This window comes from Saccostrea cucullata, unplaced genomic scaffold (assembly GCF_032062105.1).
Source record: "Saccostrea cucullata isolate Sc308-1 unplaced genomic scaffold, CSIRO_AGI_Scuc_v1 ctg460, whole genome shotgun sequence".
In the NCBI taxonomy this organism is placed as follows: domain Eukaryota; kingdom Metazoa; phylum Mollusca; class Bivalvia; order Ostreida; family Ostreidae; genus Saccostrea; species Saccostrea cuccullata.
The window spans coordinates 1-65,066 of NW_026931468.1; the positions used below are offsets into that span (position 1 = coordinate 1).

Here is a 65,066-nt window from a genome sequence, read left to right on the forward strand (position 1 = left end):
TTCATATAACATCATTGTAAAAACTGCTTTTAAAAATATCGTGATATTATCATGATATTGTGGGAAAAAATCGTGATATGTCGCGATACGAAATTTTTGGCGATACCCATCTCTACTAATTTGTTTCTCTATAGAGAAACGATCAGTCGTATTTTAGAGCAGCTAGCTAAGTACATGTATAAGTAGAATAGAAATAAAGTCCGCATTTTAGTGAATGTTGCAGAATAACCTCCGAGGTCGAGAAATGTTGTTTGAAATATAAAAGCCTCGGCTTTTATCTTTCAAACAACATTTTTCGTCCTCGGAGGTTATTCTGCAACATTCATGAAAACGCTGACTTTATTTCTTAAGTATGATACAATCTGGATCACTTGATTATCATATTTCGGATGTATAGTCAAGATTCTGAAAGCTTGCTATATTCTTAAAAAATAAATGTTTTCTTTTCTCATACTTAGTATGTGTAGATGCAGTTTTGTAGTTCTCCCACTAAACATTTTTATGGACAATGTACTTATCAGCATATTTGATCATTTTCTATGCTTTGATCATAACTGTCATAAATTTCTCCTTTTGTCCATGCAGTGCCAATTACACACTTTCATTTGATATTCTCACCTCTAGTCCTGGATGTCGGGCAGTGGTATTTGTTAGCCCCTGCCGTGGTAAAGAGTGAAGTTACAAAAAAATATGGCTAGGCAAATAATTGATAATGTTTCAACAAAATAATTAACTGTGAATAAAACATGATTTCGTGACTATATGTATGTTCATATACACTGAAACATTTTACATAACATTGTTACAGTTCAGTTAGGTACAGATACACACAAATCTGTAGAATATTACATTTTTAAGTAAAATGCATGTGTAAGAACATTGTATATTTTAAGAAAAATATCCCGTCTTTGTAGATCAAAAGCAGGATGTCTTTCAGGAAGAAAGACTTCTGCTGAAGCTGGAGACGTGTATGCAGATTTACAGTTGGGACTGTGGACTGGCCTGCTGTTGTATGGTGCTAAGGTCAATATTTTAATATGTCATGATTCGTGCTAAGGTCAATATTTTAATATGTCATGATTTGTGCTATAAAGGTCAATATTTTAATATGTTATGATTTGTGATAATGTCAATATTTTAATATGTCATGATTCATGCTGTGGTCAATATTTTAATATGTCATTATGTTCATGATATTTTAATATGTCATCATTTTCTTGATATAGGCTAATTCATAAAGACAGTTTAAAGTAAAATCATTATTTTAATTGTTGCATCGTATAGTGTGTAAAGTTAAAACAGTTATTCTTGAACCAGTTTATTTTGTTATCAGTTTATAGGCTATTTTTGTTCATAACCAAGAAAAACATTGTATTGTCCAAGTACTTGTATGCAAAAATTAAAAAAAAATGTATTGGCATTATTTTGTGAGTGTGCATACAGTACTTCTATCTTAAATTTTCTTTTAAATGTCCCAGCTTGAAGAACTCTAAATAAGATACTGCATATAATGCTGTACTAAGTTTGCACAAAAAGTAATCGGTATGCTAAACTTTGTATCAATGTAGATATTTGGGAAAAGATGATTCCTGTGTTTATACCAGTGATCTGGATGAACTTCAGTGTGGTCAAAGGTATGCATCTGGTCATAAATATACTGTATGTGTACATAAAATAGCTTGCTTCATAATTTAGCAGCTTTGGTGCAGACAAAATGAGCTAATTCATAAATATTGCTAAGAATTCATTTATAAATAGAATATATGGCACGAACATGTGTAGCGCTAAATCTTGATTACGCCAACCACTCCATATCCATTGATTGCGCTAAATTTTGTATACGTGCAGTATGTTTTTATCATCAAGTTAATTCTTGCACATTATTAAATTTTATATACTAATAGAAGAACAACAAAAGTCAGCTATGGAAAATCGGGAAATGATATTCTTATATCTTGGGTATCATTAAACAAATTAATTTTGGATAGCTTTTACTTAAGTATGATTTTGACTGTTGTTATTGTTGCAGTATATGGACCATTGATTTGGGATATCTTTTACTTAAGTACAAAGTCAGGGTAGAATTCTCCACGATTACTCTGGGGGTGGATGACCAATATGCCAGAAAGGTAATGATGCATTCATTAATGAATTATTATATAATGTTTAAGTTTTTTAGGAGCAACTTTGTCATTGATAAAATATGTTTTTACGTAATGATTGATTTATAAGGTATTTGTTAACATCTTAATGCATGAATTTTTGTGTGTTTTTTAGCCATTCTATATGCGTAATTTTGACAAAGATGCTGAAAGGGTTGGCAGAAAGTTTGCTGAGGCTTCCCAATCAGGACTTGATGTTTCCAAAAGGTAATTGGGATAGTTTTTTTTAAATTTTATTCTTTAGCAACATAAATATATTATCCTTTTAGAGACAAGTTTAGCATTAATTAAAGGGAGTCATGTAAGCTCTCTCTAGTAATTATAATTAAAATCCAGTTTTGGCATAAAAAGAGTATGCATATAGATATGAGATAAAAAAAAAAATTACCTACATACTGTATATGTGCAATTTTGTTGCAAAAAAGATCATCCATGAACAACAATAGTTTTGGGATTTTGTCATAAAAAAGCATCATTTGTATAAAAATATTTAACATTTTGGTCTCTGTTGACAGGTCTTTAAGCATGAAAGACATAATAAGTCACCTATCAGGGGGCAATCTGATGATATGCCTGGTTGATTGGAGCTCACTTGAGTGTATGTGGTGTGACAGGGTGGTTAGTATATTGAATACTCTTTTTTCTCATTCTGTATGCTACACTATTATATCTTAACAATAGCTACAATTGGTACTCTGACTGTTATGCATCAAGATACTTCTTTCATTGAAAAGTAGTTTTTATCTTGCATGACTGTATAATCGAAGAACCCCCTATATATATGTAGTTAAATTTGTCTCATCTTTTCTTTTTCAAAAGCATAAAAACGGATTATTATAGAGAGCAAATAAGGTTATATTATTATATCTTTATTGAAAAATATTATCAGGTTTCTTTTTTTTCATTTTTCAGAAGCAGCATTGTTTAAACTGGTGTGGGCATTGTTGCAAAACATATCAGGGTAAATGAATAAAAATATTCTCTGGCATGCATAGGATAAAAAATTAAAGCTCATTTAAGCATTTCAAGTTATATTTTTAGATGAATCTGCAGGATCAGTTATCAATTAATTCTTTTTCCATTTTGGACATCTGATGTATTAAGGACATTCTATGATAGAGTTTTCTACTGTTTTGTAGGTCACTATGTTGTGGTGTGTGGATTTGACTTGAAAAAGAAATGGATTTTTTATAAAAATCCTTCCTATGATGAGGGTAAGATTTATTTAACAATGAGCAGTTTATAAGATTTAGAATTATATATTAAACTTAAAGGCATGTACTGTGAAATATTACCTTTTACACAGGTGTTAGTAATATATAGAGAGAAAACTTCTTTTAATATGTATATTTAAAAGATTTTTAAAGCTGACATCTACATTGATAGATATGTGCTGTTCCCAGATGGACAAGTTTGACAAAGCTCGCAAGAGCCATGGAACAGATGAAGACATACTGCTCATATACAAACCACAAAGTAAGGGGGAAGACACCCTCAGATCCTAGATCAATGAGAGGACCTTATTGCTGTCCATACCCTTTAAGTATATGCATTCATTCCCCCCTATGTACTTTATGTAGTTAAATTTGTCTCAACCCCCATTTTTTTAAGTATTAAAAACTTGTTAATTTTTTCTCCTGAGGTATCATTTTAGAAATGTGCTCAAAATGTATTTGAAACTTGAGAAGTATTTGAAAAGATCTAACTTTACATCTTAACTTGAAATGATATAATAGAGGTCTTGCTTGTCAAAAATTTCATGTACTGTCAAGAAAATAAATTGTTCAAGTAGATTTATAAGAAGAATGTTTTTAATATTTGTACATGTAATAAATGGTATTATGTTGTCAAAAATTATGTTGGAAATGTGCTTTGAATATTTTTGAAACTAGAGAAATTATTAAAAATATATACATGTAATTTTACTTCTTGACTTCAACATTCTAGAGGTTTCTAGAGGTTGTCAACAACCTTATGTACTGGTGTGGGAATACATCAGAGTTGAATGCACCAATTGGTTCATTAATTTAATACAAGTATATGTTATTTATATTTAAAAGAGCTTGTTTAGGCAAAAAAAAATTAATTTCTTGGTTAATAATTGTGCCCTCTTGATATAATTTTAATGTTAATAAAATGATATACATGTATAATATACTCATCTCTTCCAAGGGTGCCTCATTGACCAATTTTTTATTGCTAAATCATGTAATAAAATATAAACACCAAATCACCTCCCTCATCATTTTTTGAGGTTTTGTACAATGTAAAAAGCTGCCTCATCATGTGTTTGGGGGCAATAAAGAACAGAAAAAAAAATGCCTCCCTCCCTCATCGTATTTCTTGAAAAAAGGCCTGAGAACCAAGTAATTAATTTTGCACGGCCTTATCATATTGATATTTTCATTGCTACATTAGATTTTACTATGCATAATTATAAAAGGACATGCCAGTCTTCAAGTGTGTTATAAAAAAAAAATAATAATTGTGTTCAAAACAGTTGTATGTAAAACTTGATATAATTTTAATGTTAATAAAATGATATACATGTATAATATATTGTCTGTAAACAATTCTCTACTCTGGAATAAGAAATTGGTTTATTCAAAATGCAACCAATTGATAACCTCAATTTGCTTTATGCAAATTGTACCAATTTACAAAAGGCATTGACTGAATTAGTTTACACAAAATTTGGAGATGGAATATACATGTATATAGATTTCACTTGAGTTTCCCAATGAAGGAAATGCTTACTGCACCCTCAACAGTAAATACAGCAAATTTTTCCCCTGTGTGATTTTACATTTCACTATTTTCACTTCCTTATATAATAATTTTGCTAAGTTTCAAGTGACAAAAAAAATTAAAGGCCCATTGAGAAGTGGATGAAGATAACTCCTGAAAAAACAATACAAAAATGATGAGTTTCGTAATGAAAAATTCTCAGAAAATTTTTAAAACCTTTTAAATGTGTTTAAGTTATTAAGTCAGAGTTTCTGTGTTCATAAAAGCTGCTTTGGAAAATCATATAGGAAAAGAATGTCTATATATATGCTTAGGACTTATAATTACTTTAGCACACACACAATAAGTCAAACATGTGTATGGAGGCAAAGTATTACATGTAATACTTTTCTCTATATGTTTAGTATTCAGTAAGCAGAACATTTTGACAAAAAACAATAATGTTTAATAGTACGTACATGTAGTATCATGGCCTAAAGCCCAAAACCCCTCTAGCATTACATGCTAACAAATGAGCTATTAATTCTTTTTACAATTTTTTTAACATAGTATACACAGAAATGTACAGAATAGTACTTGTATGTATTGTATTAAACTAAGTTGTTTTGCCAAAATTAAAAGGAGGGAAAATATGAGCTGAAGAAAGTCTGGTTGTGAGGATTTCAAAACTATATTTTTGTATAAAGCCGATCTCTATAATTGTTGCTTCAATATATTATGTAACTTTTAATTGCTAATAAATATATTGGTAAGTTCAGTGGAATGTTTTTATTGTTTATTTTATTCGTAGCATTTATTTAAATCTTTAACTTTTAGGTGATTTTAATGGATGTGACAATGGGAATATTTAAACATTTCTTACCATATTAAATTTCAAGGGAAATTAATAATAATATTACGTGTTAATACACATAGCAAAACATCGTTATGTTTTTGCAGTATGTATTTAATATACTGATACAATCACTTTTACAACTTATATATCTTGAACAGTGCATCATTTTATAAGTTGTCGAATCTTGGTAATCTTTTTAAATTCATGACTCCCTCACATACATGTAGGTACAGGTCTCATGCAGGCCTGATGATGAAACTTAGTTAGTGATTTACATAGATTATTATTGGAAGACATTTAGTATATTAACAATATTTATTTTCTCTGTTGCGGTTTATCCCATGCTTATCCCTTTATCCTGTGGATATAACTCATTGGATATTTTTTTTCATATCCCACAATTGTGATGTCACAATGGTTTTTGCGTTAGCGTGATGAAGTAAAATAAAGTGAAGTCCAATATGAAAACAGTGTAAAACATCGGTTGTAAAGTATTAAACATGGGATAAAAAGAATATCCCATGATTTGAAGTTGGATATGATTTTAATCCAAGGAGTTGTGTTTTTTTTATCTCTCGCCAAGTCTCGGGTATGAAAAACACAACCAGTTGGATAAAAATCATATCCAACTACAAATCATGCGAGATCCTTCTGATCCTATATATATCTCATGAGAATCTGAAACGTCTGATGCATATTTGAATGTTTTGATATTGGAAGACATTAATGCAAACCTTACACTGAACGCGATGACATCAAATTTTCTATGGTTAACTTCCCCTTATTTTATAGGCAGCATTATACCATTTTCACCTTCAAATTATTCCATGTACAAACTTTTTCTAAAACGATACTGGACAATGGCAAATAGTTGATGATAAAAGGTCTGGAGTATAAACAATTTCATTTTGCAAATTCAATGGTCAGTTTGCAGATAAGTAAAATGAATACAATTTCTTTCATACAAATTATTACGCCATATTTCATTTCCATACTGAATAGTGACTTTACATATTTTTAATTTTGTTATTAAATTGAATTTTACAAGGGTACACAGTTGGGGTGACTGTCTGACAAGGGATGATTACAAGTACTTCACCATAGTACCGTTGCCCGCATAGCGCAGTGGTTAGAGCGTCTGTTCTAGAGTCGCGAAGTAAGGAGTTTCAAATCCTTACGTCGCGGGTTCGAATCCCACTTTCGGACGTGGAGACCGATCCTTCGGATGAAACCGTATAAACCGAGGTTCCCTGTCGCTGTAAGTGCTCGCACGAAAAAGACCCCTCCCTGCTCAATGGACAAAATTTGCAGCTGTCCATCGGCAAGTGGTGGTGTCTTAGTATGAGTGAAAAATCTCGAGATGGACGTTAATCAATATACAATTAATCAATCTCCATACTAGATGATCTAGATGATACCTGATCCCATATCAGATGTTTTCCGTGGTCCTCGTTTGCTCTGCTTCCAATTGATAGTGAAATATATCGAGATAGCGAACAGTATTCACGCTCCAAAGTCCATTAAACAATACAAATTTTGGAGCAGGGCAAGCACGGACCCCTAAAATATATGAGTTGGGATGAGGTTCCATGGAGGAGTGAGCATCCCCTGCCAAAACGTCTCACCCACCGTGTGCTTCTTAATTGTCATAATCGGGAAATAACGGAAAAACCCGTATAGAATTCAGTGTTCAAATGTATAAATAAAGCTCTAACACAAAGTATGAAAACCGTCAATCAGCATATGACTTAATGATAGATTGTATTAAATTTTGTTTACAAGATCATTGTTATCGACCAAAGAACTTAAGAAATGACGAGATTGTTCAGATTCTTGTTTCATCAACTTCTTTGACAGTAACTGAACCTCGTTTTAGATATTGTTCATACGTTGAGCATGCTCTTGCATATCGAATCAATTAAGATATAATTATGAGCCCCGTATGCAGGTGATAAAGGCATATTTCTGAATAAGCAAGGGAAGTTGATGATTGAAAAGTTAAATTCCTCATCACGTTTATAAATCATATAGCTTTGTTGTTAGATTACTATTAACGTCCTTTTCTATTAAAATATCCAAATATGGAATAGATGTGTCAGACTTTGTGGCATCTTTTATTTCAAGCTCATCGGTATATATTGCATAATATATATGTAAAAAAGAATTTGACTGGGTTTATTAATTTAGTAAAGGTACATCATTTTAAAATATGCATCAAATCCTAAAAGCTCAAGGCTTTAATTTGTTTATTTCTAACATGAACCAGAAAATCACAATAAAAACAATAGAGAAATTTCATCCATTTCACTCTTGCTGCACAAATTAAAACTTGTGTTTTTTGTGAATATTAATTGCTGACTTATTGAAAATTTTATGAAAGAAGTAATTAACAATAAATTATGGCATGAAAAAACTACCATACTATGATCATCATATTTAGAACTGTAGTGTTCTGGGTGATTCAAAAGCAGATATATAATGCATCTACATAATGTCTTGGGGGAAAATGAATCCAAAATAATATACCCAAAATTTCCATAGAAACATACCGGTATGTTTATAATTTAAAAATCAAATTAAACATGGAGAGGATTAAAATCTGTATCAGTTGCAAAAAATCATTAAGAGATATACATACGATTCTTGACCAGAAAATAATCTTAAAATAATTCCTATAAAAATCATGGAAAATGAGATAATGACTAAAAATATCAGCATGTTATAATCGAAAGTGGGTCAGGCTCGAAAAGATGACAGGTTTTGTGGATGCTGCAAGACTCGTTTACGATATTTAGCCTCTTCTTCCTCTTCTTCGTGGCGTTTTGCAAAAAAGAAACAAAATCGACAGCAGCAGCCAAGAAAGCCAATGATAACAAAAATTATGAGAGCAAGAACGGAGATTTCTATGTATTCTATCCAATGTATGACATCTTTTAGATAAACGGCCGGAGGGTCATTCCCATATGACACTGGAAAAAAAGAGGTAAAATATACAGTTATGCAAGCATCATTATTTCAAATTCAAAAAGGGCCGAGAAATACTAGCATTTAAAGATTCAGGATTTTGAGCATAAATTGTATAAAGAAAAAAAAAATGATTAAGACGACCAGATCATATTAATGGCTTCCGAGGTATCTAAGTTCGAGATACAATTTGAAAGGTCGGTACAGGTTCTCTTAAATTTTAGTTTTATTTCATTCGTAACACTGTCTCTACAGTTACATATACGATGACCAAACATGAACCTCAAACATTTCAATTTCATTGATTGTATATTCATAAAAATATCGGAGGGTAAGATTTATTTCTCATATTAGACTAGAAAGGTACATTTATCATGATTTGTAATATACTCATTAATTTTGAAAAGTCCTAACAACTAGCCCGAGAGTGACCATTTGGTATTTATTTTATATTCATCATAAACTATCTGTATTTTAAATTGTATTAGATATTTTCTTATCATACGCCCGGCTTTTCTATAAAGTCCACTTTAATAAAAGTTTGTAAACAAAGACACATGGACTAGACTTGTCAAATAGCTTCTATCGAAAGTAGTAGCTATAGGTTGAATAACAGCATGGGTTGTAAAAAATCTGATGGAATCTTTCAAATTCAAAATTTTTTAATTTATTCAGAAGTTTTGGTTTTATGGTTTAGCACTAATATTATTGCTTGAAGGGTCTATCCTTGATTTTTATCCCTCTAAATAATTCCCCTCTTTCAATGCTAAGGAAACGTTAAAAACGATGGAGGGACATTAACCAGAAAAAGCAGAGACCAAGATTCTTACCTTCACAGGTTGTTTTCATAATTTCAAGTTCCAATGTGTTCAAAGCATCAAAGTTAGAAACTGTAAACACCTTTTGGGGATCAGAAGCAATGAGCCTTAATTCAGCTAGATTAATTCCGCTGCCAATACCAATAACAAAGGTTCTTATATTCATTTCATGGAGTTTTTTGGCTTGCAAGGTAGTAGCATTTGCGTTATTAGACATGCCATCAGTCATTACAATAAGAATACTGACCACATGGTCTCTGGCCCCGGCAGTCGGTTTAAAATCATGCTCCATAACATTTGTCAAAGCTAAATCAGTATGGGTGCTTCCCGCTTGGTATGGTATTTTATCAATAGCTTGAAGCAATGATGTTTTGATGGTATACTTATTTAAGAAAAATTGATGATGAAAAGTGGTAGAAAATGTTTCAATTCCAATCTGAACATTGCCGGGTCCTATGACAAACAAGTTGGCAAGCTTTCTCACAAAGTCTAGCTGCTTTTGAAAATTTGTTGCTCCCACAGATCCCGATGAGTCAAGTAAAAACACAATATCTGCTCTTTTTGTAGAACATTCTACAAAAGTTAAGGTAGAAAAAATTAGCAGAAAAAATCCACTTCCTTGAGCAAACAATTATCTGACAGTTAACTGCTATAATAAATAATATTTTTCTTTAAATATTTTAGACATTTCTTATTTGAGCACCTATTTAAGAAAAATGTACTGATTTAATTAACTATATTCGTATTTTGTAAGCTGCAACATTATATAATTCAAATTTCTTATTGAACTAAAAGATGAGAACTTTATGAATAAAGTCAACTTGTTAAAACAAATTAAAACCAAACTAAAGTTCATTATATATGCTGGCAAATAATTGAAGATATATTTATAATATAATTGCAAAAAAATATTCACCATTCATTGTAGACCTTGTAGTGATAGCAGCGAACAATGAGCCCAAAACAGCACAGAAAATAAAAGAGAAAAGCGGACACATATTGACAGGAAGACCTCGTATAAAATGATATGAACAGTTATTTTCACTTCTTTTGAGAAGAGCTTGGGGAATATTTTGACTACTAAGTATTATAAGATTGATATCTTTACATTATTTTAATAATTTAAAATATAGATATATTATAATGACAGTATCTTTGTTTGCAGTAGGTACATGTACTGGAATGACCTTCTAGAGACTTTAAGAAACAGATCAATCATAAGGCATTAACTCGTTAACATCCTTAGCAAGTAAACAATTTTATCCGAAGGGATGCCTCAGAGTGCGTTTTTATCCGTTTTCCGTCACAAAATGATTTCTTCTTCATTTATGTTTCTAAAATATATCATTATTCTGGTTTTGATAATTGAAGCACCAAGCAAATTCAAAGAACTCTTGTACCTCGCTTTTTGTGTCTTGGTGAATAAGATCCTATTATTAATGACATATTGTTGCAAATACATACCTGAACGCCCTAACATATTTCATACCAAAGTAATCACTAAAGTAATTTTTTTCTAAAAAAAAAAAAGGAGTCAAAAATCATATCAAGCTCTGAAACATCTTGTCAATGGTAAAGCAGATGTTAGATATGTAATGTCAGATATGTAAGCCCTATTTCTACACAATAATATAAGGAAAGATAAAGATAATATTTTTAAAGTAGAATCTTCAAGGTCAAAGTCAAGGGGTCAAAAGAATTGTATGTTTAGAAAGTTTTGTCACAGGTAATGTGCATGTGTGATATGAAAGTTATGACCAAGATTAAAGTTTTTGTGAAAGACTGACAGACGGACAGACTGACAGACGAATGAAATTGAATATCGCAAAAGCGGGAAGCAAAACTCAAATGAAAATATTTGATATATTCATGTAAAGTCCGTCTGCCTGTATGTCTAGCTGTCCGTTCGTCCATCGGTTACGCTTTGGGGGTACATGTATCTGCAACTTATCTTATATTACCGAATGAAATTACGTGAGACTTTTACAGATACATAGTGCCATATTGTGACCTCCTATTTTACTTTTTGATCTGACAATTCCAAAACCAAATGTGGACTTTGTCATTATAATCATATGTGAGAAGGAGAATATCATTTAGTGAGCTCATTGCTCACTTCTAGTTGTAATGTTCATTTCATGGAACTTTGGGGCCTTAAGGAAAGTAATGCTTGCGTAATTAGAATAGGGCATTACAATAGAAATAAATTGACAACATGGTCTCTAGGTTTGGAAGGTTAAATTCATACGCAATAAAACTGGCCATGCTTAACCTGTAAAACCCTTCGGATGCTGCCCACTTCGTACAATAGTTGGCCAAAGAAAGTAAAGTGTTTGATTCTAGAAAATTAATAATTAATCAATAATTATTATTAATGAAATTTTGATCATTACAAGTAGTAAAACGTTTCATTCCAATCTGGACATTCCCAGGTTTAACAGGTCGGAGAGAATACTCGAAATCGGGTATTATCCGTGAAATCGCGTATAATACTCGATATTAGGGTATCGTTGAATCCGCGAAATCGGGTATTCCGTGCAACTTTCTATAAAAACTAAAGAATAAAGCAACGGCGCATTATGCCAGTAACTGTTACTTGTACATCAGTATCCTGTGGAATTATTTTATTAAACCTAATTCATACGGTTGTCAAATAAGTTTAAAATCACACGACAAACACTGCTGGGGTAACAAAGAGGACACAATGGCGTTATTATTTTTCAATATAATTTCTAAAAACAAATAACTACACTTCGTTTGTCTTTATTTCCCATTAAAGTATTCCATATACTTAATTTTCTAATTTGTGCACTATTCACAAAACGTGAAATTTTAAAGAAATTAAACGACTAACGCCGTGTTATGTATTTTTACTGAAAAATGTATGGCGTCCCTTTCTCGTGAAATATAAATTATTCCTAACAGTTAGAGAGTACAGTATAAACGAGTCATAATTGTATATCTCTGCCATAATAGAATACCGACGTTATTATAAAGAAGAAAATAAAATAAGATTAAATAAATACTCACGGGAAAACAGTTTGAAAAAAACTAATTGAAGGTGAGTATCTTTTTTATGTCAATTTAGCATGAAATTTTTAATCAAAGACACTATAATTTTTTTGGTTGCATTTTAATCGATACAAGATATGCTATTTTACATTTATTTTATGCATTTGTGTGAAAATTGGTAGCGAGAAGTCAAATGAACAGGCTTTTCTTTTTTTTGCGGGGGGGGGGGGTATAAATAAAAGTCAAATGTGTACATCTTTTCATGAGCTTATATATAATATATTGAATTTTTCAATATAGATCGAGGTACAGTCATATTGAAATATGAATTACATAGTCAAGTTTTCACATTTCTTATAGTTTTTACGTTTATGAACATGTTAATGAACAAACTGAAATAATGGAGAGTAGTATAAGGGGTCTGGATGGGTGGGTCAACTGAGTGCACTTTTGGGGCTGTGGGGGGATAGGTGGGTCAAGTGAGTGCACTTCTGGGGCTGAGGGGGATAGGCGGGTCAAGGGAGTGCAGCCCCTGTGAGGGATAGGCGGGTCAAGGGAGTGCAGCCCCTGGGGGGGATAGGTGGGTGAAGAGAGTGCAGATTAGGGGGTCTGTGGGGGATAGCTGGGTCAACTCACTACAACCCTAACCCTAACCCTAGGGGGCTACGTGGGTTAGTACATAGCCCCTATAAGTCCTATACGGGGTGTTTACACTGTGTTTACATTATATAGCTCGCTGGTCTGAAAAGAAGGATATGGACGACCAGAGAGCTACAGTTCTGCAGCTCGTGACTCGTCGCCTTTTACTTATCCGCAAGAACTCCGAAGTTAACATCGTTTTGGAGAGGGCCTTTCTTAATTGAAGACAAATTGTCAGATATTTTATATAAGGTTGCATGTGGAGCAAAAGGCAAGCCAAAATTAGGCAAGGGGTCTGGGGGCCGCCGTGAGGCCCCCAGTGGGGCCAGGGCAAAGCCCTGGTGGGGGCCCAGGGGGCGAAGCCCCCGGAAGCTCCTGGATTCTAGAGATTTTGAAGGGTTAAAATGAGGTCTACCAAAGCCCTGGTGGGGGCCCAGGGGGCGAAGCCCCCGGAAGCTCCTGGATTCTAGAGATTTTGAAGGGTAAAAATGAATTCTACCAAGTAGACATATTTGATTTACGCTAACTTTGACAATTTTAGGGGGGGCGCGCGCCGGGTGCGCCCCCCTTAAATCCGCCACTGGTTTACTCTGCTACTACGATTTTGTCAGCGACTCAAGAATTTAATTATAACGTCACGCTTCACAGTCTACCCAGCCTAGCCTAATCGGTTCAAACTGATTTCCTCAAAACAATAAAAACCTGGATTTTTTACTGAAAACAATTACAAAAACACACATGGTTTATATACCTTTACTGTAAGGGCCCTGTGCATCAATACGTTTTACCTGCGTTTTTATACCTGTTGCATCATCTGTAAGGGGGCCGTGTGCAAAACATACCATAGACTTACCTATGCATTGTGACGTCATAAACTTGGCAGCGACGTCATGTTAGTCCTTCACAAGCCGCGATGGCTGCTTATTTTGACACAATAACACAGACTTTCACAGCGCTTGAGACTTCATGTAATAACAGTATGGTCCTATGGATTTCAGTACCAAAACTGATTTTCTACCGTTTTTCTTCCAAGAAAGTTCTGAACAGCTGAATCCTGGATCAGCCTAGATGTTATTTCACTGGATTATTTAATGAATATTACTCTACTGAGTTACCTGGTTACATGGTAAGTTTTAACAAACTTTTCTTTATACATTTTCTATGAAGGTCATCTTTGTATTTATTCATTATTACTGTGTTATATACCTTATGTTTAGAACATTCATATAAACACTGCCATTGTTTACCCTGAAATACACTAGGACACTAAAAGATCCTTAAAATGTTGATAAATCTTTTTTGCATGAGTTATGATCATATTGTCTCACATTCCTTTTATTGGATCAGTATTCTAAATATTCTTATGAGGAGACTCCTAGCATATCTTATAAAATACTGATACATGCTTTTAAAACAACTAAAGTGATATTCTCAGTTGTTATTTCTAATATTTCTATGAATCTTTAATCACAGTGACCAAAAGAAGGATATGGAGATAATCAATCAGATCATATTATGCCAATGAATCTTTTGTCTCAAATCTTTTTTAATGAAATATACAGAATCTTTTGCCTTATTTGTCACTCATATTTTTACATTCTGGTGCAACAGTGGCCCAATGAAAGTGGGAAAAACTCAGTCTGAGCATCTCTGTAAATCTATAAACATGTGTGCCCCCCCTTTTTTTTTTAAACCTTCATGTATATACATGTATGTATTTTATTTAGTCAGTGATTTCAAACATCAACATGTAAAATATATATTGAGTACTTTAAAAGTGAATATACATGATTTGTACACTCTGAATATTCTGACATACTAATGGTGACATCAGTTAAAAGAGTAATTAGTTATGTAAAATTCAGTTTATATGAATGTAAATGGGGTATTTATTCTCAGTTCATGTAAGGTATAATTTGCATGTAACCCAGAGTGTATTTAATATTACTACGATGGGTCATTCTGTGATTGAATTTAAATCAGAAAAAATATTTACTAAATTTTGGTAAAATACATATGGTATCTTTTACATTTCTGTCGTGTTTGTCTGTCAATTGTTGCTTTACTTCCTTTGTAAAATGAGGTTAATTTGTGTATCACTGAATATTGTATGCTTTTTTTCAGGATCAGCTAAGATGTTGTTTCACTGGATTATTTAATTGGGCATATAATTGGATAATTCTGGTAAGTTTGTCTTTGTTTTGTTTACATTTCCTATGAAGGTCATTTGCATTTAACCATGATTATATGGTTTAATTTAATTACTGTGTAATTCTTATGTGATCTAATATCTCTAACATTCATATAAGCACAGTCTTATTTTGTCTAAAATATACTAAGGAAACTTCATATTGTTAATAAGTCCTTTTGCATAAATTATGATATAATGTCATAATTCATTATGTCTGTTACCCATGGAATTCAGACTTACTAAATTGTGATCTATAAGGAATGTAATAAAAGAAAAAGTAAGAATCTACAAGAGGTTTATCCTTGTTTTTGATTCTAAATATGTGGTATATATGGCATACATATATTTTCATTTTCACTTTTTTTTCTTGGTAATGAGCTTTTCAAAAAATGTAGGACTACATGTTGTATATGCTAATATCTTTTTGTATGCTGTACTGACAGGTATTAAACAAAATTGAATATGCTGTTAAGAGAAAGTCTGTTAGTGTCTAAAAATTACACAGATAATCATTTTGTATTTGTGATATTAATACAGTAACTGTGCTTCTTTTGTTATCTAAAGATAACATGATGAACTATTTTCATGAACTTTTTAGCACTGTATTTAAACATGCAATGTTTCATGCAGTTCCTTGTCATATTAACAAAATGATTATATTTTCTATACAGTCCTCAACCTGGAAGATATGTTTTGTTCCTAACCATCTATAATCCATTCTCTATGAAGTTCAGCCTGTCTGCCCAAATTCCTTTGGAAATACATAGTTAGTCAACCAACATAGAAACAATCAAACTTGAAGGTAAAGTTTCAATGAGATATCATTTTAATTTATTTAATTCTGTTTTATTTAAATGTTTATATTTTAAAATGGATAAAAAAATGGATAAAAAACATCTGATAATGGAAATCAATATCATAAAGATAGTAAGTTTTTTAGTGTCTAAATAATTAATCTGATAATGACTTTATTTATGATATTAATACAGTAGTTGTGCTTGTTTATTATCTATAGATAACATGATGAACTTTTCTCATCTGGAGTTAATGTTAAAAACAATTTTTTGAGATTAAAAACAAATATTTTCATGATCTTTTTTGGTATTGTACATGTTGTATTTAAACATGCAATGTTTCATGCAGTACTCTGTCATATTAACAAAATGATTATATTTTTCTACAGTCCTCAACCTGGAAGATATGTTTTATTCCTAACCATCTATAATCCATTCTCTATGAAGTTCAGCCTGTCTGCCCAAATTCCTTTGGAAATACATAGTTAGTCAACCAACATAGAAACAATCAAACTTGAAGGTAAAGTTTCAATGAGATATCATTTTAATTTATTTAATTCTGTTTTATTTAAATGTTTATATTTTAAAATGGATAAAAAAAATGGATAAAAAACATCTGATAATGGAAATCAATATCATAAAGATAGTAAGTTTTTTAGTGTCTAAATAATTAATCTGATAATCATTTTATTTATGATATTAATACAGTAGTTGTGCTTGTTTATTATCTATAGATAACATGATGAACTTTTCTCATCTGGAGTTAATGTTAAAAACAATTTTTTGAGATTAAAAACAAATATTTTCATGATCTTTTTTGGTATTGTACATGTTGTATTTAAACATGCAATGTTTCATGCAGTACTCTGTCATATTAACAAAATGATTATATTTTCTACAGTCCTCAACCTGGAAGATATGTTTTATTCCTAACCATCTATAATCCATTCTCTATGAAGTTCAGCCTGTCTGCCCAAATTCCTTTGGAAATACATAGTTAGTCAACCAACATAGAAACAATCAAACTTGAAGGTAAAGTTTCAATGAGATACAATTGTAATTTTTATTTATTTATTTATTTATTTATTTATTTACATTTGCATTTTTATATTTTGAATTGATAAGTAAATGATATATGATTTTTTTTAAATAAAGAGGGCTTGGTGGTCATGGTCATGTTTAAACTCTATTGATATCCTTTAGAAGAAGAAGAAAAGGCATAAAAATTCATGATCAAATTTTTAAAACTAAAATGTATGAAATTTTTCTTTGCCAAATGATAGTTAACAGCTGAAGATAGCATATTTATAGAATAAGTTAAATATGGCTAATTTGTTAACCCCCAGCTTCCTTAATAGCATAATTGGTAAAGATAGGAAGTTTTGACTTCAATTGCTGATGAATTCTGAATTTTCCATTTAATATTAACATTCTATCAAAGAGAAAGAATACTATAATGTGGCTCATTAGGATGACCAGAAAAGAAATCTTAATGACCCTCTTGACTATGTATAAAGATTGTAACCTTGTAACTGATGTAAGATGATCTGATTGTGTGGAAATAAAATTTCCTGGTGTTTCTACTACCCAAGATCTTCTTATGAGTGTATGGAACTGCTGTAATCCTTCTCCTGTTTATAAAAATAATACCTTGGAGCATGACACTTTATTCATAAAAGGCACTTTCAATATCATTTCTATGAGTTTGTGTTCTTTCTTTTTAATAATCTAGTGTTATATCTCCTTTAACCTCATTAATATGTATGCTTCCAACATCTTAGATCTGTCTGTATAGTTTCTTCAGCTCTTTGAACACAAATACCCTGATTCAATCTTTTGAGGTAAACATCATAGAGACATCATAGATGATTATCAGAGTGTATATATCACAATCTTGACCATAAGGTCAATTTAAATGGTCAAAGGCACAACAAATGAAAGTAAAAACTTTTCTTTTTTTTTATCAGAATACATAATTTTGTAATAAACAAACACTGGAAAGTTACTCTCATAATGAGCCTTAATGTCTTCCAAGAGTTCAGTTTGGACTTCCTCCATTAATCCTTGTATCTTGTAATCCTTGTATCTCCAATGGTTTTGTGGGCTAAAAATCATGTGTCTTTAACAATCTTTTTTTTCTGACAACTGTTTTCTCTTATCATCTATAAACTTGACTTCTTCTCTAGTCAAAGGTCTTTCAGGGTAATCCAAGTAATTCTCACCCTCTTTTGGTAATAAATGGTTATAATTCTTCATTGGCTTCTTCTGCAATCAAGGGTCTTTCTATGTAATCTCTGACAACATTAGGATCACCCTTTTCTGGACATAATTGGTTATATTCTTCTTGAGAAATGATCTCAATAGTGCCATCTTTTTTATTTTAACTGGTATACCTCTGTCTACATCTTTCTCTGAAAGAATTCTCTCTCCGAACTGAATTTTACTCATTCCTTTACTCTTTTCTTTACTAGAGGTGTTACCCATGGTTAATATGAAAAGTCAAAATCTTATGTTATAACTTGTTTTTATACCCTTTTTGTCTATATGTAGAATTCCATCAAGCTTATATTACATTACAATTTTTTTTTCAACTAAGACATTATTTTTTTATTTTTTCAGGATTCTCTAGTGAGAGGTTATGGAAATGATCTATGTCTACTCTTAGAATGGTGAAAGACTCTCAGATTATGCAAAGACTAACAGAATATCCTCTCTTGGAACACTGAAACAAGAAAACCAAACTTAAGAGGATGCAGGATTTAAGAAGAACATAAATATGATTTCCATCGAATTTAACCAGTACGATCATAGACTGTGGTTTATACAGGATGACAAAGAAAGGACCCAGGATTGTATGTTTCACTGTCAGACACTGACTATGGATAAAGTGTAATCATTTATCAAACTGAGATCTAGTCAAATCAAGTATTGAAAATATGATTTTCTGATAGCATGAGCTCTTTAAAAACTATTTCTCACTGACCTCAAAGTATCTGAATGTGACTTTTATTTTTACCAATTCATATTGAAGACTGTTGTTATGTATGGGAATTACACATTTAAACCTTTTATTTTTCATCTAATTTTTACAACCCCCTAGAAATTACACAGATATCCAGATGCTGGATTTAATGGTATTATTTAACTTTCCTGGAATTGTAAATATATTTTGTTTTTGTATGTATCATGTTTAATTTTGAATTTAAAATTTGTCTCAATAGGACCCCCATAAAGATGTAAGTGTCCCATAATCTGTGATGCAATATTATCTCAGATGTTATTATATAAAATAACGCTTAATTAGTTTAAAGGATTTATTTGAAGTTTGGCGTATCTGGTCGCGGTGACATATGACAAATTTGGGAGCGGCCGCCGGGTCGTCTCCCCAACAATCAACAACAAATGTGGCGACCCCAAATGGGCTAAATATTCAATTTGTGCACTGGGTAAATTGCGCGAATGCACAACGCCACGCAAAATGGATACAATGGACCAATATCCCATTTAAATAGTATCCATGTCAAATGAATGGGCAACAATGTCATCAATGTTAAATCATTACAATATTGTTCAATGTCCAATATCCCATTAACATATCCAGGTATTAAAAATGTTGAGATTTGATTTATCAATGTTTAAAATCAAAGTAAATGCGCAAATAGCGCCACAATGCGCAAATAGCGCCACAAATGCACAAATAGTGCCACAAATGCGCAAATAGCGCCACAAGATGTCATACGATGTTTAAAATCAAAGTAAATGCGCAAATAGCGCCACAATATGTCATACGAGTTAACAACAGCACTCGTTCATGTGAGGTGGGGTTGACGATTACGAACTAACATCATCTTCATGGCACAATCCTGATAGAAAGACATCTGTAACTGCACCGCGACGTTGACGGATGACGGTTGTGTTACGTGCGTCTCGACGTTTCCTGAAATATATAATGCAAAAACACGGCAGTATCATGATAACAAAAACACACATATAATTTTCAACAGTGAACTGCATAAGAATGTGGTGGGAGGGTGGGTTTTTTAAAATATCGATCCAAAATTGAAATGATTGTATCGCCTGAACCAACCTACCCATGTGCTCGTCTGCTAACTTAGAAAGGAGGAAATTACGTCACGTACCAAGTATATATAGTCACTGTGGCATTTCTAACAAAAAAAACTGGTATGCACAACCCGGATTATTCCGCGAAGCACATACTCAATCTAAAATGAACAATGCACATGTATCACTGAGATAAAATCCCATATTCCTTGACGTTGCTTGAATATGGGTTATTATCTCAGATGTTATTATATAAAATAACGCTTAATTAGTTTAAAGGATTTATTTGAAGTTTGGCGTATCTGGTCGCGGTGACATATGACAATTTTAGGAGCGGCCGCCGGGTCGTCTCCCCAGCAATCAACAACAAATGTGGCGACCCCAAATGGGCTAAATATTGTGCACTGGGTAAATTGCGCGAATGCACAACGCCACGCAAAATGGATACAATGGACCAATATCCCATTTAAATAGTATCCATGTCAAATGAATGGGCAACAATGTCATCAATGTTAAATCATTACAATATTGTTCAATGTCCAATATCCCATTAACATATCCAGGTATTAAAAATATTGTTGAGATTTGATTTATCAATGTTTAAAATCAAAGTAAATGCGCAAATAGCGCCACAAATGCACAAATAGTGCCACAAATGCGCAAATAGCGCCACAAGATGTCATACGATGTTTAAAATCAAAGTAAATGCGCAAATAGCGCCACAATATGTCATACGAGTTAACAACAGCACTCGTTCATGTGAGGTGGGGTTGACGATTACGCCACATGCTCGCAAGAGCATCCGCCACCAATGACACAAATTGGTGACGGCGTCGTCACTTCCCCACCTCTGTCACCACTAACCAGCGCCTTTTATAGTTAAGCTTATTTTTGTCCTAATTATTTAAGTAGCTATGGTGATGATAAAGGTACTCCTTTTACTTACCTTATTAATACTTTCCTTATTTATGGAAAAGCACGGCAATTATTCTAACTTAAAGACAGCCAAATGATTTTGACAAAAAACATTGTGTGTTGCTTGCTATTGAATCGAGGCATGATATTGGGATTAGATGGATGAATTTTCTAATGCGACAGACTTGATAATGTGACAGTAATGTGACAGTATATTGTATATTTACAAGGATGGCAGTTGGACATTATATCTACAACTCTTTCTACCTAACATAGTTTTGTAAGATCTGTGAACAATTCTATTGCGGTATTTGTGCACGATATTGATTCTTGTTCAATGATGCTGAAAAGGACATATTCGGGGGTGGGGTGGGGGGGGGGGTAAAGATGTAAAACTGATAAGAATCACACATTTTCAAATTTAAAAATGTGGAATTATTTCTAAATGTACGACTTGCACAACCGTTAGCAACCAAGTACAATGAGTTTAAAACAACTTCGGATTACAGAACATAGATAACAATGGATAGCAAAGGAAATGTATAATATGATTGTTTTTATCGTTTTCTTGACTTTTACAGGGCAATAGAGGGAAATTTATACTGCAGTGGTAATAAGTTCCATCCACTGATCCAGTGACATAACCATATATAATCAACAGGTCTTGTTTGTACCTACAAATCAATTTGTCGTAATCTAACATCTAGGTTTGTATCTATGCTTGAACACAACCGAGAGATGTGCGTAGTCAGAGCACTTGTATTAAGAAATTACAATGAAAGTATATGTTAAACTGTTCTCAGCATGTGAGCACGACAGGCCATGGGCCTGTATGGTATATATCTTCTCTCATGTATGGAAAACTAATTAATGCCTTATTGTAAACGATGTAAAAAAATCATGCTTATTGATTAAACATGAGAAATCATATGATTTGTATGCTAAAGGGGGATTGATAATTAGTATTTGACCGATAATTACAGGCTTATTGAGCCTGAGTGATGATATTATACCTATTTAAGATCATGGAAATAGGTGTTTGACTTTCCCTTTCTGTTAGATTTTCCATTCCTTTCAAGACGCTTAGACTTAAAGAGGAGAATACCGGGTATTAAAATGAATCTATATTAGAATGTTCTTAACTTGACCGATGTTTAAGTTACCCTTAAATGGGGTAGTTCCCCGATTGCACTTATAAAGTCCCCTAATCCCGGTGTACGCTTTTCTCATCCTCGACTATAAAGTTTGCTATATAATCGTTTAAGTAACTTCTTACCCTTTGTCCTAAAAGACGGCTACAGGTATAGGCAATTGACATGATTGCTACCACACTAATTAGATAGAGGCAGTAAATTGCTTAAGGGATAATAGGATCTGCTCATGTGGTATTAGCCACCCTAAGTTCATTTTTTCTTGATTAAACTTTACTATTACAAGCCCATTGTGGCTATATACGGCGTTACGAATATATGTTGAGCCTAAAACCTACACTGTTGTAAATTTGACAAAAAGATGATCCAATAAGGTACAAAGCTCTGTAAGATGATGATGGCTTATTAAAAATAAGAACCAGATATACAAGAATTTTTTTTTTTATTTTGACATGTAAAGGAAGTCTCGTCCTAATGGATTCACCCCCGATGTCGGTGAATAGCTGTAGAGTATCGTGAGAACTCTCTTCAGTATCATTCTTAGCCCGAAATTCCAATCACATATGAATGTTTAGTTATCTAGCTTTAGTAACCTATTGACAAGGTTTAAAATCTAATGCCAAACATATTACAGTAAGGCCTGGTTGATGCACGGCTACCCGGTATGGCCCTGGGGGGGAGGGGGGGTATGATAAGATTTGCGTTTTGTAGCTGTGAATCGAATTTACATAATGTGTCTATTTCTAGCTCCAAGAACACTAAACATGTTGTGAACCCCTGGGCTTTATCCATTTTAAGATGTATCCCTATTTGAGCACACAGGCAAGTGTCTGCCCATCCTGCAAAAATATTGATATTTTAATAGATGAATGTTGTGTTTTACCTTAACCTGCTTATTTTGTAAGCGACGATTACACTAATGTAGAGAATGTATAACATATTATAATATGGAAATACTAGTATTTTGTCCATGGATTAGGCTTCCCTAAAATAAAGTCCTATCAGCTTACTTCCTATTGTATATATACAATATATGCGTTTGCCTTATCTGTTTTAGAGAAAATGGTCCTGTAAGTCTTCGAAACATGGCATCAACTGTGTCAAAAGTTATTCAGTGTTAACTGTTGTTTCCCTTGGGTCTATGTGTGCGTTAGTGTTAAATGGAAGTGGGTAGGTAAAAAGCGTGATCGAGCGCGAGCAACCATATCGTCCCGGTTGGGGATATTTTGAGGGATGGGTGTTTGTAATCGGGTCAAATTATATCCCCAGACTCAACTACCCCTTACTCTCATTTGGCCGGAAAAACGTCCCCATTCTGATTTTCCGATACGAAGTTAGTAGGAGAAATAGTTTTCGTCCACGTTTTTAATAACTCAAATTCTGATTTAAAACCCTTGTCCAAAGCACTGCACGACTGCTCGTTTTAGGTCCAAAAGAATTTTGAGAGTACCTGAATTATGACTTAGTGTGCTTAATCTAAGACAGTAAAGGCGTTGATTATGAGATTTAAATGACTGTGCATTCCTATGCACTTGTGTTGACCTTATGCAAGTGTTAGACTGACACATGCTATATTTCATGCACCTGTAATCATACGGATAATTTTTCCTGTAACGTTATTGGTTTTGTAATTAGCATAGAATGTTTTTTATTGTTATTATTTGTTATTTTTATTTTGTTATTACACCCTAAGAAGGTGGGCCACTTATTCGTGACCACCCCTTAGGTCTAAAGTTCGCCTTTTGAATTATCCAAAATTGAAATGATTGTATCGCATGAACCAGCCTACCCATGTGCTCGTCTGCTAACTTAGAAAGGAGGAAATTACGTCACGTACCAAGTATATATAGTCACTGTGGCATTTCTAACAAAAAAAACTGGTATGCACAACCCGGATTATTCCGCGAAGCACATACTCAATCTAAAATGAACAATGCACATGTATCACTGAGATAAAATCCCATATTCCTTGACGTTGCTTGAATATGGGTTAATATCTTGAATATTTGTTGTCATCCCATATACTTCATACTTACTACATAAAGACTGATTGGAGGAATACTTTTTGTTGTTTGGGACACTTTATCAAGGTCAAAGCATGAGATTATTGAGAAGACTACTTTGACAATAATTTGTAACTTACAAACTTCACATCATAAGTACATAAATGAAGAATGAATAGGATGAATAAGAGATTTCTTAAGAAATCTTGGATCATGTTTCTCCTGAATAAAAACCAGTTACTGAGATAACTGATATGAGTCTTGCAATAACTTCAACATTTTGTAATAAGTATAGAAAATATGATTTTCTGATAGCATGGGCTCTTTAAAAATTAATTCTCACGGACTTCAGAGTATTTAAATGTGACTTTTATTTTTTGCCACTTCATATTGAAGACAGTTGTTATGTGTGAGAAGTATACATTTAAATCTTTTATTTTGCATCTTATTTCTATATCCCCCTAGAAATTACACAGATATTCAGATGCTAGATTTAATGTAATTATTACTTTCCTGGAATTGTAAATATATTGTATTTGTGTATATATGTATGTGTATTGTACCCTATTTTTAAATTTAAAACTTGAAATATGATAAAGGTCCCTTAATATCCCACTTCAAGATGCAGTTACCCAGTAATCTGTGATGCAATATCTTGAATATTTTTATCATCTCATATACTTCATGCTTACTACACATAACAGCTTATAGTAATACACATAGTTTTAAAGGACACATTTGTCAAGGTCAAAGCATGCGATTATTGAGATAACTACTTTTGAAAATAATTTGTAACCTACAAACTTCACATCATAAGTTAAGAATGAATCGGAGATTTTCTATAGATTTTAAGATCATTTTTCTTCTGGGTAAAAGTCAGTTGGTAAGATTACTAATATGAGCTTTGTAATGTTGAAACTTTAACATTTTGTTATAACCTAGAGACTTTATATCTGTTATATTGGGTGACATGGCATATTCTTTGGAAAGAATTGGAAATGTAAATCAAATGCACAACAAGGATGTTTAAAGACTTTTACTATGTAATACCTAAGAATTCTGTAAAAATCTTATTATCACTGCATAGATAAAGACTGGTTGGAATAATATAAGTTTTGAACTAAGGTCAAGGGGAAAAACCCATTCATAAATAGATCTGCATGGGGAAGACTCCTCTAGATCTTCATTCAAAAGTAAAGAAAGTATTTTTTTTTAAGTTTGAAAGATTGAATGGCAGCATATCATTTGCTTATGAATTTAAAATGAATCCAAACATATACATCTTTAGATGATAACTGTAGAATTTTTTCAATTCCTGGACTTTCTGTCTTGATATTTGCCTTTATTTTCTGTAAAATTTATTGATTGTCTTTTTTAGTTTAGTTGCATTAGTTTCTTTTTGGCATGTAAAAATGACATCATCCAATTTGAAAGAAGTTCATCTACATTTTATATTTAGGAGAGAATTTTTCATCAAAGGTTTCATTTTTGTTTATATGGAATGCTAAGTTCTGTTGATTTCCCTTTTTCCTACTAAAGACATACCAGTAGAGTAGTAAATGTACATGATGTGTCAGCAAAGCATGCGGAAACCTGATGACTTTATCATTTCTGATTAAATCAAATTATGAGTTTCATCTTTGTTACATTGTAATAATTCCTAAATAGGACACACACCAGAAACTCTTAAAATGATCTCTACTGTTTTAACTGAGCATCAGGCTTTAACAGTACATAACTATTCCAAATGATTTTTGGACGCTTTTGTATCAAAAAGACAAAACAGTTGGTTCACAGATGTTCCAAAGAAAAACAGCCACAAAGAAATGATTTGTTATGTTCTTTGATTGATTCATGTAAAATATATTTTAAAAAGTATATTCAAACATTTATCTTTTGCATAAATAACTTTTTGTGGAGAATTTTTCATAACTTTAAAAAAGTAGTCTTATTGTGTAATATGGTTAGCTTAAAATCTTGTAGACTTTAAAGTTTTACATGACCTGTCACACATCTTACATGTGTAACCATTTCATTTCAGGGTATTCAGCATATATTGTGGTTTTCTCTTAAATTTATTTGCTTATGTAATCAATAATTTGAGAATACTCAAATTAGGAAATGTAAGAGAGAATAGGCAAGAAAATCAGGGTTAAAAAATGTTTTTACTACAAAGGGGTTAATCTATCATTTAATATATAAGTACATTCAGTCTATACATTTCATTTGGGTATGAAATAAACTTACATTTGAGCATTTTAAGACAATTGTAAATATTACTTTAATCTGTTTTTTAAAAAATGACGAGATTCACTGTCAGCATGTTATTTCCTATAAAATAAAAAGAAAACGAACAATTTTATTTGAGTCAGTTTTTCTTTAAATGTAAATAAGAAGCATTGGAAGTTGGGAATATTTCACAAAGTTGATTGAATATAATACTCACTAGGACAGTTGGAGTATTATGATTTTACCCTAAAGGACACCAGTTTAAATTTCAATATACAAATCATGATTAGTCATGGAGTATAAAGTTTACACTTGCCAAAAAGTAAATGGTATTTATGTTCCTTAGTTCTCCTGCCAAACGACTGAGCTTGTTTTTTGATAAATAGGCAAAAACAAATAACATCATGCTGAAGTGAAATATGTCATTTATTAAAGTAAATGACGGAAAAGTAAAACACATTTAACAAATTGGGGGTCAGAAAAAGGAGGACTCAAATATAGAGTATTACACCTCTTAGTCAAAATATTACACAATCTGACCCCCAGCACCATAATGACATTGTAACATGATGTACATAGGCAAAAGGGGGGTCAACCAGACTAGAATAATAATTCCAACCCTGTAATCTTTCACAAGGTACAATATACATGCATTTTAAGTTGACCCCTTATAAACATCATAAGTTTGGAAGACATATACAAAATGCTCTAAACTGCTGCCTGTCATCAAAAAAGGTGGGAAAACAAAATAACAAACAGCCAATAACAATACAATCGCGCAGGCATTAAATTGAACACAACTATGTTTCTCTCACCGCCGAGGAAAAACCATATATAAAAAGCCACACTGCTTTATGCTGAAAAATCATATGGAAACCTGCAGACATAAGCAAAATTGCGAGGTACACAAAATAAATGTCGGACTCATTCTCAGTAACCTAATACATGGATTTGCCATTTATTACAATGTACAAAAAGTTTACTTGTTCAGTAAGAACGTGCGGTAGAAATAAGTACTATAAATCTCTTTTAAACCCATTCAAACACTATCAAAAAGGATTGGTAAAACATAACAACAAAAATATCAACCTGAAAGAAATTACAAGCATTGGTGGCAGAAGGGGTGGATGGTGGGTTCGAAAAATTCAGCAGTTCAATAAACCATGCTTTCTCGTTTGGTAAACGGATCAATAATGATCACGTGGAAAAGGGTAAAATTAGTTCAAAAAAGGAACCGAATAGCTACTTAGTATAAAACTAAGTCCAATACAGACACTGTTTTATAATAACATAATAAACAAGAACATGAAACATAAATGAAATTATTTGCAATAATTACTATTTTATGTTCCTTAGTTCTCCTGCCAAACGACTGAGCTTGTTTTTCGATAAACAGGCAAAAACAAATAACATCATGCTGAAGTGAAATATGTCATTTATTAAAGTAAATGACGGAAAAGTAAAACACATTTAACAAATTGGGGGTCAGAAAAAGGAGGACTCAAATATAGAGTATTACACCTCTTAGTCAAAATATTACACAATCTGACCCCCAGCACCATAATGACATTGTAACATGATGTACATAGGCAAAAGGGGGGTCAACCAGACTAGAATAATAATTCCAACCCTGTAATCTTTCACAAGGTACAATATACATGCATTTTAAGTTGACCCCCTTATAAACATCATAAGTTTGGAAGACATATACAAAATGCTCTAAACTGCTGCCTGTCATCAAAAAAGGTGGGAAAACAAAATAACAAACAGCCACAATCCAATCAGAGACTGGATCCACCCACCCAAAGGCGTCTTGGCAGGAGACGCAAAATTCCTCAACAGGATGATTAATACAAAAGCATTTAAACATCTTTTTTTTTTTTTTTAAATTGACATATACTCAGTTCAAAAGACAATACAATAGTTATTGTGAACAAGAAAAAGAAACATCCAATAAGACTGAGTGAAAACATTACAAAGGGCAAAACATCAAATAATTTTAAAAAGTGTACAAAACACCTGTCTGTAGTAAATATTAACCAGACAGCAAAATGGGAATTTATAATCATGGACAATGACCTTGTCAACTGCAGACAACTTCTGACCAGTCAACAAAGTTGTTAAACTTACATCATTCTGCATCAAAATGTGCCTCTTGACTGCAGACAACTTCTGAACAGTCAACAAAGGTATCAAACATACACCATGCTGCAGTCAACAAAGTTGTTAAACTTACACCATTCTGCATCAAATATGCCTCTTGACTGCAGACAACTTCTGACCAGTCAACAAAGGTATCAAACATACACCATGCTGCAGTCAACAGAGTTTTTAAACTTACACCATTCTGCATCAAAATGTGCCTCTTTACTAAAGACAACTTCTAACCAGTCAACAAAGGTATCAAACAAACACCATGCAGCCTTAAAGTGCCTCTTAACTGCAGGCAACTTTTGTTCAGTCAACAAAGTTGCTAAACATACACCATGCTGCATAGACATAAAAATATGCCTCGTGACTGCAGACAGTTAACTTCCGAAGCAGTCAACAAAGGTGTCAAACATACACCATGCTGCATAAAATGTGTCACATGACTGCAGACAACTTCTGACCAGTCAACCGAGATGTCAAACTTATAAAAATGTTCCTCTTAACTGCAGACAACTTCTGACCACTCGAGAGGAAAAACAGATTACCAAACTGAGGGTTTAAATTTGTGAGGATAGGTATAAGGAACCAACAGACAACTTCTGGCTTGGCTTGGCGGAATCAAACAATACAGATAATGTCATACATATGGTATAACGCTCTGATATACTATTGGTAACTGATGTCAGCAAGAGACATTTCAAATAAATTAATAAATACTGTGTATATTTAAAGTAATGAAACTGCCTCAACACGTATGGCCCCGTGCTCAGTGACATATAGCAGAAACAAAGTGGTATAAATTCCTTAACACGTATGGTCCCGTTTAGAAAGTCTTCCATTTACAACATGTGACCCACTAAACACGTATGGTCCCGTGTTTAGAAAATCTACCATTTACAACATGTGACCCATTAAACACGTATGGTCCCGTGTTTAGAAAGTCTTCCATTTACAACATGTGACCCATTAAACACGTATGGTCCCGTGTTTAGAAAGTCTTCCATTTACAACATGTGACCCACTAAACACGTATGGTCCCGTGTTTAGAAAATCTTCCATTTACAACATGTGACCCATTAAACACGTATGGTCCCGTGTTTAGAAAGTCTTCCATTTACAACATGTGACCCATTAAACACGTATGGTCCCGTGTTTAGAAAGTCTTCCATTTACAACATGTGACCCACTAAACACGTATGGTCCCGTGTTTAGAAAATCTTCCATTTACAACATGTGACCCATTAAACACGTATGGTCCCGTGTTTAGAAAGTCTTCCATTTACAACATGTGACCCATTAAACACGTATGGTCCCGTGTTTAGAAAGTCTTCCATTTACAACATGTGACCCACTAAACACGTATGGTCCCGTGTTTAGAAAATCTTCCATTTACAACATGTGAATAACTAAACACGTATGGTCCCATGTTTAGAAAATCTTCCATTTACAACATGTGAATCACTAAACACGTATGGTCCCGTGTTTAGAAAATCTTCCATTTACAACATGTGACCCATTAAACACGTATGGTCCCGTGTTTAGAAAGTCTTCCATTTACAACATGTGACCCACTAAACACGTATGGTCCCGTGTTTAGAAAATCTACCATTTACAACATGTGACCCACTAAACACGTATGGTCCCGTGTTTAGTGAAACATTCCATGTACAAAATGATCTAACTATTCAAATACATATGGTCCTGTGTTTAGCCAATATCTATTACATGATGTAACATACTAAACATGTATATGGTCCTGTGTTTAGTCAAACATTTCATGTACAAAACATCTACTTTCTAAACACGTATGGTCCCGAGTTTAGAGAAATATTTTTATATACAATATGATGCAACAACTTAACACATATGGTCCTGTGTTAACTGAGATATTCCATATACCAAGTGATGCAACTTTCTTAACATGTATGGCCCCATGTATAGTGAAACAACATTGCATACAACAATCGAATGCATAAGCTTAAAAGCATCATCAATAGAAATTGCAGGGTTAATAAGCATGTATTTTTTCCTGCATGACAGTAAATCCTCATTAGGATACCATTATGCTACAGTAATTTGCATTTGTCAAATGTATGGTCCCGCTCGACGGCTACTGAGCCCTGCAGAGATTGATTATAGAGATGATCCATGAACTGTGTTCACCCTTTGTTTCATATTTTGTAGAACAACTATTATAGAAGATATGATTTCACAAAATGTGTTTCTTTTAAAGGACCTGTGATTTTACCATTTTCTCTCTTTTTCCAGCTAAAAATATATATATTAATGATCCTATGATCACCCTAAGTCTTCTTTGATTTCTAGAAAGTTTTATTTTAGGTAGTTTAGTACTATCTGACATAAAACTTGTAAATATCCCTCTGATATGACTTTCAGTTTACTAGATCTTGATCAAAGCTTTGAAATATTCAAATGAATCTCTTTATCCTGAATGAGGTTAGTTTTTAGATTAAAGTTGGACTTGTTGACAGAGCAGTCCCCAGAAACATGAACCAATACATCACCCAAACTTAAAGTGGCTGTTGCCACAATACTTTGCTATGTTGAGGCAATGTCCTTGGTAATGGACACTTGTTTGTCCACTGTTGTGTTGTCTGTGCATGCATATCTGATTTCTGACTGTTGTTTCCACATGGCCCATATAGTTTCTGCAAGTGTTACCCAGTGTGGATAGTGTCTGTTTCTAATTTGGTGGGATAGGTAACTCTGGAAAAATAAAAGTGTAAACTACTATCCAGTATATGATATTCATTTTTTTTTTTTTAATCAAGTGCTCTGATCTAAATCAATATTTTAAGCCATGTCCTATACAACTGAACAATCAGAACATGCAAGATAAATTCTTAGAGAATGACATAATTATTTTACTTTGGGTATTGCACAACTGCAATAAATCAACAGGGAATAACAGGTTATGTAAATTCCAACATGAGAATATGTCTACATATATGCAGCATAAATTATTCTCATTATAACATTATATTACCAAAAAAGCACTTCAAAATTTGCATGTCATAATATACTTCCATGCAGGTCTTGCACAAATCAACAAACACAAGTGCATTATTGTGCATATGGTCCTGCACAATCCAATAAAATACATGTGTATATGGTCCTACACAAATCAGCAAACACAAGTGCATTACTCTGTATATGGTCCTGCACAATCCAATAAAATACATGTGCATATGGTCCTACACAAGTCAACAAACACAAGTGCATCTGATCCTGCACATTTTTCCCTGCAAAGTTCAACAAAATTCATGTGTATATGGTCCTACACAAGTCATGAAAAATGTGTGCATAGGGACCTGCATGAGTCAACAACTTGCATGTGCATATATTGTCCTGCACAAGTGACTAAGTCAACAAAATACATATGCATATGGTCCTGCACAAGTGACTAAGTCAACAAAATACATGTGCATATGGTTGCGTACAAGTCAACAAAACAAAATGTATGTCAATTTGGCATAATTATGTATGGTTCTGCATGAGTCGACAAAATACATGTGAATATAATTCTGCCCAGATCAACAAAATGCATGTGCATATAATCTTTCATGAGTCAAAAGGTAATACATGTGCACATGGTCTTGTCCATGTCAACAAAATACATATGCATATTGTTCTGCACATGTCCACAAAATATGCGTATATGTTCCTACAAGAGTCAACCAAATGTGTCAGTGAAATGAATATGAATATGGTCCTTCACAATCATAAAATACAACATAACGTGTAAGTCAGTGGTGGGTTTGCATGGTAAACATAAGTAGTGTTTGTGGACCTCACTCTACACTAATTCTCAGTAAAAGGTCACCTGAAACTATGGTGTGCACCCTTAGCAACAATACTATATCAGCATTAAATCATGTAAATCATTCTACCTATATACAAGCTTGGCCTATGACCTGCACAGTTTATGTGATAAATGTGTATGTGGTCCCACGTACACTATATCTTGATTCAACAATTGAAAATTTGAATCATCCACGATTTGTGTACCCATATAATGACAATATTTTACCAACATCATATAGGCAACTAACTCCAAACAATATTTTTGGCTCCATGAACAACTTGAGTAAACTTGAGTAAGATCATTCATTGTTCAAACTCTTAAAAGGAAAAGCAGAATTTGTTACCAAGTATAATACCTGTATTGGTAAAAATATTGCAAAATTATATAAGGAACCAAAAAACTTTAGCCTTTAATTATGAGCTAATTAACTTAATTTTAATGGATAACACATGACTTCATCAGAAGTACTATACTATACTGGCCTGTTTTATACTGGGAATGCAGGAGTGTAAAGTGAATACTACATCAGCATCAATGGAGATCTCATAACTTGTAAAAAGGTAACACTCGTCACTGCTGAGCTGTTTATATTCACTCATCAATATCTGGTTTGTGTAGATGATTCTGACATTCAAGTCCTTGAAGAAGTGAAGGGTTTCCACTGTAACAAACAGGTTCTTATTCCCCGGCCAAGGTGAATGTAAGAAGCAAACTGTCTTGTGATATTTTGGATGGACAGTTAATAAAAATGATGTTATTACATAGATGCACATTTTCTAAGCTCAGCAAATTGCAAATCACCGTAAATAGGCAAAAGTTCCTAAAGGAATGAAGTCACCGGTGTGATTGATAAAATCTCCAGGCCTGATCACGGTGTTAGGATTAACGATGTAGGTGAATCACTGACGGCCAGTTGCAAAAACCTCCCGGGAAAAAGTCTATACACTGTCAGGTCTATAATGTAATTGTATATTATTGTTTACAGCAGAGACCTACAGCGAAGGGTCTATGTTTACAGCTGACATAGTTGGTCATGTAAGAGTTTTCGGGATCTCGAGCCCGACATTATTTACTACATATTTTACACCACTGTAGATACACTGACACTGTTTATCGATCGTTTACCAAATTTACTTCAGTTGACCATATTATTCCCCAGACGACTCGTAGTAATAGAATATCCATGTAAGAATCGCATGTAAAGTATTTTGGTCGTCCTGAATGGCGACTTCCTCAGCATGCTTAATGCCCGCATGTAAATTTTACAAGGCCGATTTCGCAACAAAAACTCACTTTACAGACGTTTTTCTGCAAATAACAAGCAGATCACATCGTCCGAAATCTTCAAAATGGCATCACAACAAAAGTTGTAGGATTTTCTTTGGGAAATATGGTATAAATTCGAAAAATTCAGCAGTTCAATAAACCATGCTTTCTCGTTTGGTAAACGGATCAATAATGATCACGTGGAAAAGGGTAAAATTAGTTCAAAAAAGGAACCGAATAGCTACTTAGTATAAAACTAAGTCCAATACAGACACTGTTTTTTAATAACATAATAAACAAGAACATGTCACATAAATGAAATTATTTGCAATAATTACTATTCTCTATTCAGGGTCAATCCAAAGGAATGAAAACAATGTTTCTTTCTATGTATCAAATTTGAAGGATTTCTTGCAATAATTTCACTGTGTTCCTGTTCTGTTTTCTTTCTATGTATGGATAACCCTAACCTGTTCAATCAGAATACAAGAAGTAAATAAATTATGTCAAATGAAGAAGGTGCACAGCAGAAATTTACATGAATTGAACAGAGAATTCTGAGTTTCCCTCAAATATGGCACCAAGTGATGTAAATTTAAAAGAAAATGTGGATCCATCTTATGATTGAGACTAGTACAGTCATATTAAGAATGATGGGCATTATGACATTTAGAATGACATTACATTGATTCAATTATATGGACAGCTCTTAATCCATACAGTCAAAATGGAGGAAATATTTTTCTTTATAGGCATAAAGTAAGAAACACTCAACCAATTCATCAGAATTTTACTCTTTAAAGAAAAGGAGCCTTACTTGCTTTGTTGAGTTGACATTCCTATTTTGTCTTTGGTAGGTACACTGATGGTTTCCTTGACTATAATGTGAACATTTTATTTAAAAGTCCTCAGATTGTCCTGATATTTTGGTTAAAATAACTGCATGACATCAAATAATTTGTTCATACAAAGAAATAAAAGATTTTCCAGGTTTCTTCTTTTTTGGGTCAAATTAAAAATAGTGTCCAACTAATATATCCAACATATAATACAAGATAATCATCCAAGTTACACAAAGGTAAATAAATGACCTTTTTAAGGTTTTAGTCAAAAGATCAAAGTGAGAAGGATATTTAATAGTTTTTAAAACATGTGAGCTATTTTTATTTTTATCATTGAAAGGGAGGCATATGAATTTCCTACATGTGCTACGTTTTAGCCATTTGACCTTCACCCTTTAATTGTGGCCCGGATCCTATATCATAAGGACCCGGACCACAATTAGCTTACATATAGACTTATATAGTAAAAACATGTGTTTTATTTTCTTTGTAACTTTTTAAAAAATCTTCGTTTCCAAAATATTTTTGACCACCTGATAGAGCAATGTGTCAGATAAATATTCACATCCAGAAATAGGGGTGTTGAATGTGGAATTCCCTGGTTATTAATAAACTTCTGACGTCATGACCTCAGGATAGCTCTCGCTTGGCAAAAAAATGTAAACAAACCAAATGAATGCTCTTTTCAATTCATATTTCCAGGCATAATTTTTGCTTGAAATGCACCTTGCTGCATATCATTGTAAACTTTAGACACTCTACTTTTATTCTATACCCCAAAAGTATCTAAAACGAATGTCAGACTGCTCGGCCCAAAGACACCTCGGTCCAACGATACCTCGGCACATTGACACCTCGGCTCCCACGGCTCGGCCCAAATTTGCAGACACCTCGGCTCACATAAAAGACACCTCGGCCCAAATAGAAATATAATATTTTAGTTAAATATATTTATTATTTATGCTATTATATATCTATGAAATGCAAAAGAAAATTAATTTGATACATTTGCAATCTTCCAAGACGGCAAATTGACGGTAATTAAAGAAAGACAATCCATTAGTAACTTGATCATAAGTGCTAATCATTAAACAAACAAGAAGACGCGGTGCATCCTTTTGGAGTCTCGAGCGCGTGTCATATGGGGTGGTGACTATGAGGAGTTAATTACGAGAAGCCATAATTGGGAGACTTACTCATGTTAATGAAAAGTTTCTTTAAGAAACCCTTGCTGAGATTTGAAAAAAATAGGCCTATGAGTTTTTAAAATTTAGCAGTAAAATATATATATATAAAATAAACAATTTAAATCAATAAATCTTGAAAACCAGGGCATAAATTTCTTTGTAGACCTATTACATGTACCTCCCAATCAACGGATTGTAATTTGATGTTGTGCTGTGGTTTGTTAGAAAATACTGAAATATTGAAATTATCGTATATTTATAGTATACGTATAGTGATTAAATATACATAGTACATTACATTACGTATACCGTGGCATAGAAAGTAAAAAAAAAAAAAACTAATTTAAACAAACTAAATTTAATTTTATTCCTAACGGGCCGAGCAGTCTTCGGTATGGGCCGAGGTGTCAATGATTTTGAGCCGACCTGTCAGGGCCGAGGTGTCAACCAGCACGGGCCGAGGTGTCGTTGGGCCGAGTAGTCTGTCTACCTCTAAAACATGTGAGCTATTTTTATTTTTAATATATTCGATCAATGCATACTATCTCTGCAAGATATATTATTGTTTTCAGCGGCAGCTCACACAAATTGGTCCGACCAAAATAGTTCCATCATGATTAAGTAGATACAACATTATTGTTCATGATAAGAGTGAAGTTGTGTATTTCATACGTTAAAGAAATCAAAAATAACGTCAAAATATTATTAGAAAATCACTTTCCCCCCGAAATGCAAATAAAAAATATCAATATTCCTGCGCTCGCTGCCTCCTCAGCCTTTTTCTTTTTTTTTACATGTTTGATAATAGAGAATATTTAGGTCATTCTTCGATTCATATTTTTTCACCGATGAATTGATAATACTATATCAACAATTGTATTAAGTACATGTTTATAGTCTGTTAATTATCATACAATTTCCTTTTAAGAAAAAATAAATCATTCTGTGTGTGTATATTATTAAATGACGGAATTTTCAATCCCTGGCTGGATTCTGCTCACGTGTGTACACTTTGTAAACTGTAGGGGATAAAATGTGTGGCAAAACGAGAACTGGGTCGGACATTCGGGTTCGTGTTGGAGTTCAGCATAGGCTTACCATTTTATATAGAACTTGAATAATGTAAGTAATATCTGCGACGAATACATTAGCATATTTCAGTAATTTTCAAAACAAAAAAGGTTTTCAGTTTAGAATTTTCCGATCCGGTCTTGATTTTCCTAACACGGCCATTTTAAACACAAGTTGTTGCAGATGCAAATGTTAGAACAAACTATATATAGTTCAACAGGGATTGTATAATTTTTATTAATCAGAATTTGTATTCATATGATCTAATTAAGAAAAGAAAAGTTTTGTCTGCCATCGTAACTTCTCGGCAAAACAAAACGTGTTCCTCCGAGCTCGCTGGATGCGTTTAACAGCTCCATCGCACGTGTGTAGATCAAGGCTAATGTTGGTCTTGCGGACGAATTCTGGATGTTTCGGGACCGCGACGTTTCGGGACCCCGACGTTTCGGGACCTGACAACACGTTTCGGGACTTGGGTTAACACGTTTCGGGACTTGGGCTAACACGTTTCGGGACTTCTAAATATTTTGTTAAGGAAATGAAATAAAACTTGTTTACTTGTGTTTTTAAGTTTATACATGTATAATTTCTTAATTTGATACACAATTTATAATTTAAAAAGCACAGATTGGAGTTTTTATTGGTTTTAAAGTTTGCATACATGTACGGCATGGAGCACGCCTGTCGAGAAAATCAAACGCCCGCGGTGTTGTCTCTTTAATTTCTTATTTCAGTATTTGATATATTACCTTTATAAAATAGTTGGTTAAGAATTGACCAAAATTTAATTCAAAAAAATTTTTTTTAAAATATGTATTTGATTTATTTATAGTGTTTGATACGAGAGTTTGAAGAATACAGTCGTAACTGCTTTGTGAAGACCACGGACGTGTTTTTCTTTCTAAGACTTTCTTTCTTTCCTTATTTAATAATAATTTTAAGTATTTCATTTCATATTTGTTTACAGAATTTACAAAGGCTCAAGCTAGCACACGAGCAGTAAAAACTTTACGTTTTACGGGTAGTTGTTTTAAATCAGAATCTGAAATGTTCCATATTCAACTTTTTAAACATCAATTTATAGAATTTATAATTATCATTTAAAAAAAATTAATCCCTCGAAAGTCCCAAGTATTCCCGTTACATATTATTGTAATATCAAAATTGTTAATTTGTCTACAATGATATGGGTATGTCTGAATTTATGTTTACTGTGTATACACAGACTACAAATCTCAATGAAACTCAATTATCGATGAAGATACCCGACGAGTGCGTAATATTGTGTATGGAAGGGAATTACCGCCAAAAGTCTATGTATCTTGCTTTGATTCTTATTCTGCCTACTTCTTTATGCTTTGTTATTATTGTAATTATATGTCACTTTATTGTTTTCATATTCGTCTTTATTACATTTCACTTTGACTTTTATCATTCTTCATTTTGTCTTTACTTCTATGTTGCTTTATTCTTGTAAATTCATTCTACTTTCTTTTAAACTTAAACAGTTTCTTTAATATCTCTACTACGAATGTTAATTCAATCACGCTAACAATGAAGCATATTCAAAGATGACGAATGGAAGTTGTCAAACCGTCAAAATTTAGTGCAGCATTATAACGCTAGGTGGCGTGGTGTTCGCTACGAGTGTTGGTAAAACTAGGTAAGCAAACCCGGGTCGGGTTATTTGAGATTCTTCAATACGCCTTAATACTTTATCAATCGAACTTCTGAAGGCCGAATCCGATCTCCCGATCCAATGATGGAAAGTTGGAAACTCAATATTTATTTTCTCTGGGCACACAGGAAAAGCGGCTTCTTTTTTTTCAGACACAACTTTACACTATACTGAATATGTTCATTTAAAGGCCGACCCACTTTTTGTAAGAGAAAGGGTCAAATAAGTAAATGTAGTACGTAAAGTAGGAAGAAAATTTAAATTTGATTCTATAGAAGAATTTGAATCTAACTCAAAACCCATCCCGCCCCCGAAATAGGATTTCATTGGCGTCGGAAGCTAATTGAAAGTTGGGGGGTGGGGTGGGTAAGTGTAAGAATTTTTTTAGAACTTCAAAAAAAAAAAAACCTGACAAGCAAAAAAAAAAATGTCCATTTTCCAAACACAGAAATCCTATTTCGTGAGAAGGGGTGGGGTGGGGGTGGGTTGAAGGTTCGAACTCCAGTGCCAAAGTTTTTTTCCCCAAATACCACCACTTTCCTCATTTTAAACCTTTACTGCCTCGTGTTCATGGAAAGTGGGTGGGGGGGGGGGGGGCTAAACCCACGAAGGAATGTTCAACATCTATGCTAAGTCTATCTTTGGAAAGAAGTGGGGGCTAGCCCCCTCCCCCCTCCCCGGTTCCGACGCCTATGTATTTTCAAGTTTGGACAATTTCCTGGGGTTTATTTTGCGCATGGCAAGTTGTTTTCAGCCGGTAGCTTGAATATTTATTCTCTTGTTGCCCCCCTCCCCACTTTCAAAAACGATGCTACGTCACTGTTCTCTCGCCTGAAAAATATAACTCTACTAAAGTTATTTGTTGGATATTTGAATTACAGTTTAATTGTTATAAAAATGTTAAATATTTTGATACTAGTTAACCCTTATAAATTGGGTTGTTTTTCAGAACCTTCCACTGAACTGAACTTTATTTCACGACAGATAGTAACTGCTGATGCGCGTGATTCTAGGGACAGGGCTTTGCAAAGGAATGAGGAGCGTTATGGGTAGGCAGGCGCGGATCCAGAATTTCTTCCGGGGGGGGGGGGGGGGGCAACCAAGTAAAAAAAAAATCCAGTCCCAGAAATTTCTTGACAAGCATAATAGAAAGAAAAAACCTAAACTTGCTCAAACGTCAAAATTCTATTTCGTGTGTGTGTGTGTGTGGGGGGGGGGGGTAACTTTTTTTCTTTGTTTTAGTAACCTTGTTAATTCCAGGGGGTCCTACCCCCTCTAGATCCGCATATGGAAGGCGAAGTCTGAACCAGACTACATGCACCCAGGCATCAAATGTAGTATGTCAAGGACACTTTCCATAGCAGGACCCGGATTGACCTCAATATCCCCGCAAATCAACAAAATAAAAGTAAAAAACTGTAGATAAAAATTAATATACACAGATTTCTGAAAAATGGCTACCATGCCGCAAGCGAGAAGTTTGAGTGTATTTTTGAATAACTGAAATGTATATGCACCTGGAAAAAACAAATATGAATATGTTTTACATGTGCCTCTACTTGATAAATAAAATAGACCGATTGCAGCTCGGTATTGTTCGATTGAATTACCCATTATCAACCTTGTGATACATGTAGCTTATAAGTAGATGGCTGCAATCAGTTACTGCTGAAATTTTGACAAGTTTAGAAATGTAAATTAGTGACTTCTTAAATTTAGTTGCATGACTTAGATTTTCATTGTATATCATGAAATTATAAAAAAAATACATACAAAAATGTGGGAAAATATATAACATGAAAATAACAAAAACAGGAATAACAAAAAGTATATATACAGGGGTAATATGTAGCATACAAGACGCAATACACTGAGGTAAATAAACAAAGTAAAGAACAAATATGTACTAATGAAAGTACAAACGTTTATATGGATGAGAGTTGCATGTAGAGCGGGGAGAAAATTACAGTTAAAACTGTAATGTTAACTGTTTGTAAGCATACCACAAAACACATTGTATATACAAAAGGAAGCTAGAAACATTAAGTTTTGGTAGGATACTGTTGAGAATCGCAAAAAAGTGGGAAAAAAGTAATACTAAAATCATACCCATGTCCTGAGTAAGTCAGTGGACAATTTGAGTGTTATTTGTTGACCTTTAGAGCACACATTGTTAATCTGCCTGTTCGGGGACGTGACCAAAGGGGCAAAGATCACTCTCTTGTAAGATTGAGTGAGTATTTAGTTGGTTATCCCGAATACGAATTTTTCCATTTGATGACCACGCTTGTTTAATGAAACGTTTACGACAAAGCTGTCGACACATGAAAAGTAATTTATCTCTTCGTTTGGTCAGGTCTTCGTTGATAGAAACATGTTTTGTCTCCGGATTTTGTTGGAGGTTTTCATAACTTTTTACCAGCTGAAATTTGAGATCAACAGAACGTAACCGTGCGATGATCTGCCTAGGTCTTCCCTGTCTTTGGTTTTTGCCGTGTGCCCCTACTCGATGAGAGTTTATAATGTCATCAGGCTTGAGAGGAATTTCAGCCTTAGAAGCAATATCTAGGATGAGGTCTGTTGTGTTTTCGTCCTGAGATTACATAATTAGGCACATGACACACTGTTAATGATACTGTAAATAAATACTAAATATTATTTAATTTGCAAATATTAAATTTTTCATGTTACTTTTACGTTCTAAAAGTATTTAAAAGACATTCCAGATTTTTTTTCCTTTAAAAAATGACAACGTTAACAGGTCAACTTAAATTAATCATTTCAAATTTCCACCTAACCATATTAAATAGATAAAGCTATGATGAAATTTAAAATGTTTTTAAAGACATTATTTGAAACGATATCAAATGAAATCATGGTGTTTATACCATTTAATGCTTTTTGAAGTATGGCATTTTTTTTAAATCTTGGGAAAATGTTCTCGCAACATTTGTAAAAGATGTTTGTTTACAATGTTTAGTTTAAAATATATTATTCGTAGAAATGGATTGAACAGCAGGCATAACTGCCTATGATCGTTGATAATGTGTTGGAAACATTTTTTGCTTAAAAAAAAAATATTTGAAACCGTTTGGGAAAAAATAGACAAAATCAAGTTCAAAACCTTTATATTTTGATGATGGGAAAATCATTACTATTTTATAAATATTGTTTGATTCTAAATTATTTCATTTACCAATAAAGAAAACGATAATTTTTCCATATTTTTAGAATTTTATTTTCAAATAATTTCAAAAGAAACCATACAATCTTTTAAGTTGCCAATTACCGGCGGTGTTTTTATACATGTACGTAACACCAACACCTGACCTTAGTTGTTGTTTTAACAATTTGCTGACATATTTTTTAAAGATATAAAACGGTAGCTGGAAATCATCTGAATATTTTTGAAATATATATCATCAACCTGAGAAGCTTAAAGTTTGCCCCACCCCCCTTACCACACACTCAAGAAAAAATAACTAATAAAAAAGATTGATAAGATTTTTAGACATAAAAATGAATTTTGTAATGCTTTATTTTTATTCGTCTGTTATGGAAAAAAAAAACACATCAAAGTATATCTTTATGACAATTTTTATTATAAATATTAAAATTCGGATTAAGCTTGAAATATTACGTATATGTGTACTTAGAATAATATGCTATATCACCATAATAAAATAATTTGTTGAGATCCCGAAAAAAATTAACACAAGTCCCGAATCGTCTTTACCCAAGTCCCGAACCGTCTTGTCGCTAGTCCCGAAACGTCGTATTTGTCAGGTCCCGAAACGTCGTGGTCCCGAAACATCTTGCACCCTTGCGGACACAGGTTCATGTAGGCCTATGTGTACCGTTTGTTAGGTGACTGGGTGACCTCACCATGCTCACGAAATTTACACCAGTTCCATAACTAGGCCCTAGACATTGCAGTTTTTTTTATTAACGTCATTATAAACACTGATAAGCATATTAGATCTAAAAGTCGAATATCTTTGGATATGGGGTAACCCATATCTATTCTTGTTATCATTGAAAGGGAGGCATATGAATTTCCTACATGTGCTACGTTTTAGCCATTTGACCTTCACCCTTTAATTGTGGCCTGGATCCTATATCATTATGTCGGTTTCGTGAACATAAACACCTACATTTAGTTTTGTTGAATTCTAGTGATACTGCTAAATATGTGAAATCGGTAAAGTATTTATATTTTTAAAAATCATTAGGACGTCAACTATGACGGAAGAACGCACGGATGTGCTCAGTCTAACAGACGACGAAGACGACGAAGACGACGAAGATAACGATGATTCGGATTTCGAATCTTCATTGCCGGAGTTCCAAGACACTCTGAGTAAATGGACAAATTATTTACATGGTTGGCAAGATCGATTTATTGTACTAAAGGACGGAACTCTTAATTATTATAAATCAGAAAATGACACTTCTTATGGATGTAGAGGAACAGTCAGTCTTTCAAAGGCAACAGTAACGGTAAGGATTTTTGAGCATGTAACTCGAATTTTCTCATAATTTATAAAATTGGGAAATGTTTAAAGCTATATAAATCTATATGCATTAAAGAAACATTTTTTATTTCTTATTCTTTATTATTTTAAAATGAAAAAATGAAAAATGGTCTTTTGGTCAACTTGTAAATCATAGAACATAGCATAGAACGACAATTGACATAGGGCAGAAGTTGAATCCATGAAAGTAGATTATCTATAGGATGCCAGGGTTACAGTTGAACTTCATTTTCTAATACTAAACTGTTAACTTGAATACAATGAATAATATGTTTTACGGTGTGACCATTGGGGCGAGCGCAGTTGTACCATCAAACACACTCTAAAAATTGATCAGCCACTTCAGACATCAAGCCGCATGAGACATCTCGACTAGCTGTGACGTCACACGACGTCATGGAGCTCGACCGAGCTTACGGAGACAGCCGAGCGTCAGTTTGAAACTATAGACCTAGTGCAATTTCGGTTGAAAAACATTGTAAAGTTATTTTTTGTTTCTTTGAAAGATTTCTACAGACTGATTTAGCCTTTTATGCTTTACGTTATTATGTTCCCCAAACGAAGTTGGGGAACATATTGTTTTTACTCTGTTTCTTATTAAGGTCTTCCGTCTTCAGCGGAAGACCTTATTGTTTTTCTTCGGTTTCTTTTTCACTTTTATTATTATTTTTTTTTTCTTACCGATTTTGTGCACGCGATTTCTCGAAAACGGCTCAACAAAATCTTATGAAACTTTCAGGACGTATGGAACATCACTTGAACCTTATGCGTTTTTTTCTGTTTCGATGACGTCACTTCCGGTCTAGAGATATCGTCGATTTTCTGATTTTTAAGGGTCATTTTGTCCACAAATTTCCCGAAAAACGGCTTTAGATAGAAACTTCAAACTTTGAGGCTAGGTAGAGCTATGTCTGGAGAGGTGCATTAGGTTTATCAAATTTACCGGAAGTGACGCTCGTCGGCGCTCGCTATGGCCCGAAAATAGACCTATCACAAATTTCAAAATTTCTCACACCTTTTCTTCGATATCTTTTTACCTGAAAATATTTTGTGAAAACGTATAGAACAAAAGAAGTGCAGAATTTAAAGAACTTTCAAATGATATCTCGAAAAAAGGGCTGGCCCCTAAATTTAAGGGCCTAGAGGGGCCAACAGTTTTTTCTTTATATCTCAAAACGTATTGAGAATTTGTAATATGTCAAAGAAGCAAAGTTGTTCAAAATGACAAGCTTAATCTATTGAAGTCGTCAGAAAACGTCCGGCGTCGTCACTTCCGGCCAAACCGGAAGTAGTCGGAAAACGCGTATTTTTGCCGTTCTTGACAAGTTTTGAATATTATATGTCTCTGGGGGCAAAATAATTTATTTTCCGTCCGTCATCGTCACTTCCGGTAAAACCGGAAGTAGCAAAAACTTGCTAATTTTGGATTAATTAACATAGCGTTAAAGGATTCAAACCATTTTTAGGCATTATTTCTCATTTTTGTTAAAAATTAATGCTACTTCCGGTCAAACAGGACGGAAGACCTACTCGTTGCTTTGCAACGAGCTTTGCTCTAGTTATGTCGCCCCGAACGAAGTCGGGGACGACATATTGATATTGTACGCATGTTTTTTTTATCCAGGCTGTTTCTCGGAGATGGCTGGGACAATCTTCCTGAAACTTTCCTCAAAGGACGATCACTGGTTGTAGTTGTGCAGTGAGGTCGTTCAGTTCCAATATGTCTACCGTTGCCATGGAAACCTGTAAAAAGCGACAAATTTTGTCCGAGAGTGTTCTCTCTGGTCCCTTAAACGTTCGTCATGAAACTTTTCTTATTTTAAGGATTAGTATCTGTAGTTCTGCAACTCGTATTTAAAATTTTCATATAATCGATTATTGCCATGGAAACCAGGTGAAAGTAAAAATTCTTTAATTTCGATTTTCTCAATAACTACTCAGGCAATCGTTTTGAAACTTTCAATGTTTATTCCTTGCAATGTGTCAAAGTGATTTCTACTTTCAAAATAATTGTAATGAGTCGCTCACGGTTGCCATAAAACGAAACAGAAAAAAAGATTCAGATGTACACATGTGTTCTCCAAGGTCTAGGTCAAAGGGTCAAAGTTCGTCGTATCCAATAAAAGTTCTTTTCACAAGGATTACATATTTGAAATACGAAAGCCCTAGTACTTACCGTTCAAACGTTATGGCTATTTACTATGTTCAAGACGACCCCCCCCCTTTTTTTTGAAGCACACAGCCAAGTAGAATACACAGATATAACATATACAACTTACAAGTAACTTTTTAAAATCTTCATTCATAAAATTCAGTTCCCGTCATGTGATATTTTGCCATCATTCATTCTCCTTCTGTTTTGTCTCTTGAATTTATAAATATTTTATTTTATCTATATAAAAAAAAATAACGATTGTCAGCTGCATTTATTATCATTTCGCGTTTTCTTGTATATCTATCACTTGTATATTATTCATTTCATTAGATAGTGCAAGTATAAATTAAAAAAATGGTACGTCATTTCCATAGTTTTTATTCATTCATAAATTCTTTGATCCGCTCCTGATGGTTCGCAAAGCCTTGATCACCACTGTATACAAAACATTCATCTCGCCGAAAATGTTCATGATTCCGCTAAACTGAGAAAGTTCACACATGATTTATCATCTCATAACACACATCAGCTCTCTGCAATGCAGAAATGCTCGAATTGATGGTGGCATGTCAGATTCGTTTTTCGGTAGAACCTCTAAAATGAAAGTGAAAGAGGGAAATTTCAGAGTTCCCACTGGCGTTACAATACACAAAATAATTCGGCTGATCTTCTTCATAAATTACATTTCCCAAGCTTTTATGATAGGAAAGATACTGCCAATTAACAAGTATGAGGCTCAGTTCAGTACATCTGCCAGATTTCGTTTATGCAAGTCTGCAAATTGAGGAACTTGTAATTTTCCTGCACTACTTTCTTCTCCTACCGATTCTAACAATAATGAGAGGGATGTACCGAATTAAGGTCTTCCGTTTCCAATGGAAAGGACTGATATAACTCAAAGGTTTTCAAACTTAGCTTATGGACTTTTGTTTTAGTGATGATAAAAATGAAAGTCTTGTCTAATACGGGGCGACATATGCTATTGCTTGCAATAGCAGACTTTCTAGTTATGTTCCCCAAACGGAGTTTGGGAACATATTGTTTTTACTCGGTTTCTTATTAAGGTCTTCCGTTTCAGACGGAAGACCTTATAGAGATTGTACTGTTTCTTTTTATTATTATTATTATTTTTTTTCCCCCTTTTCTTGTAAATCGGATTTCTCAGAGATGGCTGGACGGATTTTCCTGAAATTTTCAGGGATGATAGAAAATAAAAATACGCTCAGACGTTTTTTTCATTTTTTCAAAATTCACTTCCGGTCGTCCGATTTGTCCGATTTCCTGTTTTTTCAGAAATATTTTGTCATAGTCATATCTCAAAAACGGTAAGAGATGAAGACACCAAACTGATATGAGTAATAGATCGTGATTAGTAGGCGAGCCCATTTGGGTTAAGATCATCCGCCGTCACTTCCGGTCGTCACAGGAAGTGATCAAAGAAATCGAAAATTTCAACTTTTCTTTTTTGAAATTTTTTTTGCATCACATTACAGCATCTTATTTGTAGTTTCGAAATATGTCAGCCCCACCGGAAACAAAAACGACAACTTCCGGTTATAAGAGAAAAACTGCATTTTTTCAGTATTTTTCTTTCTTATAAATATTTTTTATAGATAAAGTATTTGTAATGATTTTTGGATATGCTATTCAGACGGCAACTGTCTACATTAACGTCAAATTTTTTTTTGCAAAACTCTCTTCCGGTCGCGTGATTTCTTGTCCTCAAAATGAGAAGTTATCATAGGTAGATCTCGTAAATGTTGAGAGATTAAGACACAAATCATATAGGAGTGATATATCTTGATGAGTAGGCAAAATCAGTTGTGATAAGATTGTCAGCCGTCACTTCCGGTCGTCACAGGAAGTGATCCAAAAAATCAAAATTTCAACTTTTCTTTTATGAAACTGCATCATATTATGGCATCTTATTTGTAGTTTTGAAATATTTCAGTACCACCGGAAAGAAAAACGACAACTTCCGGTTATAAGAGAAAAACTACATAATTTGAGTATTTTTCTTTCCCATAAATACTTTTTATAGATAAAGTATTTGCAAAGATTTTTGGATATGTTATTAAGACTGCAAATGACTACATTAACGTCAAATATCTTTGTAAAATTCACTTCCGGTTGCATGATTTTCTGTCCTCAAAATGAGAAGTTATCATAGCTAGATCTCGTAAACGGTAAGAGATTTAGACACCAAACTTATAGGACTGATAGATCTTGATAAGTAGGCAAATCCATTTTGGTTAACATTGTCCGCAGTCACTTCCGGTTGTCACAGGAAGTGATCAAATTAATCAAAAATTTCAATTTTTCTTTATGTAATCTTTCTTAGTATTACATTTTAGCATCTTCTTTGTAGTTTTGAAATATGTCAGTCCCACTGGAAACAAAAATGACAACTTCCGGTTATGAAAGAAAAACTGCATTAATTTAATATCATACTATCCCATAAATATTTTTATAAAATGAGCATTTCAAATGATTTAAGGACATGTTATTCAGACTGAAATTTCTAGAGTAACCTCAAATATCTTTTCAAAATTTACTTCCGGTCACGTGATTTCTTGTCCTCAAAATGAGAAGATAATAAAACGAAAAACCATGAAAATTGGCCAACAAATATAGGGTAGAATGCGTCCTCCGTCACTTTCGGTCGTCACAAAAAGTGATTAAAATCAAAAGCCTGAAAGGCTTCAATGGCGTCGAACAAGAAAAACAATTTCAAAAGATCTGCAGATAGGTCAAGTGAGTGACTCCGGTAACATAATAATAAAATAAAAAAAATAGTCTTAACACAAAATAGGGTCTTATGTCCTGGTCCGAATGAGGCAGGTTCGAATTGACCAAACATCGTCAGAAATGTTCATGCTCAATATCAGTCTAATTTCTTTTCAGTCAATCGAAGACCTATGAAGGGTTTCATAAATTATTCTAATCTATTGCCATTGTCAGAGCGTTGTTCTGGTGTATAGTGATTGCATCAAAACTACAACCATGACTCTACTGTTACAAGTACGATCGACTTACGATAGGCCGCAGTAAACAAATGGAGGAAATGGATAAGTACAGTAATACTGGCATAACTGGTCAATATCATCGGTTGTTGGGATAAAATTGGATTGAAGATAGTAAAAGTAAAGCTAAGATTAAGAAAATCAATCTTTATAGTCTTGTTGTATTCGTGTTTATTTTGTAATTATTTTACCGTCTTCAAGATTGTTTGTTTACAGTAATCGGTCCCAAAATGTGATTCATGATTCATGTCATTCGACGCACCCTATCTGTATAAATTCATCCGCAACAACCATAACGTTTTTCTTGCGTAAAACTTGAACATAATATCGGTTTTTTTTGGTAGTAGAATTAATTGAAGATACAATTGACGTAATTTCATATTCAAGCTATTATTCATTGTGAACGTTTTAAAAGAAATAGGTTTACAGCTGTAACTATTTTCTATTGCGGATGCATCCACTGACACATGCGGTCGCGTAAACCTGACTGGTCGCTAGATGACGATCGAGCAAGCTCGACGCCATAAAAATTGATAATGATTTTTGTACATGTTATTAAGACTATATATAATTGTCTAAAGTAAAGTAAAATATCTTGGTAAATTATACCTCCGGCCGTTTGTTTTCCTGAAATCATTTAAAATATAATATGCCTTTTTTAACATAGATAAAAAGCTCATTCATGGAGATAAATAGAGGAGAACGGAAGACCTTCTTTGTTGCTGTAGCAACAAGAGTTTCTAGTATTCTTACTATTTTCGTATTGACCAACTTCTGGAAATGACCTTTGTCCGGTCCATTTCTCCCGAACAGCTTAAGATATGAAAGTTTACTGTGTCGGATATCATAGATCATGACTTGAAGATGTGTCGAACAACATTTTGTCCGTCGTCAATTCTTCCGGTCGTCGCGAAAAAGGGAATTAAAAGTCGATTTTTTAAATTTCTTTGTCTTTCTTTCTATCTTTTTCTGTGATATTCATGGCATAAGTAAAGGCCCCTATTTGCTGATTTAACGTATAACCAGTTTCTTGATTTGATAAAGAAGAAATTAAATATCTTTGAATGTCTTAGAACTTTCGCAAGCGTAGGTTCAACGTTTTCTTAAACACTAAAAAATATTCATTTCATTTTCTCATAAATAGGCTGCGCGGGTAATACACATGGTGCCATTGTGCAGGTAAGGTCTTCCCCGTGATGGGGAATGGACCTGTAGAAAACCTTCTCTGGTTCCGCAGAGTCGAGTTTTTAGCAAATAAAATGTATGAAACATATGTCATGTGTGTGTGCATCTTATACCCCGCCCCCATTTTTTTTTTTTTGAAAACTGTAAGAAACCTAGCCCCCACCTTTCTCATTTATTGAAATGGATGCTCATTCCGCTTTAATGTTTTACATTCTACATAAAATGACCATGACATTTATATAACAAGGCACTCTTCTTAAAGTTAAGAAAATGATAAGGCTTAATTCTATCTACAAAATAATGGTAATTTACAAGTCTATATTCAAGACAGCCCCCCCCCCCCACCCCTCGGAAGCGCGCAGCCAGGTAGAATTCGCAGATATAACATATACAACTTACAAGTAACGTTTTAAAAGTTTCATTCATAAAAAAATTTAGTTCCCCTTATGTCATCTGATAATTTGCTATCATTCATTCTTCCTATGTTTTGTCTGTAGAATTTATAATTATTTCATTAAAAAAAAATTATCTTGAGAAAATAAAGATTGTCAGCTGCATTTATTAGCATCTCGCATTTTCTTGTATATCTTTTACTTGCATATGAATAATGTCATTAAATAAAATAAAAGAAATCAAACTCTATTTCCATCTTTTTTAATTCATTCATAAATCCTTGGATCCGCTCGCAGCTGCGCGGTGGCCTCATCGCTACTGTAAACAATTCATTCATCACGCCGAAAATGTTCATGATTCCGCTAAACTAAGAAAGTTTACACAGGGTTTATCATCTCATATCAAACATCAGACCTGTCCAATGCAGGAATGCTCGAGTTAAAGAGGAAAATTCAGGAATTATTTTGCCTCCGCCATATTTTGACCTGAGCCTACACGACAATTTGTAATTAAGTTCTTCCGTCTTCAACGGAAGACGTTATTGTTTTGATTCGGTTTCTTTTTTATTATTAGGTCTTCCGTTTACGGAAGACCTTATTGTTTTTTCGGTTTCTTTTTCAAATTATTATTATTATTATTATTTTTCTTCCGTTTTCAACGGAAGACCTTATTGAAATTTTTTTCTTTTTTATTATTATTATTTTTTTTTTTCTTACCGATTTTTGGCAAGCGATTTCTCGGAAACGGCTTGGTCGATTTTCATGAAACTTTCAGATCTTTTTAGATATTGGTCTGAACCTTATTGGAAATTTTTTATAATACGTCGTCACTTCCGGTCGTGAATATGGCGATTTACTGATTTTAAAAGGGTCAGCTTGTCCGGGCAATCACTAAAAAACGAATGAAGATATTGACTTGAGATTTTCAGTTTAGAGGAAGGATTTTAATTGCTTTTTTGAGTCTATATCTTTCCAGCGCAAAAGGCGTTGAAGCTCGCCTGAGCTCGTTATAATTATTTTTTTTTCTGACCATCAAATTTTGTGCACATGATTTCTCGAAAACTACTGGATGGATTTTTATGAAATTTGCAGGAACAATGTGTTGCTATATGCAGTTACTATACCCTGGAGATTTTTTGGAAATTCCTTTCTGGTGCCAAGTTACGGACAATTATCTGATTTTAAATTGACATTTTGTTCGTGGATAATCTAAAGAACGGTAAAAGATATCACATCAAAAACTTTTGATTATAGATCGTGATAAGAACTATCGTGACGCGATCTTTTGTACGTCGTCTCTACTTCCTGTCGTAACGGCATGCAAAGAAAAAAAGTCAAATTTTTAAACTTTTTTGTTTTTCAATATTTTCAAATCATATAAGTATGGTTGATAGAAACATTTCTCATTAGTCTGAATATATAATTTCTTTGTAAATTGATGAATTCGAACTCGAGATATTAACATTCAAAAGTCTGAAGCGTGATCTTAATGGCGGCGGTCTCTGTCAATTCCGACATTTTATAAAATAAGGGGTTTACAGAGGCAGCTGAGCGTTTGCTTGAACGAAAGTAACATAAGGAACAATGAAATGTGAAGGGATACTTGGATTGTCACGTCGTAGGTTCGTTGCAATTCGGTGTCAAACTACATTTATTATCCAAGGTCTACTTACAAGTCTTCTTTAATTGGTTTTGGTTGTTTCTCAAAGTAGAAATAGAAAAAAATTTAATGTGCAAACGAAGTACAATATCTATATTTTTGTTTTGCATAACGGTAACACATAGTTTAAATCATAGTTAAAATTAATAGTTTTTCAAAATGTATTAAAAAACGTGACCACTGTTTTCCCATGCACACTTGTGTCATATTTCAATAGAAAGGACAATTTGTTAAAAAAAAATATTTTATTTTTAAAGATAACAATTTTTCAGCTGCATTTTTAATTGACCTATATAAACATTTTATTTTCTCAATGCAAGTTATTGTTAATAATCTTAATTGACCTCGTAGGAAAAGGCATTTTTTTTTCGGTGAAAGTACCACCTTTTTCATGAAAGTTAAGTAATCGGCATAGTCAACTTTGTGACTGTGAAAATTGAAAAATTTCCAATTAATAGCTGTTTCGCTGCTTTAGTGTTATTTGCCTATATAATATGTTTCATGTGTGTGTTATACTTTCCACACCTCAAAATAACAAGGCTAGGCGTAATAAGTAAAAAAGTATTTGGCATGAAGAACGCTCTTTTGTTATTTGATTGAAGCTATGTCACCTATTTAAATGAACATTCCAAGAGAAATTCGCTAAGATTTACTGTTGCGTTTGGCGCGAAATTATGAATAGTGACCCTTCTTTCATAATTCCAAGACAGATTAACTGTTGCAGAATTATATGTACATACAAGTGAAGTAAGAGTAGTTGTTCAATAGCATAACCGATAAGCGTATTGGATTTTCACGCTCGTGACCCGTTTCAATTCCCAATGTGTCCAAAATATGTTTAATCCATTTTCAGCTCGATTTAATGGGTTATTTTTCGGAATCGGACGGAAGACCTACTCGTTGCTCGCAACGAGATCGTTTCTAGTATTCTTACTATTTTCGTATTGACCAACTTCTGGAAATGACCTTTGTCCGGTCCATTTCTCCCGAACAGCTTAAGATATGAAAGTTTACTGTGTCGGATATCATAGATCATGACTTGAAGATGTGTCGAACAACATTTTGTCCGTCGTCAATTCTTCCGGTCGTCGCGAAAAAGGGAATTAAAAGTCGATTTTTTAAATTTCTTTGTCTTTCTTTCTATCTTTTTCTGTGATATTCATGGCATAAGTAAAGGCCCCTATTTGCTGATTTAACGTATAACCAGTTTCTTGATTTGATAAAGAAGAAATTAAATATCTTTGAATGTCTTAGAACTTTCGCAAGCGTAGGTTCAACGTTTTCTTAAACACTAAAAAATATTCATTTCATTTTCTCATAAATAGGCTGCGCGGGTAATACACATGGTGCCATTGTGCAGGTAAGGTCTTCCCCGTGATGGGGAATGGACCTGTAGAAAACCTTCTCTGGTTCCGCAGAGTCGAGTTTTTAGCAAATAAAATGTATGAAACATATGTCATGTGTGTGTGCATCTTATACCCCGCCCCCATTTTTTTTTTTTTTTTGAAAACTGTAAGAAACCTAGCCCCCACCTTTCTCATTTATTGAAATGGATGCTCATTCCGCTTTAATGTTTTACATTCTACATAAAATGACCATGACATTTATATAACAAGGCACTCTTCTTAAAGTTAAGAAAATGATAAGGCTTAATTCTATCTACAAAATAATGGTAATTTACAAGTCTATATTCAATACAGCCCCCCCCCCCCCCCCCCTCGGAAGCGCACAGCCAGGTAGAATTCGCAGATATAACATATACAACTTACAAGTAACGTTTTAAAAGTTTCATTCATAAAAAAATTTAGTTCCCCTTATGTCATCTGATAATTTGCAATCATTCATTCTTCCTATGTTTTGTCTGTAGAATTTATAATTATTTCATTAAAAAAAAATTATCTTGAGAAAATAAAGATTGTCAGCTGCATTTATTAGCATCTCGCATTTTCTTGTATATCTTTTACTTGCATATGAATAATGTCATTAAATAAAATAAAAGAAATCAAACTCTATTTCCATCTTTTTTAATTCATTCATAAATCCTTGGATCCGCTCGCAGCTGCGCGGTGGCCTCATCGCTACTGTAAACAATTCATTCATCACGCCGAAAATGTTCATGATTCCGCTAAACTAAGAAAGTTTACACAGGGTTTATCATCTCATATCAAGCATCAGACCTGTCCAATGCAGGAATGCTCGAGTTAAAGAGGAAAATTCAGGAATTATTTTGCGTCCGCCATATTTTGACATGAACCTAGGCGACAATTTGTAATATTCTTACTATTTTCGTATTGACCAACTTCTGGAAATGACCTTTGTCCGGTCCATTTCTCCCGAACAGCTTAAGATATGAAAGTTTACTGTGTCGGATATCATAGATCATGACTTGAAGATGTGTCGAACAACATTTTGTCCGTCGTCAATTCTTCCGGTCGTCGCGAAAAAGGGAATTAAAAGTCGATTTTTTAAATTTCTTTGTCTTTCTTTCTATCTTTTTCTGTGATATTCATGGCATAAGTAAAGGCCCCTATTTGCTGATTTAACGTATAACCAGTTTCTTGATTTGATAAAGAAGAAATTAAATATCAATGAATGTCTTAGAACTTTCGCAAGCGTAGGTTCAACGTTTTCTTAAACACTAAAAAATATTCATTTCATTTTCTCATAAATAGGCTGCGCGGGTAATACACATGGTGCCATTGTGCAGGTAAGGTCTTCCCCGTGATGGGGAATGGACCTGTAGAAAACCTTCTCTGGTTCCGCAGAGTCGAGTTTTTAGCAAATAAAATGTATGAAACATATGTCATGTGTGTGCATCTTATACCCCGCCCCCATTTTTTTTTTTTTTTTTGAAAACTGTAAGAAACCTAGCCCCCACCTTTCTCATTTATTGAAATGGATGCTCATTCCGCTTTAATGTTTTACATTCTACATAAAATGACCATGACATTTATATAACAAGGCACTCTTCTTAAAGTTAAGAAAATGATAAGGCTTAATTCTATCTACAAAATAATGGTAATTTACAAGTCTATATTCAAGACCCCCCCCCCCCCCCCTTGGAAGCGCGCAGCCAGGTAGAATTCGCAGATATAACATATACAACTTACAAGTAACGTTTTAAAAGTTTCATTCATAAAAAAATTTAGTTCCCCTTATGTCATCTGATAATTTGCAATCATTCATTCTTCCTATGTTTTGTCTGTAGAATTTATAATTATTTCATTAAAAAAAAATTATCTTGAGAAAATAAAGATTGTCAGCTGCATTTATTAGCATCTCGCATTTTCTTGTATATCTTTTACTTGCATATGAATAATGTCATTAAATAAAATAAAAGAAATCAAACTCTATTTCCATCTTTTTTAATTCATTCATAAATCCTTGGATCCGCTCGCAGCTGCGCGGTGGCCTCATCGCTACTGTAAACAATTCATTCATCACGCCGAAAATGTTCATGATTCCGCTAAACTAAGAAAGTTTACACAGGGTTTATCATCTCATATCAAACATCAGACCTGTCCAATGCAGGAATGCTCGAGTTAAAGAGGAAAATTCAGGAATTATTTTGCGTCCGCCATATTTTGACCTGAACCTAGGCGACAATTTGTAATTATGTCGCCCCGAACGAAGTCGGGGACGACATATTGATATTGTACGCATGTTTTTTTTATCCAGGCTGTTTCTTGGAGATGGCTGGGGCAATCTTCCTGAAACTTTCCTCAAAGGACGATCACTGGTTGTAGTTGTGCAGTGAGGTCGTTCAGTTCCAATATGTCTACCGTTGCCATGGAAACCTGTAAAAAGCGACAAATTTTTTCCGAGAGTGTTCTCTCTGGTCCCTTAAACGTTCGTAATGAAACTCTTTTTATTTTAATGATTAGTATCTGTAGTTGTGCGCCTTGCATTTAAAATTTTCAAATAATCGATTATTGCCATGGAAACCAGGGGAATGTTAAAATTCTTTAATTTCGATTTTCTCAATAACTACTCAAGCAATCGTTTTGAAACTTTCAATGTTAATTCCTTGCAATGTGTCAAAGTGATTTTTACTTTTAAAATAATTGTAATGAGTCGCTCACAGGTGTCATAGAAACGAAACAGAAAAAAGGTTAAGATGTACACATGTGTTCTCCAAGGTCTAGGTCAAAGGGTCAAAGTTCTTCGTGTCCAATAAAAGTTCTTTTCACAAGGATTACATATTTGAAATACGAAAGCCCTAGCCCTTACCGTTCAAACGTAAGGTACTATGTTCAAGACGCGCCCCCCCCCCCCCCCCTTTTGAAGCGCACTGCCAGTTAGAATACACATATATAACATATACAACTTAAAAGTAACGTTTTAAAAGTTTCATTCATAAAATTCAGTTCTCCTATGTGATTTCATAGTTTGCCAACCTTCATTCTTCTTCTGTCTTGTCTCTAGATTTTATAATTATTTTATTTTATCTATATATAAAATAACGATTGTCAACTGCATTTATTAGCATTTCGCATTTTTTTGTATATCTATAACTTGTATATTATTAATTTCATGAGATAGTGCAAGTATAAATTAGAAAATTGGTACGTTATTTCCATAGTTTTTATTCATTCATAAATCCTAGGATCCGCTCCTACAAGTGCGCTAAGCCTTGATCACTACTGTAAACAAAACATTCATCTCGCCGAAAATGTTCATGATTCCGCTAAACTGAGAAAGTTTACACATGATTTATCATCTCATAAGAAACATCAGCCCTGTACAATGCGGAAATTCTCGAATTGAAGGTGACATGTAAAATTCGTTTTCCGGCAGAACCTCTAAAAATGAAAGTGAAATTTTAGAGTTCTCACTGGGTTATAATACACAAAATAATTCGGCTGATCTTCTTAAAAAATTACATTTGCCAAGCTTTATTGGACGGAAAGATACTGCCAATTAACAAGTATGAGGCTCAGATCAGTACATCTGCCCAATTTCTTTTATGCAAGTCTGCAGATTAAGGAACTTGTAATTTTTTCCATAAAAACTACTTTCTTCTCCTACCGATTTAAAAATAATTATGTACCCAATTAAGGTCTTCCGTTTCCAACGGAAACATATTTTATTTTTAATTTTTCGATGGTTGTCCAAGCTTAGCTATGTTAAACTGCAAATGGACCATTGTTTTAGTGATGATAAAAATGAAATTGTGCAAATTTTTTTTGTGATATATATTATTCCTTCAATTCATTCAAAGTGATTTTTAGTGAAATGAAATATAAAAAGGTTTTGTCTTCACGGAAGACCTTATTAAATTCATCTATTTCTTATTATTATTCTTATAATTATTTTTTACACGATAGGAAAGGATTTTCATGAAAAAAGATGTAAAAAATTTAAAGTTTTTTGTTTTTGGAAATTCCTTCTTGCCAAGTTTTGGACCATTTTCCTGATTTTAAAATGAATTTTGTTCGAAATAAACTCAAAAACGGTAAAAGATATCAATGTGAAACTTTAGAGTTTATAGAAATTTTATTTTACTTTCAAAAAATTCAGTAAAAGTTTGTCAGTACTTCCTGTCGCTACCGGAAAAATTCAAATTATCCAAATTTTTCAACTTTTTTTGTTTTTTATTTTTATTTAAAAATTAATAGAGACACTTATATATTGTATACTATATAAGTTGTTTTAATATTGGTTAATTTGAAGAATCTGATATTAAATTTGAAAATTGAAGCGGGCCCAAGATGGCGGCATAAATTTCAACTGAAATTTGCGAGTCGATTGGTTCACAGGAGCGTTTCAATTAATGTCCATTCAAAACTTTTAATTTTTTGACATTTCACTTTTAAAAGTTTCATGAAATTTTCAAATATCTTGAAAAAAAATCAATTTCGTTTCACTGCTTGCATAAATACTTAATAAGATATGTTTGTGTACAATGTGAATATATTTAACGTCGAAATAAAATAAATGAAAAATATTTAATTAATTTCATTTTTTTGACCTCTTTAATAAATACAAAGAAAATGCGAAAATTTTGAGTTTTCGTGGCATGAAGAGTATCCTTGACACGAAATTATTGTTCCCGCCTTTTAATTCTTAACAGTGTACTTTGCAAAAGTTACAAAGTATATTGAAAAGATCGACCCAATTAAATGGTTCGCGCGTTGGGGAGTAAAAAAGAAAAAAATGCGCATTCACGTTGGCGACCTGGTTTGTTTTGTGATCAAAATTTTTATATCACTTTTCCATTTTCGATTTTAAAATTTTTTTTTTCAGATAAATCGGACGGAAGACCTCTCGTTGCTCGCAACGAGATCGTTTCTAGTATTCTTACTATTTTCGTATTGACCAACTTCTGGAAATGACCTTTGTCCGGTCCATTTCTCCCGAACAGCTTAAGATATGAAAGTTTACTGTGTCGGATATCATAGATCATGACTTGAAGATGTGTCGAACAACATTTTGTCCGTCGTCAATTCTTCCGGTCGTCGCGAAAAAGGGGATTAAAAGTCGATTTTTTAAATTTCTTTGTCTTTCTTTCTATCTTTTTCTGTGATATTCATGGCATAAGTAAAGGCCCCTATTTGCTGATTTAACGTATAACCAGTTTCTTGATTTGATAAAGAAGAAATTAAATATCTTTGAATGTCTTAGAACTTTCGCAAGCGTAGGTTCAACGTTTTCTTAAACACTAAAAAATATTCATTTCATTTTCTCATAAATAGGCTGCGCGGGTAATACACATGGTGCCATTGTGCAGGTAAGGTCTTCCCCGTGTGATGGGGAATGGACCTGTAGAAAACCTTCTCTGGTTCCGCAGAGTCGAGTTTTTAGCAAATAAAATGTATGAAACATATGTCATGTGTGTGTGCATCTTATACCCCGCCCCCATTTTTTTTTTTTTTTTTTTGAAAACTGTAAGAAACCTAGCCCCCACCTTTCTCATTTATTGAAATGGATGCTCATTCCGCTTTAATGTTTTACATTCTACATAAAATGACCATGACATTTATATAACAAGGCACTCTTCTTAAAGTTAAGAAAATGATAAGGCTTAATTCTATCTACAAAATAATGGTAATTTACAAGTCTATATTCAAGACAGCCCCCCCCCCCCCCCCCCTCGGAAGCGCGCAGCCAGGTAGAATTCGCAGATATAACATATACAACTTACAAGTAACGTTTTAAAAGTTTCATTCATAAAAAAATTTAGTTCCCCTTATGTCATCTGATAATTTGCAATCATTCATTCTTCCTATGTTTTGTCTGTAGAATTTATAATTATTTCATTAAAAAAAAATTATCTTGAGAAAATAAAGATTGTCAGCTGCATTTATTAGCATCTCGCATTTTCTTGTATATCTTTTACTTGCATATGAATAATGTCATTAAATAAAATAAAAGAAATCAAACTCTATTTCCATCTTTTTTAATTCATTCATAAATCCTTGGATCCGCTCGCAGCTGCGCGGTGGCCTCATCGCTACTGTAAACAATTCATTCATCACGCCGAAAATGTTCATGATTCCGCTAAACTAAGAAAGTTTACACAGGGTTTATCATCTCATATCAAACATCAGACCTGTCCAATGCAGGAATGCTCGAGTTAAAGAGGAAAATTCAGGAATTATTTTGCGTCGTGAACCTAGGCCATATTTTGACATGAACCTAGTGCGACGTTTTGTAATTAAGGTCTTCCGTCTTCACGGAAGACCTTATAGTGATTCTACTGTTTCTTATTATTATTATTATTATTTTCTAAAAAATTTTTTTACAAAATTTTTGCACGGCGATTTCTCGAAAACTATTGCGCAATTTTTCATGAAACTTTCACAAAATATCGTTTTATAAGTTGTTTTGTGATTTTTAATGGAAAATTCGCTTCGGTGCCAAATTTTGGACGATTTCCTGATTTTAAAATGCGATTTTGTCGCCACCTTTTTTCGAAAATGGCTATAATATGAACTGGAGACTTTTGGAGATGATAATCATGACTTTGTGGTTTGCAGAATTGCCTTTTCGTTCGTCGTCAGTACTTCCGGTCGTTAACGAGATGCAAATTAAAAAATCGCATTTTTAACTTTTTTGTTTTTCAATATTTTTTATTTATTTTTTGTATATTAAAAAACCTTTCTTATTATGCTTACTATATAATTTGTTTGAACATTGATAAATCTAAACTCTAGATATAAGCATTCAGAAAATTTGAAGCGGGTCCAAAATGGCGGCTGTCTTGTCAACGCCGACATTTCGCAATAGGATTTTACGGAGGCAATGAGCGTTTGCTTGAACGAAAGTAACATAAGGATAAATGAAATGTAAAGGAATACTTGGATTGTCACGTCGTATTTACGTTGCACTTCTGTGATATAATTTTTTGGCTTTTTTCAAAGTTTTTCAGAAAAGACTAAATGTGCAAATGAAATTCGATACCTAATTTCTTTTGTGCACCACGCAAAAAAATAGATCTTATCTTACTTATAAGTAATACTTTCTCAAAAAAGAATATTTTAATATTTAAGTATAAATCTTAACCACTGTTTTTCCTATGCACAGTTGTGTCATATTAAACTAATAAATAAGACAAAAATAAGATTTTAAAAAAAAAGATCGCTTCATGGAGTTTATTTTAGCATTCTTGTCTCAGAGACCTGATTAAACCTGATTCAAGTTAATTGACCATAAAAAGTTTGATGTTTTTCGGCGAAATGTTTCAACCTATTTTCGATTAACTTTTTTGCATTATAGATAGTTCACTTTGGGATAAACAGGAAATTGAAAAAAAGTTAAAAACTCTTATCATAACCGTTTTACCGCTTTAGTGTTACATGCATATATACAATATGGAATTTGTAAAATGTGTTAAATATACTTTCTTTCGAATTCTTAGGCAAATAAGAAATTCTTTTTTTTAATTTCATTGAAGCTATAAAACCTTTTTAATAGAACATTCCAAAGAAAAGGCGCGAAGATTAAATCGTGGCGTTTGGCGCTAAATTTTGAATATTTTTTGACCCGCCTTTCATAATTTTAAGAAAGAAGCACTGTTTCGTAAACATATAAAAAAAGATATAGAGTAGAAGTCCCAATAGCGTAATATTAGTGCGTTGGAATTTCATGCTGGCGATTTGGGTTTAATCCCTTGTGTGCAAATCTTTTTAACTTTTTTTAATTTTACATTTTTCTTTCAGAATCGGACGGAAGACCTCTCGTTGCTCGCAACGAGTTTCGTTTCTAGTATTCTTACTATTTTCGTATTGACCAACTTCTGGAAATGACCTTTGTCCGGTCCATTTCTCCCGAACAGCTTAAGATATGAAAGTTTACTGTGTCGGATATCATAGATCATGACTTGAAGATGTGTCGAACAACATTTTGTCCGTCGTCAATTCTTCCGGTCGTCGCGAAAAAGGGGATTAAAAGTCGATTTTTTAAATTTCTTTGTCTTTCTTTCTATCTTTTTCTGTGATATTCATGGCATAAGTAAAGGCCCCTATTTGCTGATTTAACGTATAACCAGTTTCTTGATTTGATAAAGAAGAAATTAAATATCTTTGAATGTCTTAGAACTTTCGCAAGCGTAGGTTCAACGTTTTCTTAAACACTAAAAAATATTCATTTCATTTTCTCATAAATAGGCTGCGCGGGTAATACACATGGTGCCATTGTGCAGGTAAGGTCTTCCCCGTGATGGGGAATGGACCTGTAGAAAACCTTCTCTGGTTCCGCAGGGTCGAGTTTTTAGCAAATAAAATGTATGAAACATATGTCATGTGTGTGTGCATCTTATACCCCGCCCCCATTTTTTTTTTTTTTTTGAAAACTGTAAGAAACCTAGCCCCCACCTTTCTCATTTATTGAAATGGATGCTCATTCCGCTTTAATGTTTTACATTCTACATAAAATGACCATGACATTTATATAACAAGGCACTCTTCTTAAAGTTAAGAAAATGATAAGGCTTAATTCTATCTACAAAATAATGGTAATTTACAAGTCTATATTCAAGACACCCCCCCCCCCTTGGAAGCGCGCAGCCAGGTAGAATTCGCAGATATAACATATACAACTTACAAGTAACGTTTTAAAAGTTTCATTCATAAAAAAATTTAGTTCCCCTTATGTCATCTGATAATTTGCAATCATTCATTCTTCCTATGTTTTGTCTGTAGAATTTATAATTATTTCATTAAAAAAAAATTATCTTGAGAAAATAAAGATTGTCAGCTGCATTTATTAGCATCTCGCATTTTCTTGTATATCTTTTACTTGCATATGAATAATGTCATTAAATAAAATAAAAGAAATCAAACTCTATTTCCATCTTTTTTAATTCATTCATAAATCCTTGGATCCGCTCGCAGCTGCGCGGTGGCCTCATCGCTACTGTAAACAATTCATTCATCACGCCGAAAATGTTCATGATTCCGCTAAACTAAGAAAGTTTACACAGGGTTTATCATCTCATATCAAACATCAGACCTGTCCAATGCAGGAATGCTCGAGTAAAAGAGGAAAATTCAGGAATTATTTTGCGTCAGCCATGTTTTGACATGAACCTAGCCTGGCGTTTTGTAATTATGTCGCCCCGAACGAAGTCGGGGACGACATATTGATATTGTACGCATGTTTTTTTTATCCAGGCTGTTTCTCGGAGATGGCTGGGGCAATCTTCCTGAAACTTTCCTCAAAGGACGATCACTGGTTGTAGTTGTGCAGTGAGGTCGTTCAGTTCCAATATGTCTACCGTTGCCATGGAAACCTGTAAAAAGCGACGAATTTTGTCCGAGAGTGTTCTCTCTGGTCCCTTAAACGTTCGTAATGAAACTCTTTTTATTTTAATGATTAGTATCTGTAGTTGTGCGCCTTGCATTTAAAATTTTCAAATAATCGATTATTGCCATGGAAACCAGGGGAATGTTAAAATTCTTTAATTTCGATTTTCTCAATAACTACTCAAGCAATCGTTTTGAAACTTTCAATGTTAATTCCTTGCAATGTGTCAAAGTGATTTTTACTTTTAAAATAATTGTAATGAGTCGCTCACAGTTGTCATAGAAACGAAACAGAAAAAAGGTTAAGATGTACACATGTGTTCTCCAAGGTCTAGGTCAAAGGGTCAAAGTTCTTCGTGTCCAATAAAAGTTCTTTTCACAAGGATTACATATTTGAAATACGAAAGCCCTAGCCCTTACCGTTCAAACGTAAGGTACTATGTTCAAGACGACCCCCCCCCCCCTTTTGAAGCGCACTGCCAGTTAGAATACACATATCTAACATATACAACTTACAAGTAACGTTTTAAAAGTTTCATTCATAAAATTCAGTTCTCCTGATGTGATTTCATAGTTTGCCAACCTTCATTCTTCTTCTGTCTTGTCTCTAGATTTTATAATTATTTTATTTTATCTATATATAAAATAACGATTGTCAACTGCATTTATTAGCATTTCGCATTTTTTTGTATATCTATAACTTGTATATTATTAATTTCATTAGATAGTGCAAGTATAAATTAGAAAATTGGTACGTTATTTCCATAGTTTTTATTCATTCATAAATCCTAGGATCCGCTCCTACAAGTGCGCTAAGCCTTGATCACTACTGTAAACAAAACATTCATCTCGCCGAAAATGTTCACGATTCCGCTAAACTGAGAAAGTTTACACATGATTTATCATCTCATAAGAAACATCAGCCCTGTACAATGCAGAAATGCTCGAATTGAAGGTGGCATGTCAGATTCGTTTTCCAGCAGAACCTCTAAAAATGAAAGTGAAATTTCAGAGTTTTAACTGGCGTTATAATACACAAAATAATTCGGCTGATCTTCTTAAAAAATTACATTTGCCAAGCTTTTTTGGTAGGAAAGATACTGCCAATTAACAAGTATGAGGCTCAGTTCAGTACATCTGCCCAATTTCTTTTATGCAAGTCTGCAAATTTAGGAACTTGTAATTTTTTCCTGCACTACTTTCTTCTCCTACCGATTCTAAAAATAAAATGGGATGTACCCAATTAAGGTCTTCCGTTTCCAACGGAAAGGAGTGATACGACTCGATGGTTGGGTTTTCCAAGCTTAGCTAATGGACCATTGTTTTAGTGATGATAAAAATGAAATCTTGTCCAGTACGGGGCGACATATGCTATTGCTTGCAATAGCAGACTTTCTAGTTATTATTATTTTTCTTCTTCTTCCTGGGTACTTTTTTGTCCGGGAATGATCTCGTAAACTATACATCCGACTAAGGTGAAATGTTTTTAGGGTCAGTAGACATGTTATGTAGATTTGCGGAACGAAGGTCATTTTGCGCGCACGTGCTTGCAAGAGCGTGCACGTGCAACATGTGAAATGACCGATTTAATTGATATAGGCGTAACTTTTTAAATTTTTGATGAAATGCTTTGAAACTTATAATATAAGGATATATTAGAAGCATAGACAATATGACATGGTCAAAATAGCAAGACCTCACGCGCATGCACGTGCGCTTTGCTCTGATTGGCTGAAACTAAAGTCTCAATATCTTTCTTATTTTTTGACGAAATCCTTTGAAATTTTGAAAATAGCCATGCATTAGGATATCCTACAACAAGATATATAGCAATTATCATGAAAACACGTGCATGCACGTGCGCTGCAATCTGATTGGCTTAAACTTTAAATAGCTATAACTCCCTTGATTTTCAACCAAACAGGATGGGATTTGGAACATACATAGATATACTGGACTACTACAAGAAAATATGGTCAGCATGCACATGCATACACGTGCATGTACGTGCGCTGCAATCTGATTGGCTGAAACTTTAAACAGCTATAACTCCCTTGGATTTCAACCAAACGGGGTGGGATTTAGAACATAGATAGATGTAACGGACATCTACAAGACGATATGGTCATCATGCTCATGTATGCACGTGCGTGCACGTGAAATGAGCAAAATAAAAAAAAACACTTGAATGAGCGTATCTTTTTAATACTTTTCGATTAAATGCTTTAATATTTAGTATATAAAAATATATAGATTGTGTAGACAAGATGATATGGTCATTACGCACATGCATTCACATGCGCACGCAAAATTTGAATGAACTTGGTACACTTCTGGGTAAACGTTGTTAAAGTCTCAAATGCATAGAGTTTGTCTTATTTAATGAAGCTTACAGGGAATATGGCACCAAAAGGGAGTTGGGGAGCGTTTGGGGAACATCTGTAACGGTCCCCGTTACAATTAGCACTAGTTATGTCGCCCCGAACGAAGTCGGGGACGACATATTGATATTGTATGCATGTTTTTTTTATCCAGGCTGTTTCTCGGAGATGGCTGGGACAATCTTTCTGAAACTTTCCTCAAAGGACGATCACTGGTTGTAGTTGTGCAGTGAGGTTGTTCAGTTCCAATATGTCTACCGTTGCCATAGAAACCTGTAAAAAGCGACAAATTTTGTCCGAGAGTGTTCTCTCTGGTCCCTTTAACGTTTGTCATGAAACTTTTCTTATGTTAATGATTAGTATCTGTAGTTGTGCGCTTCGCATTTAAAATTTTCAAATAATCGATTATTGCCATGGAAACCAGGTGAAAGTTAAAATTCTTTAAT

The 65,066-nt window shown here is 33.5% G+C and overlaps 2 protein-coding genes and 1 long non-coding RNA gene across 4 annotated transcripts; 2 read left to right on the forward strand and 1 right to left on the reverse strand.

Moving 5' to 3' along the window:
• Positions 1–914: 914 nt before the first annotated feature.
• On the forward strand, positions 915–3,899 carry LOC134232688 (protein GUCD1-like; the record flags this gene model as incomplete). Its single annotated transcript, XM_062714677.1, has 8 exons — positions 915–1,023; positions 1,569–1,634; positions 2,030–2,129; positions 2,278–2,369; positions 2,678–2,780; positions 3,075–3,123; positions 3,302–3,376; positions 3,549–3,899. Coding segments are annotated over 8 exons (713 nt in total), but the record flags the coding sequence as incomplete, so codon positions are not given.
• Positions 3,900–8,350: 4,451 nt separating this feature from the next.
• LOC134232672 (collagen alpha-1(XX) chain-like) lies at positions 8,351–11,593 on the reverse strand. The gene is made up of 3 exons (XM_062714657.1): positions 11,551–11,593; positions 9,540–10,100; positions 8,351–8,714 (listed from the first exon to the last, which is right to left on the reverse strand). Exons 1-3 carry the CDS (start codon positions 11,591–11,593, stop codon positions 8,482–8,484), a joined length of 837 nt encoding a protein of 278 aa, XP_062570641.1. The 3' UTR covers positions 8,351–8,481.
• A 2,496-nt stretch (positions 11,594–14,089) lies between these two features.
• Positions 14,090–19,331, forward strand: LOC134232689 (uncharacterized). Of its 2 annotated transcripts, XR_009984826.1 has the most exons (6): positions 14,090–14,304; positions 15,303–15,362; positions 16,041–16,171; positions 16,553–16,683; positions 17,065–17,195; positions 18,783–19,331. It is a non-coding gene; the product is annotated as an uncharacterized LOC134232689 (long non-coding RNA). The 2 variants fall into 2 exon arrangements; XR_009984827.1 differs by lacking the exons at positions 14,090–14,304; positions 15,303–15,362 and adding an exon at positions 15,747–15,812.
• Positions 19,332–65,066: the final 45,735 nt, after the last annotated feature.

Coding starts and splice junctions, on each gene's coding strand:
- LOC134232672 (XM_062714657.1), bottom strand. CDS start 11,593: ATGACAAAGTCCACATTTGGTTTTGGAATTGTCAGATCAAAAA. Junction 10,101..11,550: donor TGGAATTGTCAGATCAAAAA/GTAAAATAGGAG, acceptor TAACTTTTGTAG/AATGTTCTACAAAAAGAGCA. Junction 8,715..9,539: donor TATGAAAACAACCTGTGAAG/GTAAGAATCTTG, acceptor CTTTTTTTCCAG/TGTCATATGGGAATGACCCT.